This window comes from Falco peregrinus, chromosome 1 (assembly GCF_023634155.1).
Source record: "Falco peregrinus isolate bFalPer1 chromosome 1, bFalPer1.pri, whole genome shotgun sequence".
In the NCBI taxonomy this organism is placed as follows: domain Eukaryota; kingdom Metazoa; phylum Chordata; class Aves; order Falconiformes; family Falconidae; genus Falco; species Falco peregrinus.
In genome coordinates, this window is record NC_073721.1 from 87367403 (window position 1) to 87439491 (window position 72089).

At 39.7% G+C, this 72089-nt stretch overlaps 2 protein-coding genes and 1 long non-coding RNA gene across 6 annotated transcripts; 2 read left to right on the forward strand and 1 right to left on the reverse strand.

The window, feature by feature from the left end:
- The first annotated feature begins 1516 nt into the window (after positions 1-1516).
- PSMC1 (proteasome 26S subunit, ATPase 1) lies at positions 1517-10583 on the forward strand. The gene is made up of 11 exons (XM_055800148.1): positions 1517-1628; positions 2370-2423; positions 3257-3353; positions 3759-3883; positions 4382-4567; positions 4756-4884; positions 5876-5972; positions 6146-6335; positions 7412-7563; positions 9333-9487; positions 10286-10583. The coding sequence occupies exons 1-11, from the start codon at positions 1626-1628 to the stop codon at positions 10418-10420; spliced, it is 1323 nt and encodes a 440-aa protein (XP_055656123.1). The 5' UTR covers positions 1517-1625; the 3' UTR covers positions 10421-10583.
- Positions 10584-13202: 2619 nt separating this feature from the next.
- Positions 13203-43678, reverse strand: NRDE2 (NRDE-2, necessary for RNA interference, domain containing). 4 transcript variants are annotated; one of them, XM_055800122.1, is made up of 14 exons: positions 43459-43678; positions 36058-36166; positions 33831-34055; positions 31705-31854; positions 29749-30205; positions 29154-29556; positions 25375-25508; positions 23264-23384; positions 21104-21282; positions 20025-20411; positions 18076-18998; positions 15741-15879; positions 14691-14762; positions 13203-14035 (listed from the first exon to the last, which is right to left on the reverse strand). In XM_055800122.1, exons 1-14 carry the CDS (start codon positions 43535-43537, stop codon positions 13910-13912), a joined length of 3504 nt encoding a protein of 1167 aa, XP_055656097.1. In that variant the 5' UTR covers positions 43538-43678; the 3' UTR covers positions 13203-13909. The 4 variants fall into 4 exon arrangements, with proteins under 4 accessions (XP_055656097.1, XP_055656089.1, XP_055656104.1 ...); XM_055800114.1 differs by having other exon boundaries at positions 33831-34058; XM_055800129.1 differs by lacking the exon at positions 43459-43678 and adding an exon at positions 42959-43081.
- LOC129784154 (uncharacterized) lies at positions 43644-45816 on the forward strand. Its single transcript, XR_008746588.1, has 2 exons — positions 43644-43772; positions 44335-45816. It is a non-coding gene; the product is annotated as an uncharacterized LOC129784154 (long non-coding RNA).
- The last annotated feature ends 26273 nt before the right edge of the window (positions 45817-72089 follow it).

Consider the following 72089-nt stretch of genomic DNA (forward strand, 5'->3'; position numbering starts at 1 on the left):
ATAGGCCATGAAGAATATTTACCACTCTTCCTCCTCTGCTTCTACACTCCCACACAGGTCAGATTACAGCAGGAAGTCCAAAGAGAAAGGTCACAGTGTCTCTTCTTGCTTGGCATTTAAGACTCCTGAAACTTAGATTTCATTCCTAGACATAAAAAACCCCACACCAACTCTCACTTTCTTTGATTTGTATTTCCATTTTTTAATTACTGAGAAGCTTATCTGGTTGCTCCCTCTGCAAATAACTTTAAAACAAGGTTGGATGTCTTCACTTATTTTGAAAACACAGGTGGGAAAACGTTACAGGAAAACAAACTTTTGGAATAAGAGTTACGGGCATTTTATACACAGAATGAATGTGTGTTTATATTGCTGGAACAGTCAAAACACATGGCAGCTCACACTACAGGTGGAGAACCACCAGCACCAGTAGCACTCTGAAAACAAGCAGTACTCAGTACCAGACACAGTCTCAGTAAAAGATCCTTCCATCGGTGTTGTAAAACACGAGCTGGTTTTGTTCCTTTCCATACTTCATGCTACTCTCCTGAGCTTTAAAATTCTGTCCTCTTCAGTGTTCACATACCTTCTTCCACAGCACCAGGCTACACATTAAAAGCAGAGTCTGCAGCATGTGCAAGGCTGTGTTGTGACTGATGAATTCTTCCTGACAGCATATTTTAAAGAACCTCCCACGGTACCTGATGGGACCAGGACCTCGGCCCAGGCAGGCATACAAAGCAGGCAAGAGCTGCAAACTCTAACGTTCCCACTTGTGGCACAACACAGCCAGAGTGCTTTGGGTTTTCCAGGAAGACCCATCTCTCTGTGGTGAAGTAGCAGTGCTTAAGGGACATAAGCGAAACCACCAGGATTAAGGCATACTTTCCCAGCATATTCAGAGGTTTTAACACCATTTTTATGAATTTTAACCTTGCGGCAACTGGCCATTATGAGCTTTAATACGTATCATAAGCTTCTTGTATTGATGTGAACTGTAAAAATACCTGAGAAACATCTCACAGGGAACGAACTGCTTTCCTCTAGGTCTCGGTGGTGGGGCAGTGCCATGCTTTCGAAGCAAGTCCCGCTGTTGGCAGGCTGTTGGACATGCCTCCACCACTTAGTCGCTATGAAATGCTTCTCCTGTTAAGAAAAGTGTTATTAATCTGAAATTGTACTCAGAAGATATTGCAGCTGAAGTAGTAGCTGAAATGTGACCACGAAGTGGCCCCCAGCGGGGCAGAAGTCGCTTTTTCTCCACCAAGCGGTTCACTGCGGCCAGGAGGACGCCCGCGCATCCGACTGGACCGGCTGCAGGCGGGGGACAGCCGGGCCGCCGGGGTGGCCGAACGCCAAAGCCCCGCGGCCGACGGGCACCGGCGGGGAGCGCGGCGCGCCCAGGCGGCGGCAAGGGAGCCCCCTGCTGCCCGGGGCCGGCGTGACAGCCCGAGCGGCGGCCCCAGCGCCCGGGAGGCTCCGCGCGGGGTCACGTGACCCACGCCGCTTACGCGGGCGTCGCGCCCTTCGCCCCGCCCGTCTTGTCTGTCCCTTGCCGGAGCCCGTAGCGGCGGCGCCGCCTCCGTCGCCGGGCGCGGGGGGGGCAGCACTTCCGGCGCGGCGCGATGGTGAGCGGGCGGCACGGGCCCGGCCCGGGGCACCGGGGGCGCGGCCGCGCGCGGGAGGGGAGGGGGCCGCGCCGGCGCCGCGGAGCGGAGCGGAGCGGGGGGCAGGCTCGGCACGGCACGGCTCGGCGCGGCCTCCTCAGGCATCCCGCTGCCGTCGGCCGGGGTTTTGCGGAGTCACCGCCCGCGCTGGGCCTCCAGGCCGCCCCCGGCGGGGCAGCAGCGGGGGCCGCGCGGCCGGTGGCGCTGGGGCCGGGCAGGGCGGCGCGCCGGGGCCCGGTGCCGCTGCAGGCTCTCGCGGCCTGGCTCGCCGCGGTGGGAGCCCGGCGGCTCCGGGGCCGGGGGGCGGGCGGCCTCCTGCGGGGAGCGGCGCTGCGGGGCGCGGCTGGCGGGGGGCGCAGGTGAGTGGGCCGGCGGGAGCGCGCAGGAGAGCTGCCTTGCGCTGCACGGCGGTTAGTGGCGCTCGTTAATTTAAGGGAGCAGGGAATGAACTCAAACTACGATGTAGCAAAGCAGTGCAGTGCTACGTGAGTCAGAACCACACGGGTGAACATCTCCTGCCCTGCCTCATAAGTCCACACTTTAATTCACTGGCTTTTGACATTTAATTGGTATATGTTAGTACTTAGTTTAGGTAGGAGAAGCCTTATTATGGCATTTCTTTACGTGGAACTGTCCATAGGCGTTGAGGTTCATAGCAATGTACTTACATTTGGCTGGTTTGTGGTTTTTCTTTTTACACAGGGTCAAAGCCAAAGTGGTGGGCATGGTCCTGGTGGTGGCAAGAAGGATGACAAGGTAATTGAAACCAAAACAAATGCTTTTACTGATAGGGCGAGGTACAAGTGTGCTACAGAGGCTGGTTGCAGTAGGTTTTATTTTACTTATTTTTTTCTCCTGCTGTTGTACTTGGAACTGCATAAGAATATGCTTTTGCTAGCTTGGATGAAATGTCATCTCTTTTGGATGTACATTGGAGAAAATAGCTTGCTGTTCAAAACCAGAAAGTTGTACTTAACTATAAAGGAAAATGAAATTATTTCAGTAATAATTTATTCTTAAGAAGAATAAGACTATAAATCTGTCTGGGCTAGGAAAGACTAGTTGCCTTCAAACTGTCACTTAAGTAACTGGCTTTGATTTGAAAGTGGCATCACGCTGTCATCTCCACAAGATCTGTACTTCATGTGGTGGACTATTAGAGGCCTTTCCAGATTCCTTTTTGGATGGAAGTGTAATGCACATGGCAAACTATGTCTAAGCTGGCAAACTGAATGCGTGTTATGTGTTTATTAAAATGCAACGGCAATGTTCAGGCTCAATATTTTCCTTATCCTTTCACGTATGATTTTTTTTGGTGTGATTTACTTCAGGCTTTAGCCTTACACGTTCTATATTCACTGAAAATTGACAGAAATCTAAATTAAAGAGAGGAATGTAAAATAAGCAGGAGAAGAAATTTTTGCACTTCCTTTAAAAACTAGGAATAATATTTATTTTGTATTTCTTGCTATATATCATAATTAGACCCTTAAGCTGAGCTCTCAGTCTGTGCGCCTAACATCTGTGTGTGTTTTTCGATTGTTAATATCCTGATTTTTTTTTCCCCCGGAATGCTCTTTATGAATAAGGATAAGAAGAAGAAATATGAACCTCCTGTTCCAACCAGAGTGGGGAAAAAGAAGAAGAAAACAAAGGGTCCAGACGCTGCCAGCAAACTCCCCCTGGGTAAGGATTCTGCCTGCCCCAGCAGTGCTGTGGGCTGGCCCCTCACTGAGAAGTACAGAGCCGTCCTCTCCCCTAGATCTGGCTGTATGTAGGTCATAACTGATTAAACAGAAGGCCAAATGTAGGTTTTTTCTAACTAACATAAAAACACAAACTAAGGTTGTTGTTATGCAAGATGCAGCCTATGGATTACTGGGTAGGAGAGAGAGAGAGAAATTGAAATGAGGAGAAATGCAGAGGAACATTATCTTTTAACCTAGAATTACAGTGGGACAAGTAAAATACTGCTGCTTGTATAGAAGTTCCTGTCAGAAAACAAAAGCAGAATTTCTGGTAAAGAATTAGTGAATAATAGGTACCATGTCAAACTTGGTGTAAAATACTGTGATTGTACTTTGATTACAGTGACTCCTCACACACAGTGCAGACTCAAATTGTTAAAGTTGGAGAGAATTAAAGATTACCTCTTAATGGAGGAAGAATTTATCAGAAATCAAGAGCAGATGAAACCTTTGGAAGAGAAGCAAGAGGTGAGGTTTGAGTGAACTGTTACTTCTAATATTACAATAAGTGCTCTAATCTAAACTGCTTCATACAAAAGCAATCAAAATAAGGTGCTATGAATGTGTAAAGTCAGTACAAATACCATGTATATTAATATTCTTCATTAAATCACAACTACTGTCCAGAGAACAGAGGATTTTTTTTCTAGTGGTGTAACGGTTGTGGCCCAAGCATGAGGCCACAGTGGTTTTTTGTTTCTTCTGTTTTGTTAGTGGTTTGTTGAAGTGCAGCTCCCAGATATCCATCAGTAGAGAAAGAAAGTCTGTTCTAGCTATGTACATCTATATAGTGACATCCACAGGTAGAACTAAACCAACAATGCATTTGTTACTGACCTGTGCTTTTATGCCTTTTGGGGAAAGACTGTTTCTGTTATGTTTGCTGTGAACTGTTGAGCCGGTGTTGTACAAGAATGTTTTGCCTGTGTTCTTGAGGGTTTTTTCTTGGATTCTTCTTGACAACAGGAAGAAAGGTCAAAGGTGGATGATCTGAGGGGAACACCCATGTCTGTGGGTACCTTGGAGGAGATCATTGATGACAACCATGCTATCGTGTCCACGTCGGTAGGATCAGAGCACTATGTCAGTATTCTGTCTTTTGTGGACAAGGATCTGCTAGAGCCAGGCTGTTCTGTTTTGCTAAATCATAAGGTGAGTTGTTTTTATAAAATGAAGCACAAAGTTCTTGTACCGTTTTTAACTAGCCTTTCTTTCTGAGAATCACAGTAGAGCCAATGCTGTTTGTTTCACACAGCTAAACAGATGGCATTGGGTTTAGGCTTCAGCTTGTATTAATAATGCTGCGTGCTTTCTTTGACAACTCTTAATGTTTGGATTAGGTTCATGCTGTGATAGGAGTTCTGATGGATGACACAGACCCTTTAGTTACTGTGATGAAAGTAGAGAAAGCTCCTCAAGAAACATACGCTGACATTGGTGGCCTTGACAACCAGATTCAAGAAATCAAGGTATTCAGCTGTACTAATTTACTGTGTTAAGCCAGCAACGTAGCTGTTGTGCTGGGAGCTCGAAAGTGTAAGAGCAGGACCAGCTGCTGTTCGTGGAGTGTTCTTTTGTGTCTTGCACTTCTTCGTTTGACTTGGCTAGGCAGACGCCTGGACCTAAATCTTTTCAGTGGGTAGAGTACCCATTCACAAACCGTACGCGCAAAACTTTTCAGTTGCTGTGGAACCTGGAGAGCCCTGAGCTCATAACAATCCCTGCAATACCTTACTATTTTGCAAATTGTAAAGTTATTGATTGTTGCAAGATGAGAGTTAAATTGTAAAAAGTGCTGAGGTTGTTTTGAGTGTCTGATGCCATGCAATCTAAGGATTTTGTGGGTAGGGCTTTTTTGGCTTGTTCTGTGTTTGCATTTATTGTTTGTAACATTGGGGTTATATTGTTTGTTCATGGGGGGTTTTGGTGGGAGGTTGGGGGATTTTTTTGTTGGTGGGTTTGGGGGGAGTGTAGTTGATTGTTGGGGTTTTTTGTTGGTTTTTTGTTTGGGGTTTTCTGTTTTGTTTTTTTTTTTTTCCCTTACCAGCAGAGCTCTATCTGGTAAAATGAACCCTGGTAAAATGAAACTCTTTTGCTTTGTGTAGGTGTCCAAAATCATAAATGCTCTTGAAAGGAAGGCATCCTTCCATAAAGGGTTCTCCTACGCCAGGGTCCTCCATGAGCATTTGGGAGTCAGGAGGTTGGAGGAAGGGGGAACACTCACTGGTTCTTTTCCACATGTTGAGTGGAAACACTGGGAAGACCTGTTCAGATAGAGTAGCTGTCTGCCTTTAGAACTGGAGGCAGCAGAGACACATGCTTTTCAAGGTCTGTTTAGAAATCAGTTAAGTTTTTTGCCCTGATTACTTTTATTAATGCTGCTCTTGAGATCCCTGCAGAACTTCTGCGGAGAGCACCCGCTCTTCATAAAAACTCAGGTTTGTTTTTCTTGTGCTGCAGGAATCTGTGGAGCTTCCTCTCACTCATCCGGAATACTATGAAGAGATGGGTATAAAGCCACCCAAAGGAGTCATTCTGTATGGCCCACCTGGCACAGGTATCTTACAGTACAGTAACAACTGTGCTGAGCGAACGCAAGTGAAATAAATTACGCTTGGTTAGGATTAAAACACAGTTAAGTCTGTCACAAATTTCGTATTTTGTTAAAGCGCTTCCCTCCCTCCCTCCCTCTGCAAACTAACTACAGTATTTCTTTTCAATTAAAAACAGGTAAAACTTTACTAGCCAAAGCAGTGGCAAACCAGACTTCGGCAACCTTCCTGAGAGTGGTTGGTTCGGAACTTATACAGAAGTACTTGGGCGATGGTCCAAAGCTCGTGCGTGAACTGTTCCGTGTGGCTGAAGAGCACGCGCCCTCAATTGTCTTCATTGATGAAATCGATGCCATTGGTACCAAGAGGTACAGTATTCGAACTCGGGCTTTGTATGCAAGGGTTGCCAGGGGCAATAAAAGGTTTCCTAGAAACACTTCTTATGCAACCATATTGATACTCCGTTTCTTGGCTCTGCTACCGTTTTCCTAATTGTCTTTTTGATATAAGCTTTTTTATCAAGTAAAACTTCAAATAACTTCTTTGAAATTAAAATACATCATAACCTTTTCATACTGAATAGATATCATCAGGGACTTAACCTCTGTTCTCTTGCTACCTAGTAATATCTCTATGATAAAGCGTCTTAACAGAGAGAGATGCTGTGTAGAAGTTCGTATGGTATCCTCCAAGTGCAAATCCAAATAGACAGTAATCGGCTTCAGTGATTCGGCAGTAACACAGCGTCTGTGATACAGGATATATCCACTTATCATTTGCCTCTCCAGATAGGTGGCTAAATACTTAGATTCTTAGAATATTATATAGTAAGGTACAGCATGTGATGTCATGGAGAAGCACTGCTTGTGCCACACTAAGCTATTGTTCAGTCTGTATCCAAGTTGTATTACTTCAACAGTTCTGTAGGCTGGGTGGAACTGTCCAATACAAATAGTCTTTAAAGTAGTCAAATGTTTTTAAATAAATAAAAAGGTGCTCTTACATATTACTATAAGGCTGCTAGCCTGAAGCTGTAGTGTAAGGCAGCTTCTGCCCCATGTGTTTCAGTATATGTAGAAAGAAACGTGGAATTCTTCATAAATGTTACGTCACTTCAAACTGTTCCTAAACATGGGTGACCTGTTTGGATATAGATTTTCTAGTCTAGATTTCCTTCACATGACTGCTGTTGCTTTCCCCAGCTACAAGAACAGTTCACTGTCTCTTTAACCTAGATGTCACAATATGATTCGGAAAACCTGTTTTTTGTTGTTTTCTGTAGGTGAAGATTAAATTTAAAAAAAAAAATATGTTATGGGTGTTTAAAAAAGGCAAAAAAAACCAACCCACAACATACTATTTTGTTTATGCATTTGTGGCAGTTATGTGAAGTATGTTCTTAAATTTGCATAGTGCTTTATCTGACTACCTTGTTTTCTTAAAGGTATGACTCAAATTCAGGTGGTGAGAGAGAGATCCAGCGTACAATGCTGGAGCTGCTGAACCAGCTGGATGGGTTTGACTCTCGGGGGGATGTTAAAGTTATCATGGCTACAAACAGAATAGAAACGCTGGACCCAGCTTTAATTAGGCCAGGTAAGAGTCTTCCTACTGTGTACGTTTAAGTTGCTTTTCTTTGTGAAAGACTTCTCAAGCATGGGCTGGTAAAAAGAACGCAAGTTGCTGGGTAGTCTTCATTCACAGTCTCATCTGTGTTGGTGTGGCTGTTAAAATTGGAACCCCTTCACAAGTTTCCCAACGGCAGAAAAACCTGTGGAAGAGAAGTAGTATGTTGGTTTCCCTTACGTATACATGAACAATTTGAATGTTCTTCCTTTGTATTAAGATGACATAGCTATTTGGAGTAATTGTTAAGGCAGACTGTAATGCAGAGCGTTTCGTTCACTTCTGCAGCAGCTGGGGCAGGTAGGGCAGCACCACTTGTGCTTCATAGGTGAGGACGTAAGCCTTAACAATGGGAGCCTGGGTTTTGGTGGAAGGAAACAAATCTGCTTCCTTACCAGCCTGCCATACTACTGTGGCTGGGGGTTGAGCGAGGGCGTAGTACCTTGTTTTGACACATGTATTTCATCTTGAGCCAAGAGCTTGGACAGGCACAAGCAGTATTTTTAGATGGCCCCTAACAATGTACCAAAACATTTCTGTAGGTATGTGGGGTCTGTTAAATCGGAAGGTAGGAAGCAACACAGATCAAAGCTAAGCCTCCCACTAGTGTCCTCAAGTAAATCCTGAGTACTGAAGAGGGTGGTAAAGATACTCCTACAGTGGAAGAGGTAAAGATAACTTCAGATGAAATTGCCAAAGAACAATGAAGAGCTACTAGACTGTGTGCACCCAAGCAGTTTAGAAAAACAGACTCCACAGTATGAAGTTGCTGAGGAGTGTGTTCTTTCAAAAAGGTCTGGGTTTGTCACTGTCTTAGCCTTACGCCCTCAAAATCAAAACCAGTGCTGTTTGTGAGAGTACAGAGGAGAGAATACTATACCAGTATTAAGAGACAAGCTAAGATGATCTAAAATTTAGTGGAAGCTTCCTATACCTATTGGGTATTTAAATTACAACCATTGCTTGAGCAACCAAGGCACTTCTGGCAGCTCAGTAGATCGATTTACTGTTGTGTGTGGTAGCCTGGAATATCATATGTGGTGCCATTGACCCTTTTTAGAAAAGATACTGTAAAACTAAAGAAAAACAGGAGTGATCTGGAGATGGAAAATATCTTCAAAAAGATTGCTCACTGAAGTTGGAACAATGAGTACCACAACATCCAAAGTCCCTGCTGACATAAAGGACACATCTGGTAGGGACTTGCAATGGAGCTATTTATGCAGAACCTTCCTTCTTCTGTTAGGGCTTTGGGTTTTGGGGGTGTTCTTTAGGAAATTGGTCATACAGGGAGGAAGGGTTCTTCAAGTTGCCGCAGTGATTTATTCTCTCCGTTGTGTGTATGTACGTGGCAGAAAATTAAAACTTCAGAGCTAACTGTAATCTCCAAGTAGAATAAAATTTATTAACAAGAGCATAAGTATTTGATTATTGCTTTTCTGTGCTGTGACACATCAAGTTTTTTACGTTTATACGTGACTCGGGGAAGGTTTTTCATGTTTCCCAGGTGAGGTGTCTCTTACCACGCTGCTGAAAAAGGTGGTGTCGTTGCAGGTGTCTTTCAGCTCCAGTACCTTCCTGTTCATTGCAGATAGTCTGATCTCACCACCTACTCCAAGACATGATTGACTGTGGTGTGAAGAAACAGTGACTGTCTGTCTACCCTTGAAATGTGCCTCCCGCTCTGTTTCCCATAGCTGCATGCAAAAAACCTAAGACTGAACTTTTCTTCTGCACAGGACGTATTGATAGGAAAATAGAGTTCCCTCTACCCGATGAAAAGACCAAGAAACGGATCTTTCAAATTCACACAAGCAGGATGACATTGGCTGATGATGTGACTTTGGATGAGCTGATCATGGCAAAAGATGATCTCAGTGGTGCGGACATTAAGGTAAGTGTATGTCACTATTGTTTACACTTCAAAACACAAATCAAACCAGTTGGGGTTTTTTTACTGCATGTGGAAGCATGGTCTGTTGAAACTGTTCTCTAATTACCTGTGGTTACATCACTGAGGGACAGTTGGATGGCTGTAAAATACCTTCTATGAGTGCCATGTGCTTGGTTTTACAAGTGGGAAATTTATTGTAATTATGAGGTAGCCAGTAAGAGTATGTACCTGTTACCTGAATATGGAAGTGGACACTAGAAGCGAAGCATGGAGTCTTGCACATTTGTGCAGGATTAATCTTAAACATTACTCAGGATAGTCCCTGAAGATGCTTCTTATCCGGCACTACATGGCAAGCAGATAAAAGTGCAACTGTAGATTAGGAAGCTCCAGACACGCATGTCTGCTTTTCTGAAGCAGACAGAGCTCTTGCTAGAGTTGCCACGCTAATGAGCTTAACCGGACATGACGTTACTCATCAGCTCACTGCAGAAGGGTAAACACAGCCCGCTGTTGACAGAGCTGGATGCATCTGTTCCTTGCAGGAGGGAAATACTGTTGTTACGAAGGTGCCCTCCTGCCGTGGGAGCATTGCTCTGACTACAGAAGGGCATACTCGGTGAGCTTTGGCTAGGTGGTTTCACATGCTTCTGAACAGCATCAAACTTCAGAGTGCACATTTCATTAACATTCTTCACTTCTGCTACAGTCAGTTGGAGCAGTATGATGATGATGCTGTCTTCTAAGGTATGGCTGGAGGGGTTGCGTAGCTGCTGACCCTTGCTTTCTTTGTTGCAGGCCATTTGTACAGAGGCCGGTTTGATGGCTTTGAGGGAACGGCGAATGAAAGTAACAAATGAAGATTTCAAAAAGTCTAAAGAAAATGTTCTGTATAAGAAGCAGGAGGGAACCCCTGAGGGACTGTATCTTTAAGTCCTCTGTCTCTGCAGACTGTCAGGAACTCTTTCTGTGTTGATGATGGTCTTTGTGTAAAACCATAGTCTAGCTGATTTTCATTCTTGAAGAGGTTAAATCCCAGTGGGTTTTGGGTGAGTGTAACACTTCATTTCCCAATAAAACACTTTCATGAATTGAACTGTTTTGGCAGCAGAGACCTGCTGTGTACATGGACCTGTCTGTTGCTTCAGTCAGACCGACTCTCCAGAAGAAGCACCAGTGCCAGGTGAGTGCTTGCCTCCGTGGTGCACAGCATGCTGCTGACACACCACAGCTGCAGGGGGTGCAGGCACCCCCCGTCAGTCCTTAGGCAGGGCAGTATCCATCTTCGTCTCATTAGTACTCATAGTTTAGGGACTTAAGCACATTTGGGTGAGGTAGTTGTAATGGTGAAGAGTTTACAAGTTTGTTTTCCTAAGAGGGCTACGTTCATTACATGGACCTGTTTGCTTTACTGCAATAGAGAATGTCTTTGAAAGGAACCCACGCAGCAGGAGGCTCCACAGCCCCAGGCCTGATGTGCGTACTGTTCAGGGACATGCGCTGAACAGCCCCCGTGCTGGAGGTGCACAGTTTGTCATACTGCAGACATGCAGAGAGTAAATTCAAACTACAAGTCACACGCTTGACACTTCTGCAGTGTCGTCTTTAAAATGAATTCTTCCCTTCCAAACAAATCTATTGCCTGCAGCTCCATCCCCATAGCAAAATAGACATAAACTCCTAAGCTGCAGTGGTGCATATGCTGCTTATTGAGCATTGTGTAGCATGCGCTTGTTAAGGTCTAAGAACTAAATTTCTACGTGTTGTACATGTGATTTTTAAGGCTTATATAAAGTTCCAGTTTGCAGTTAAGCAATGTGCAGTCTTTGTTCTGGAAACGTTTTGTGGGAACAAATGCTCTGGGCAGTAACAGACATCTGAGAGTTAACACGCAGCGCAGTCCCTCTGACTGCCAGTGCTGAAACAACAATGGCAGCAGCAAGGCCAAGAGATTTTGGTTTTCCATGTAAAAATTATGTGGTTCATTGTTAAAAACAAACCCTACAGATGAATGGAGTCTATTTAATCTGGATGACAGGAACCCTGAAATTGAGTTGTTTTTCATCTGGAGATAGAAAAACAACAAGCAAAGCTTTATTACCCATTCTTATAAACCTTAGATCCATCTCCTTGGAAAGGGCACAAGCAGCCAGCAATTTTTTAGCACTTTCTAATCATGGCAGTTGATCTCATCATTGCTTGAGGGGCTGAGGAGTTTTATGATGTGTGGCAAGCAAGGCTTTTTTTATTTGGGACACGGCTGCTGATGCTGGCTAGAAGCAACAACCCCAGAGAGGTCCGTTCAGCTGACTGAAGGAAAGCTGCAAGGGATTAAGCTAAACCCAGAACTGTCTGCCACAACGGTTACCAAAAAAGAAACATAGCTGAAAATTACTTTTTGCAGCAGAACTTACCTTCTGCCACTTTTTCCAGCATTTCTGAACGTGAGTCACAAAGATCATGACAAAAGGAGAAAGTGAACAGTGAGTACGTTCCCCATAGGGACAGAAAAAGTGACTGGGGTGTGAATTAAAAGGCAGGACTTAGCCTAGGGGCTCCGGTGTGTGAGCGGCCTCCGCCCACCCCCAGTGAAGGAAGCAGCACTGGGAGAAGCTGTGCGAAGGGAGGGGCCCAGGGGCAGGGATGCATGGAACAGTGACTGAAACGAGTTATTGCTGCCATCACCAGAGGTGTTCCAAGATGCAGCTGAACAGGGTGCTAGATAATCTCACCTAGGCTTGCTGTCCCACAGAAGGTTGGCCCAGATGATCTTTCAAGGTCCCTCGCAACCTGGACTGCTCTGTGATTGTATACTCTGAAGAGAAACAAACAGGAGCACAGCCAAGCTTCTCCTGTTCTCCATGTGCCTTCCAGGTCTTCAGGGGGAAGGGCATTCTGCTTTGATGGAGGAACAAAGCCACACACACACACACAAAATTTGCAATGTTACTGTGCAGCACACAGCCCTACCTCCAATTCAGGAGCTCTCTCACTTCTGGAAGAAGCATGGATTTTGAAAAGAAAATATGTATTTTTTTACAAAGACTAATCAATTCTCTAGCAAAATCAACATCATTTGCAACCACAGCAATATTCTAAGGCTCTTAAGAAGTGTAATGCCATGTAAAAGTCCACACATTCTGATTATTTTAAATATTGCAGGGAAAGAAATAAATGAGGTGCAGCCCAAACTAAAACATACTGTATCCTGTATTGTGCTACAGGCAAAACTGAGCCATAGGTTGTATAGCTTTCTCCAGCCATAGTTTTCCATGTACACAGATCTCACCAGGTGGATGATCCCAATTGTTTTAGTGCTGTTAGTAATACTTTTTTCCTAAAAACTCTCCGAAACAGTTTTGGGTATTCAGTGGCTGCAGGTATCCTCTTGTCAGATGAAGATCCAGCTTCTGAGTACTTGGTCTCAAAGAGTAGAGATGCTAAACTGTCTTCTGCATATTTCAGCATATTCTGTCTTATAAAAACAGAACATAACTGTGTCTTTAAATTGTTACTATATTTCATATTACTTCTGTAGGAGAATGCCTAAAGGCTCTTGGAATAGAAGCTACTAATTAATCATGTTTTGACTACTCTGCCTTCTTCAGGGAGGAATAAATCCAGACCTCTGTTTCTCTCACAATGCCTACATTTGGGTCAAAAGCAAGTAATCAGTTACAAAAATTTGTTTAAAAGCGTGCTGCTTGGAGACGCATTATAGATACACTTTCATTTTTAATACACTCACAGTTCTATTAAATTAAGAAATAAATAATTCAAGTTCCTTTTGAATTTTCAAATATTCAGGTATATTTCTCATAAATATTTATATTAAAATGGTCATCTGTTAAAACATACAAGTCCAAAACAGGTGCCTGCTTAAGCAAAGACTTAGCTTTTACTAACAGTATATGTACAAATGTAACTGCTTGTACAGATTTAACGGCTGTTTGACTTGGTAGTTACATATACACACACACACATACCAAGCTGAAGGAAATTACTGAAGCCTGCCAAGTGGAGAACAGTGGAGCATCCATTTGGCAGATGTTTATTTCCTGTGCTGCTCACCAAACCATAGCTGGCACGTACTGAATTCCTGCTGAACTCTAGGGAATGTAATTTCAAACAACAGAATAAGAAATGTGGGCAACATTCAACAGGAGGCTCCTTCTAAGAGGGTATCCTCCTGTAGCAGCCAGCAATACTTCAAAGAAATGGATGCATTTTTGTGGGCAAAATGCAGTACTTTATTCCAGAATACTTGCAGCTAGCAGAACTCCATTTTGACAGCAATTTATATAAAAGCTTTAAAAAAAGTACATAGTACCCAATTCTCAACAGAGCTCCTGTTTGAAAAGAGACAGGTCTAACTTTGCTTCAGAACTACCTTCTGTACTTTAGCCACTCTTCTACAGTCTTTTAAACCTCTAATAGTAGATCCAGCTCTTCCACAGGTACCCGCACTCTCAATTCTTTTTCAGTCATTAGATCAAGCGTCTCTTGCAGATGATCAGGGAAGTACTCTACTGCGTCCATGTAGAGCACCTAGAAAGACAATGAGAACACTTTCTGTGCCATCTCTCCATCATAGCAAGAAACAGTATAAAGTACGTAGATATGCAGAAAAACTCTATAGCAAGAACGTAAGTATCGTACATTTCTCTTAATACAATACAAACCAAATTAGTACTTCTACAGTGACAGCAATGTAATGTTTAATCAAATCTTTTCCAACTCCCACTAAATAATTTTATTCAAAAAGATAAAACATAGGTCAAGAGGTGCTGGAGCATTTGCAGCATATACAGATGTTACCTGAGGAATTGCAGGTGTTCCTGAGCAATTTCTTGTACTATTAACTAACATTTTTATTTGCCTGTATATTTTTGCTACTACCATGCTCATGATAAAAGTCTAAAAGACACAATCACTTCTAGATGACACAGACAGGAATTTATCTCCTTGCCTCATGCAATGCAACATCTTTCTGTTCTGAAAAGCAAACACCACTGACCACTATTTTTTTTTCCGTTTCCATTTTACTTGCAGAAAATCTTACAGTATTTCTCATTCAGAAATCTCTCATTTCAATTGCATAGAAATCATGACAACTACTAAAGTCTAACTTTTTTTTCCCCCCAAATACAGAACTCCAAGAATTAAGAGTATGATGACAGGTTTCTATTTTTTCTATGCTTACCTTTGCCCAAGGACAGTTTTGAAGTGCTTTATAAAACAATCCTCTACTTTTTTCCTTTTTTCCTAGTGAAGTCTGTGAGAAAAAAAATGTTCATACTTCAATGCAGTAATAGCTGAAATAATAAAATGGTTATCTCTGAGACAAAGAAGTTACTGCTGGAAAACTCAGCACTTCTGCTAAGGAATCCTTATTACTATATATTGTGGTAGCTATGCAATTTGACTGGTGACACTGGTTACACTCTTCAATGTAATTGAGATGTCTTTAAGGAGTGTCAGGACTTTACTTGTCCTACAAATAATGGAACAAAGACTACCAGAAAGAGCCTCTGTTGAGTATTTCAATTAAAGTCACTGCCTTTGCCTGTATTTGACAACAATACTGCAAGGGGTACAGGTTGCCTGGAGTTACGGAGTCTCCATCCTTAGAGATATCCAAAAGCTATCTAGACATCATCATGGACAACTGGCTGTGGGTGGCCCTGCTTGAACAGTGGGGTTGAGCAAGATGATCTCCAAAGGTCTCTTCCAACCTCAACCATTCTGTGGTTCTGTAAAGTTACACAAAATCAGGATCTAGATTTGACCAAAATATCAAAGTCCTTGTAATTTCCTTACAGAACCCTGAAGTAGGTCTAAAGCATAAACACACGTAATCTCTGCTGATTTTACTTACATAACAATAATAAAATCCTAAGTCCCTACAATTTCTTTCCTCTTTTCTTGAATTTTGCTCCCCTGCCCACTTACCTTTATATTGTGACTAATGCTGGGTCAAATGCATCTATTGACATCTTATGACATATTTTTAATCTACGTAAGATGGCAGCCACAATAACTTGCCTGCATCTATACTAACACCAAACTGTCAGAAGCTATTACTCCATCTAATCTACATTTACCTTAATATTCCCAGCAGTAAGCAGCATTACAATTCAAATATATCACCTTGCAAATCATAGAGGTATGGCAGCATTTAGTACTGCAGCTGTGTTCATGAGAAATTCCAAATACGGTAAAAACAAATCAAAAAACCTGACAGTCTTCTTACCAGAAAGTTCAAATACATTCTCCACAGCAGTGGACAATGGGTACCATTTTCACTCTGAACTGCGTGTTCAAATAGAGCTACAATCCGATTTGTTAACCCAGTTTCAGGAATCGTAGAATGTATTTCACCAACATCTGCCCTGTAACAGAGGAAAAAAGAAACCACAAACCCTTAAACCCAAGCTAAAGGACCACATCCAGGTAAGAGGGTAAAAATCAATGTGCTGTCCCTGTTCACATAGCACTGTATATAGCCAGGTTTTTGCATTTCATGCTACAAACTCTGAATGTTATAAACCAGACTTTCAGCACTTGTTAATCTAATCAACACATTTCTATACAGGAAAAAAATCAGTTAAAAAACCAGAAACGAGGTATTTTTGTGAAATTTCTTTTGGCATGTAAAAAACCAATCCTGTCCAACAGGAGTACAATAATCCACCACTATCATACGATCTTAAAACACCGATCTTAATCTTCATTCAAGACTGCGTATCATTCCAGACTTGCCACAGCAGCTCAAACTAAATCCAAGTCTAGGTCAGCAAGCCGCCTCCTGGTGCCCAGGCAAGCCTGTTCACATTTACCCATCACCTTTGTAAGACCATTATGTTGGTCTCAGGTCAAGGCTCTGTACCTCAACCACGATTACAGTAGTAACTTTCTTTTTCACCCAGAGATTCAAATCCCCTAAGTTCCAGGCATAACACAAAAGCAGGCATGTATTTTTCACCGAAGCATTGATTTTCATGTACAGCTGATACAGACTGGCTTATTTTTGATGCTTGAGCTTGATGAAACAGCCTGGAGCACTCACAGCAGTATCACTTCTGTTGGTGTGCACTCTCTTGGCCTGCCAGCTTGTTCCACTCAACCTCAACACTTGCTCCCAATTTGCCTCTTTTTCCAAGGGTCTTTGAGGTCATAGTTCTTCTCATCTTAACCTTTGCCATGAGGGAAAACTATGTAATCTACCCTGCACAGAGTCAGACATCAGCAGGGAGCACTGTACCTCACACTAACATACACACTACTGCTTTACCCTTCACGTTCATTTCTTTAAAGGAATTCCACGCACCAAAACAAAATAGGAAGTACTCACACATAGTACAGATATTTTCTTAGTTTTTCACAACATGATAAACCACTAGTTTTAGTGTTTTATGTGTGACAGGCCATTTATGTCTGTGTGGTAGTAGTACAACTCTGCTCTTGCAACATCCAACTTGTCTCTGTACAAATACAACCTATAAGAAAGGCTATGCTGGCGGAGAACAATCTGGAATGTCACAGAGGAAATCATCATTCTGGAATTTTAACATCAGTTTCCACTAACAATAATGAACCATATCATAGTGTCAGTCTGTAATTAACAGTAAATCAAATTATAATCCTCCTTTATATTTGGTGGCTGTAGAATTCTTATTACAATTTAGGATGAAGTATACTGACAGCTCAGGAATGTCACTGTCATGTATGCATGCCTGTTGCCAGACTGTGGCAATCAAAGCAGTGGGCGCACTGTCATTTTAAAGTATAGTGATCATTCTGTAATTTCATCAAGCATGAATATTATAAGCTTACAGCTATGTAAAGCTTCCAGATAACATTTCCTAGAAATCTCTGTTGCTATGTGCAGACACAAAGAACGAAGCCACCAATGTTATTAGAGAGATGTAGGAGAGGTAGTTCCAAGCAATGGGTAGACAACAGTTCGAGATTAAGCTTTAAGAATGAACCTTCAGTTCCCCACATATCCTGTCCTTTTCTCCTTTCCCAGAAGCGGAGCCCAAACCACACTGTGATTCGGGAAATTTCCAGCCTCTTCTACCTAGCAACAGACCCATATGAAAACCAAGCTCTCAAGTACTCACTATGGAAACAGATCTGCCACAACTGTATTCCGTGATCCAGGAGTAAAGCAGGGCAGTGAGCTCAGTCAGGAACTGCAGCGTAGCTCTGTATTACACTCCTTATTGCTGTAGTATTAAAATGCAGCAGTTTCTAAGCTCACAGTGTCCACCCTGGCCATCTAAGGCAACTCTTAGCTATTTAAAAACGACTCAAATGCGTACCATCTTGATGTCAGTACCAAGTAAGTAAACACAAAGCAACACACAATCTGATCCAGTAGAAAGGACGTAAGACTATCACCTAGATCTTTAATTCTGTTCCAGATTTTGCCACTGACTCACCATTCAGTCTTGAACAAATAACCTTCCCTAACTACAGCCTCTTCATCCGCAAAATGAGAACTATGATAGCATTTTCTCTCCTCTATTAAGTGATTAGACAGATTAAAAAAAGCATAATCATAAAGAGCTGCAAGATATTACCTCTGGACATTCTCAATGAGTTTTTTTCTCATTTGCTCTGCTTGGATTGCAAACAGCCATGGCTCTAAAGAGTTAGTAGACCTTGTGACACCATCAAAAAATCTTCGTGCTTTGCTAGCACTGTGAGACTTCCTTTGGATATGGATATATGACCTCCAAAGGGACCGGTTGCTAGGATACCGTTTCAGAGCCTCTGTTAGTGCCTCTCGCAGAGGATTCAAAGGATAAACACTAATTTTCATGTGGAATCTGAGCAAATTTGTATGCAGCAGTGTGACAGCTTCAAGAGCAGTGGAAAAATTTCGAATGCCAAAATTCTCTCCAGTATTTTCACATTTCTGTGGACCAAGAGCTTCAAGTTTTTCCGAAGTCTGTGCATATATTAATACTGCAGCATCAATCCCAACAGTCAAATACTGGAACAGTGCGTAACAACCAACCAAGTTAACCAGCTGATCAGCATCACCAACCTGATCAGAAACTGGTGGTTTACTTAAATAATCTTGCAGTGCATGCTCATATGTTTTACGAGCTTTCAAGACATTTACAGCTAACACTTGTCCACTATATGGCACATATGGTCCACTTTCAGCCAATTTGGTCAATATATGAACAGCACGTGACATAACAGCTCCTTCTATACTTTCTAGTAGTTCAACTTCCAGCTGAGCATAAAGCAGACTGAGGCTGCAGATTTGGGGACTCTTCAATCCTTCTGTCCCTGCTGTGCAAAGAGCTGTGTCAAATACCTTCCTGGCATCGTCAATGTTACCAAGCAGCCATTCCAGGTAGGCATACAATTTCCAGAGAGAAAGGTGGTTTCGGTTGTCAGGTGCTTTAAGGAGATTCTTGGCCAACTTTTTACTCTTCCTCCCTTGTGCTTTCAGCTTCTTCTTCTTTTTCGCTTGGAGACACTGAACTACCTGCAGGGGAGAAAAAACAGAACAAATTTTGAGAGGAGTGGGAGAAAAAAGGGAAAAAAACCCACCATACCTCACAGCATTTTTTAATTTCATTACTGTGTTTGTTTTTGTATCGTTCCATATTTCACCACAGTCTTATCTGTTGCTACTGAGTGCTGTAAATTGTCACAAATGCTTGTTGTCAAGTCCCCTGAACACAGCCAAATTACAGAGAATTCTCACTCTCCTGCCTCTGCCATTAATATCAAATTTCACTCTTTTAAAGGGCCAACTGCTCAAATAAAGTGCTACTAACCTGTAATGGTTGAGAAAAGGAAAATTAACTAACTTGTCTGGCCAGACACAATTTATGACTAGTACAATTAAACCACCAAGCAGCTTTTCACAATGACGAATGTGCTGACAGACAAATCTGCACATGGGGTGGGAAAATCACACATCTTCTGGTCAGGTAGAGTTTGGGTAAGAGACAGGGAACTTCTCTGTAAGGAAACACAATACTAAACTTCCTGAAGCGTTAGGAAGACAACCTGGACTCTCATCCTCCTGTGGGCATTTTTACCTAAACAGATCCGTATTCAAGTGATAAAGTGCTACTTCCTTCAACAACACTACAAATGTAACTTGTATAGGATGTAGTTTCTTGGTAAGATGCTCTTATCATAGTATTGAGTATTATGCACTTAGTAGAATAGTTTGGTGAAAGCACCTAGCTGACTCACTTTGCCGTGTAGAAAATCACTTGCATGCATTCCTGTCTGGCATACAATGTATCATATAACATTAATCCAAAACGGCAAAAAATGTTTTGCTACATGTATGCCACTGTAACATATACTGAAGAAAAGGGGTGGTTTTGTTTGTTTTGGGGGTTTTTACTCCCAGTGCAATCTTTACCAGCATTTCCTGATGTGAATACTTAGTTCTACAAGACTTGATTTTCATCAATATTTAAAGTCAATATAAACATTAATACACAAGAAAGCCACATATCAAAAAAGTGATTATATGCAGATTCCTCGTTACCTTAGATATTTCATACTGTAACCAACAAATGGACAGGTTGGATTTTTCCTTTCCTGAAAATAGCAGGAATAGAACATGAAAAACATTCTGTATGAACTCCTCTCCTTCTTTATAGTGGCCTATGTGATGTCTCCCTCGTAGCATTGTGTCCATATGACCAATACTGTTGAATCCAGAAAGTGGAAATTCAACAGAAGTCAGTGGCTTTTCATCAGAAAGCACACTCTCAAAGATGTTATTTTCATCCATGGCAATATAGAGGTTGGAAGGGAAGAGTTTACTTGTACATGGAACTCCCAGGAATTGCAAAAATGAGTAGAGTAGTTGACGCTGAAGATCTGGATTAGAAAGCTGGATTAAAGATGGTCCAAGATCATCAAATAATACCTAAAAAAAAAACCAAATTAAAACAAACTCCATTAATTTATGCAATCAAATAAAACCAGCAAACCTGTAATTTATGTAATTAGAGAACCTTTTTAAGTCAATAAATATTTATAATTACTATTTATATGGTAACAGTCATTCAAATTAAAAACAGACAAGTTAAGCAATGTGCTCTTCCAGTCAGACTGTAAATTTGCTATCAAGATCTCTTTGCCCACGAGTACCAAAGACCTCCACAGAAAACTTACACAATAAAGGTCTGGAAGATATTATTGCTTAGGCCATTCTAAGATATTTTTATTTAAAAAAATCCATGTCTGTTTTGACCTATCTCCCAAGAAGGAAAAAAAATCCACCTGACTTGAAGGCAACAAAACATTTGTTTGTTTAATGCATATATCTTCTTAAACACAGATTTCTGTCACATTTCCACATACAGATGAAAGAAATCACAAAACAGCAAAGACAGACTATTTGCCTACAGCCCTTTCCAAAGTTTACCATGAGCTTCCCATATATTTCAGAAGTCTCAGCACAAAACCTCAGGTAAATTTTGAATTCCAAACAAAGAAAATAATATTTTTTCCAAAGAAAGAAAAGTATTACTCCTCTAAAATACACATTAGCAATAAATTCAAAGGAAATGATAACTCGTCTTATCATGTCCCCTTGCTTTATTATATCACAGTGACCTGTCTTTCTGGATCTTCACAATCTTCTTCCATTTCCTTTTTGGTTTTGTCTGGCCTCCAAGGTAACCAATGCCTTGCTTCACGAGAATACTCCACATCCAACCAAATATGCCACTTTGGGAGAGTTTTATCCTTTATTTCTTGATCCTCATCTATCTCTTCATCATCTTCATCGTCATCTAAAACCAAATCAAGACACAAACCCCCACATAAAATCATTATAGAAAAATTAATCCACCAAATCCAGAGGCCAGACTCAACATACAATTTAACTGCTTTAAAAATGTAAACAAATAAAGTGTTAATAAAACAGACACAAGACAGAGCTGAAAATTTCCACATCACAGTTCTGGGTTTTGACACCAACTCTGTAAGAGTAGGAGGTTTCCAGACTTTCTGAACCAATGAATCAGTGTCATCACTCAAACTTTCTCACAGAGGAGAAAATAAACCACTGACAGGCTGTGGACCACTTTTATCAAAAGCGGTTTACAAGCAACAGCCAAGAATCAGTCACCTTTTTGTGCAACAGAGGTTCTTTACTTCATACCTGGGCATACAATCTCAAATGTGCTCTATGAATACTCACATGCATAAAACATTTTGAAAAAAACACTGGAAGTAAAAAGTAGTACTATAATATTAAACATCGCAAACCAAGCTTGACAATGTTGCTTTAAAATACCTGGTATTTTTAGTATTTTAATTAAGGTGCAATTGAAACAACCAATGTAGTTAAACACACACAAAAGGAAGTGCTTAACCACATCCCACTTTTATGATGAACCTTCTGGACTATTAGACACAATTAATGTATTTTTCCTGTGCAATGTATTAACTGTGCTGAAACTGACAAGCACCTGTAAGCTAAGGGAAAGCTTGTAGAGATTTTTCAGATATTTTTTATTTCTTGTTGAGAAAAAAAAGGTCCTCAAAGTTTATGGTTACCTGTACTATTTTTTGGAGTACAAAACCAGGCCATTTCTATGCCACCTTCAAATTTTTAATCCTGACATTTACAATTAACTAGGTGAAACACTCCCACTCCCAGTTCTTAAATTTGAGGTAAAACAAACAGGTGATGGCAAGACTTTCACTCTCTATTTTTTATATTCTAGAGCTCCTCCTTTAGTTAGCAACTCTATGAAAAATGACAGTATTTCCAAAATCTAACCAAAGTTTGAAAGAAATTGACAGTTTCAGAGACTACACGTGATTACAGATTGTACCTGAACTTTTGGACTTGACACACATGGGGATAAGCACTGATATATGCTGGACCTGCCCAAGACCAACAGTGGTCGTCTTCTCTGTACTGAATCTTCTCAATTTGTGGACAAAATGGTCAAAGCCATAAGGGGCAAGGAAACTCCATCTTAATCCAGGGACAAGGAAAGCACAGGATCATTTTTCAGTTCCCTCGTTTACTAAAAGCTGAGCCAAACTTGCTTCATTAGAGTTGCTACTGCAGCAGGAACAGCAAAAGCAGAGACAGCTCATCTCTGGTCATACATTCCAGCCCCCTGCTTCCCTTCAAGATACATCTGTCTGAGGAAGTCCCGGTGAGCACTGCAGACCAGAAGACAAGGTGGGAATAAGCACAGGGAGGCATTTTCTGCGTCCCTGCTCACCCAGAAGCACTCCAGCCAAGTGAGGATACAATTCCTCTGTTTTCTGCATCACAAAGAGAAAGAAAGATTTCCCTCCTGTTTCTACTATGTATTTGCTACAAGAAACTGAAACCTGATTCTAGAAATGGTATCATTAAGCTAGGAAACCTCGAGGCAACTATCATCTAACACTATAACCCCACCTGGTCTACCAGTCTGATGAAAGGGTGTTAAGGGAAGTAGCTTCCTTAGATGGGCATGGGTCTCAACCAAGTACTCACACCTTCAGTCTCCGCACAGAGTGGAGGATATACCCTGTTCCTTAATTCTTATCCCTAGGAAGGACAACAATATTCCATAAACAATATCATACATAGAATACTCAACACATGCTTTTCCTTGTGAAGTGTGATACACTTTACCTTAATCTCGCTAAGTATTTTTTAAAACGCCTATGCAAAAACATAAGAACAAACAGCTTGTATCATTCTAATCAAAATGTTTAGAAGAACACATAGACATACAACTACACATATCGACATAGGCATACCGGGCTTAAGAGCAATCCAGCCACCCTTTTCTTGTTGGTGCATCCATGCTTTCCAGCCTCTTGCTCCTTTTTCTCCAATTCGTGGTTCCCCGCTATCCCAAAAGGGTTCAAAGAATTCCACCTGTTGTTTTGGGCAGGGGCAACCAAAACAAAACAGAGAAAAATAATTTTTGCTGTTGTACAGACACTGCTTGGGTCAACTTAGATTTTCCAGACCCTACAATCACATATCTGGGTGCAACTTCTGTACCTCAAGACTTTGTTCGATGCTGCTTAAGAATCAGCAGGAACGACTGAGTACTTCAGTTATGCCTATGACACAGCAAGACTGTCATCAATCATGAAGACAGGTTGCTTTTAAAAGGTATTGGGCTTTAAAGAAAGCAGAAGACTTGTGTGCCAAATGCCCTAATACAGATCTTTCAAGGATAAGGATCCAAAGTCCCCAAAGTGTGGCTTTCAGAAATGAAATCTCTCATTTTCCCTATCTTCCATGAGACTACGAAGAATTTGGCTAATGGAATGATAATTCAGACAATCATACACCTATGGTCAAATCAAAATGCTACAGTTTGACATAAATATGACTGGACTGAGGACAAGAGGAAAAGATCTGTAAGGCCTTTCATTTCTCAGGTTTCAGGGTGGTCAACAACTTCAGGGCATTTTCCAGTGAATCATTGACTCTGTCACTGCCTGCATGCAATCCATCATCTTGAGATTCATCAATTCCTCCCCTGCTTTGTGGATACTTTGCTCTAATGACTCTGTCCTATTATATGCTTCTGCTGTGTACCAAACCTTGGACACTGAGATGTGACTTCATACAAGTATTAACAAAAAAATTTACTCTAAGAAAAATCAAGCATCAACATATCAGAAAATGCAGAGCTTAGAGCAACTGCAAAATCTAATTCTGCTCCTCATGGATTTATTCTTTGCTCCAAGTGAGAAAGTGAACTGTGAAAACAGTATGGAAACAAGTAATTCAAGACTGAGTCATAACACTTCTGTAAGAGGGCAATATGCAATCAGCTGTAAATCTGGCATTTTCCTATTTCAAGAACTGCACTTTCCAACTTAAACACTGTCCTTTTAAATTGATGTTCCTTTTCATCCTGGTTTCTTACGAGTTTTTAAACACTACAGATAATCTTGCAGTGTTGTATAACTTGAGCTTTATCTGTGTAACCACAACAAATGTCTCAAACTGGTAATTGTGATTTAACTCTAACCTTTTGGCTTTTTAAGAGGACACCATTATTATTTAAACTACAAGACTGCTCCATTGGTGGGTAATACCATTAATAAAGAGACCAAAACAATGGAGCATCAGTAGTGATTGCTGGAGAAGGTGGTGAGGTAATAGAAGAAAATTCAATTTCTGTCCTCTGTGGTAGCCCAGCTGCCTAACTGGTGCGCCACCCCCACCCCCCCCTAAAAAGGAAGCACCTCCCAAAAATTTAGTAGGATGATGCTACACTGGCAACAGCCCGCTGTAAATATTAATGTACTGATTATTATTGGGGTGCGAACCCAACATTATCCTGAGAAAATCAAGAGAAAAAGTGATTTAGTACTTCAACAGAAATAGCTGAATGGAATCTCATGGGCCAAATAAAAGATACTTTAAAGCATGAAGGTGTTCCTAATGTAGCCATCAAAGAACTACTGAAAACAGGTAGCTAAGAACCTAAGAAATGTTTGCAAGAACTGTCAAGAACAGAAAGCAACTGTAGGTTCTATCAGCTTTCTCCATCAAGAGTAACAAAACAGCAGTAGTTTTGGGGAAAAGAAGTAAGGGAAATGCTAACTAGACACAGATATTGGTCAGCCAGATTATTTTTTTTTTTCATTTCTAATTAGCAAGAAAGAAGATACAAAACGACTGGTTATCACACTTTATTATATACAGTAGAGGCAGCCATTTAGCATGTAGTTCCAGAGGGCCCACAAGCATTTTTCCAATGCAAGCATCACCTTGAAGAACCACAAAGAACACTGCGACTCAAAATATTTCCCTATGTCCTTAAAAATTTACCAACATTCTTTTGTTACAGCATTCTCTGTAATTCACAAGGACATACACCCATTTAAACAGAAATTGCTACCTGTCCCCTTGTTGGCAGATCTTTTACACTGTCAGGTTTAAAGAAGATGAAGTCAATCAGAGCCTGAAACAGAGACACTGCTTTCTCGGAATGGCCAGCCTGTCTCAGAAAGTGGCACTGCTGAATAAATATAGCTGTAAAGTAAAGAAGATAACATTTTAATATTTCAAATAAATTTTTTGCACAGTATTTTTGCTACAGCCCAAATATGACACACACAAGTGCTATAGAGAATGGTTTTGATACATAACAGTATCAAAATCCAAAACACAGCAAATAACTAGCATAAATGTATGTCAGAATTGTTTTAATTAACTTTAAGACCTCCCACTTTAAATGTGTCAAAGAAATGATTTTTTATTCATGTCATACAGGCATTGTCCTTGTTGATGAGTAAGAGTTATACACAATAGTCCCAACTTCAGTTTATCCAACACCTGTCAGAGTGGGCCACAGTCCTCTTTGAAGATGCTGGGCATTATTATGATTCACACAGTAAGTGATTACAACAATTTCTGCATGACAGTTACACTGGTAATATGTTGAAAATATACCATTTTATTTCCAACTGTCATTCCCATTTTCTTCTCCTTTGCTTAAGAACTCAGTTAAGAGAAGTCTGCTCTTTACATCAAAGTATTACTGCTTGAAAGTAGAGTCCTATTCCTTGCTCTCCAACAAATTATTTTTGTAATCACTGCCACATCCCTACTGCACACTTAGCCCCAAGTTTCAACTTAAAAAGGGAAGCAAAGCCCATTTTTCTATTCATGTGTTTCCAACAAGAGTCTTAAATGAAAGAGCTGGGAAAATAACAGGTATTGTAAACACCTCTATTAGCAGGCAGTTCAAGGACTTCAGAGATACTCCATCACTCCAAATTACACTCAAGAGTTAACACAATAGGCTGCTCAAACCCCAAATTGCTTTAAATCAAAATTTTGATTGGCTTGCAAAACCACCCCAAACCCATAAATCAAGACTTAAATAATTCATCAATAGTTTTAAAAACAGTTCTTCAAAAACTATTGTTTCTTCACCAAACGCATTGGCTTTGGAGAGTTAAAACAGTCAAAATGTTTAATTGTCTAGATACATACATATAGTAATATTGGTTAGCAGCAATTGTTTCTAATGATCACCTTATTTTTTTAAAACTAAAAGATGACAAATGATTTAATCCCTTTAACCTTTATTCAAATTTAAATCAGATGTGTGTACATAAAAATTTGAATTCAGCTAGAACATGCAAACTAGACATTTTAGCAGATTTTCCTGCAAAGTCAGCGACTGTTTCTGATAACAAAGACTCTAAGATTTCTGAAGATATTTAAACACCACAAGTATGATTAAGTATATAACAGAATCTTCTTAACTATTTTAACCAACTCGGGCACTGTGTCCAAAGGACACTGAAAAAGATGTCCTTTCCTAGCCTCTCAGCTTCAGACAGATGAACTTTGATTTAAATAGTCTGAATGTAGAGAATGTCTCAACAGGACTTGCTGCCAAACTGGAGCCAAAAATAAATTATAGCATAAGATTTTCTGCATGCTGAAAAAAAACCCCCAAGATATTTGAAGAAATGCAAAGATCAGCATTTTCTTTGTGGTAAAAGCTGAAAACAGCATGAATACATATTTAATTTAGTCCATGATGGTAAGCCATTTCTGCAGCTGAACTGACCGTTTTTTTAGGATGTTTCTCCCCAACCAGTAGGTATAATTTGAATAACAGGACTCTTTCCACAACAAAATTTGAGAATGTTTACCTTCATCTGCTTTACACTAACAGTTCCTAGTAAATTTAAAACACTATGAATTACCTCAAAAAGTAAAAAGTTATGTACAATTTTAAATCAATTCTTACCTGGTTACTTAAATGTCATGTTTTAAAAAACACACACCCATTTCCAAGCAGATAGTACTGCATACTGAATTGAACACTAGATGGCATAGTCCACCAATATTTAAAATTAGCTCATACTTTGTGGTTAGCAAAGGTCAAAGGTTGAAGATACAAGCCTACCATATTCCTACACTGCTACTCACCTCATAATTAATTTGTGAAACTCTTTGCATATTTATATTAACGAACAATTTGGTAATCTTCCTAATAAGTACACTGACAGTTCAAATTCAGCCCAAGAATAGGTATTTGAGTCACTAAAAAAAAATAATAATCTCCGATCAAGAAGTCTCCCCACTGGAAATTTCTCCACTCCTATTGTTTGAATTCCAAAGCGGGGGGAAAAAAACCCAAACAAACAAAATACCAAACCGAACAACAAAACCCCCAACTGCATTCATAAACAAATCACTACAGTCTTAATACAGAAAAACAAGACATTAAGAGTCAAACAGGAACACAAATGAAGTTGAGTTCATTTTCATTTTAACCTGTCTATAGACATTGCCAGCAAACAAGTATTTTGAAAAACGTCAGTCAATTTAATATAATTAACTAAATAAAGTTTAACTCTATTAAACTAAACTTCTCATTAACAGTTCACAAACGGTATTTAATGAGTCAAAAAACGTTCTGTGCAGGGAAACAAAATGAAAGAATAACCTTTCTGTTAGAAAAAAAAAAAAAAAAAAAAAAAAAAAAAAAAAAAGAGATGCTGAATAAAACATTTGTCCTGAGAATCATTCCTTGTAGTTAGCATACAAAGTGACTGTGTTAGAAAACAGAAACAGTTGAAGCAATTAGAAGCCATCAAGCACAACAATATCCACCTGCCAGCACAGGTTTTTTCCTTTACAGCACTTTTACCACTGCCTAATCCAAGATAAATCAACCCAAGACCATAACAGATATGACCACCTGAAATTAATTTCTTAATCTAAGACTGGCTATTGCATAACAGATAGCATCATTGCTCAAACAGCACTTACAGGACTTGGGTACAAACAGAGGTTCCTTGGACTACGCCACACATGAAGAAATGCAGACCACTTTATAATAGTCTCCTCTAAATATAAAACAAATTTTAAAAGGGAAAAAACCCCCAAACATATTCCTGGTGACACTAATATTTCTGCCTCCTCAGTGTATTCATAGATTAATAATCACAATGACCCCCTGAGGTAGAGAAGCAAAATTGAGATGAGATAGGTTAAGTCATTTAGCTCCAGATAAATTTAAAGCCCATGGCAGAACTGAGCATGAACTTGTTTCTTCCCTGGATCCAGTCTAGCATCCTAACCATCTGACTAGCTTCCCTTCCAGGAATAATTATATAATAAATTATAAGTGGTAGATAAACGCATATAATAAATACAAAAGGTATGATCACATGGTATTACAGTTCAGAATTCCCCATCTACGAACTGGGATGCTCAAAATTTCACATCAGACTTCCCATGTCCCTTCTCTTCTCTGGATTAAAGTAATTAACTATAAAACTTTAGAACAAGATATAACTGTTTCTTTCACAAGCCAACCTTTTTTTAAAAAATAATAATTTTTTTTCAAAGAGAAAAGCACATCTCAACTGCTGGCTGCAATTCTCCAGCCTTGACATTGTACTATAAAACCGCTCAGCACATTAGACTTTACTGGATATTATATCACAAACTCTCCTGGGGAAGAAAAGCATCTGCTATATCCATATTTGGTTGGAATATCTGCTTTAATTCTCAGCTAAGAAATCAGAATGTCAGGCATTTTAAAAAAAATAAAATCTTCCTGTAATACATGGGGAAGTCTCTTATTACAGAGAATGTATTCAACTCCTATGAAGACCGTTCTGACCATAACATGAAACAGAATCTTACCCAGCATAGCTTCTTCTGTGCCAGGCAGTAGAGGGTGTGATACCATGCTGCCATCCTGTACAGCTGCCAGTGTAGTCAAACACTTTCCATAGAGACTATTGATTTTTGAAACAGAAAAGGTAGTGAACTGACTTTGACAGAACAGTAGATATTTCTTCCACAACTCCGGATTATTGGGATGTAAGAAAATTAGCTTCTGCCATTCTTTGATCAAAGCTGGTGGTTCCCAGAATTCTGCGCAAATCTTCAGCCTAGCAAGTTTCAGATCAACATTACTTGGATTGCTTTCAATTGCCCTCTCTAAAATAGCCAGTTTCTTTTCCAAGATTAACTTCAGTGATTTTCTTCTTACTTCCTGCTCTCCCTTACTGGCATAAGGGCTAGGTCCTCTCATTAATTCATCCTTAAAACAAAAAGAAAAATCATTACATGAGGAAGAATCGTCACTAAAATCACAAGAAAAATGCTGGCACATGTGAAGATGAATTAAGAGCTCACTCTTCACCAACAGAAGATACACACTCCTAAACAAACTAAATTACAATATAATGTTCATGTATTTCTTACAAGCAACCAGATCTGTCAGAACACATACCTGAAAAGAAACAAATTCCATCCAAGCATTAATATCTCTTGGGTTTTCTCTGACTTTCTTGTTATGTTCTTCCACTTTTGTCATTAGAATGGAGTTCATGTTTATCACAGGCTCTTGAACTGCTTGCTGCGCATTTACAGGCTCTGTACTCTTGCTCCCATTCCCTTGTAGCCACACTGTAGTTGATGGATCATAAATCCCAAGAGGATTTACCTCTGTTGTGTCAGAAGGATCCTCAGCTTCCATTTGGAAAACTGGTACGAAAGCAGCTGGGTCAGATGAAGAACTTTTACTGCAAACAAGAATCCCATCTGTGTTCAGCATCTTCACATTGTTCTTTGTGAAGTAGCGCTCAGGTCGCCTCTGTAACTGCTTCCTTTTTGATGCAGAACTGTCCCAAGTTATACACTGTTTCTTTGCATCTATGCCAAGACAGGACTCTCCTCTCCTTTTGTATCTTAGAAGGAAAAATACAATTAAGTATCTCCTAAAATACATGTTAGAAAAGGTACCTCCTTTTTGAAAGAAAGTATGGAAGAAGTACTTTAATTCAAATTGACCCAAGTAATGTATGCATAGACCTTCAAAAGTGTAAAGAACTTGGTAACTTTCTCCTTATTGAAGACTTTAATTTATATATTTTTTCAGTGCCAACACAACTTTTATTATCATACTAAGCTTCCTTTGAGTTCAACAATATCTGTCATACTCAGCAGAAGAAAGGGTTTTTTCCTCCTATCATTTTAAGCCATGTAGACAAACCTGGAGAAAGAACAACAGACCGCATTATTTAAAGCTATTTAGATTAGATTATTTCAAACTGAAAAAAAAAAAAATCAGACACCAGTAGTTCAGTCTGGTACTGTCTTTCTGTATCCCTAAGCCTCTGTCCAGTTGATATGCCAAGAAGTGGGCAGGGGGTGGAGAGGAAGAAGAGATGAGGTTCATAAAGACCACAATAATCTTACGGATTAAGAAAGGAAAATACCATCTTAAAATATTACCAATAATATGGTTCCGGTGGCAAACATAGTGATGTGCAATGCTAAAATAACATTTTGCCTCTCAAACAATAGCTGACAATCCAAAGGTGGCAGAAAATTGGAATGGATTGTAACCAGGCAATTTTACTGCAAAGGTATATACACTACAAAAATAAAACCCATAAATCCTCCTTCCTTACTTCCTCTATATAGTATTTTTCTATATAGAATTTTCCTTGAGAACATCAAGAATGAGTGTACACACATAATGCACGAGCCCAGTGTAGGCTCCTTTAGATGAGCTTCTCCATTAATGCAGGGAAATGTCCTGAAGGGTCACCACAGTAAGTATCAGTAACCCGCTAAGGATTTTGAATATGCAATGTCATTCATACTCATTTGAAACGTAGCAATGCATAAGATGGATAACCTTTGGTACAATGTCTGGGTCATCTAACACAGAACCTGTTTGCTAAGAAAGTACCTGTACATTGTTTTGCAAGGACATCAAACTACTCAAGTAAGTGAACCTCTTCACAAATCAAGTATGAAATAATCGGTACCTTCATTTCCCTTTCAGACACAGAAACAGAACAATAAAGAGAGCGCAAAAGAGACACTTGCCCAAAGACGACCTGTAACAGAACTTGGGATTTCTGAGCTCAAAATCATACTTTTGAATCTGCCCCATGCTGTCACCTCCAGATGGCAGTCCTACAAGTTCACATGCCTACAGCCTACTACACAGAGTGTTGTTAAAGAAAATCATGCAATTTATGCCCCTTGTTTCATGCCAACTTTCACCTTTTAAAATATTTACGCCTAATGCAAAGTCAAGTTTTGAAGTAAACTATTCAGTTACCTTATCTTCCCACCTTCTACATAAAAACGTCATGGCCAGACTCAAGTTAATGAATCCTGAGACAGTGACTCCGTGATAGCTGGAATACCAATAGAAATCAAGACATTGTACCTTGCTATGTCCCCTCGATACAGGGATTTGTAGGCCCAGTTTGCAGGGTCTGGTTTCTTGTCTATTCTGAAGGTTTCTGCTGTGAAAGCCTGGATATCATCAAGCCAAAGCAAGCGACTGCTGGTAAGATTTGGTGTTTTCTTATCTGGACTGCAGAAAAGAAGTAGTGTATTTATTCTAAGCATTTGTCCACATATTCAGTATTTACAAAATCCAGGAAACACTGAGTAAATTAAATTACTATGAACTAAAGAAATGCAGAGTCATGGTACATGATCCATTATTGCAAAGTCAGTCACACACTTGGGAAAACAACTAGAAATACACTAATAGGACCATCAAAACAAAACACAAACATTTCTTGCACTTCCAAAAACTGGATTTATGATTATGAAAGGTAATAGCCAATCAATAGCTTGGCAAACAGTCTAAAAGCCATATATTACTACTTCCATAATTTACTTCTGTCTTACTAAGATGCTACAATTAAGAAAAGAGGATAATTTCTAAGAGGATTGTGTTGACTAGCTGTAATTATACCCACGCATTTCATAAAACAGCACACAAAGATGTTTGTGGATTACAGTTATACAGATGAACTTAAGTGAAAATTGCCACCTGCCTTTGAACTGTAGACAACTATGAACTTCCAATCTGAATTCACAAATATGTAACTCAGTAAACGGGTTTTATAGTCTTGAGAAGCTTTCTAAAATTTCACAAGATCTATTGCATTTACAGCAATTTTGTGGTTCAGGTTTCAAAAACAGTCTCCTGAAAACTCAGTATTCTCTCAGTATCAACAATTTATGGAAAGAAGTAAAACCAGACATCCTGAAAGAACTTCAGCCTTTTCATTTGGGCAAAGCACTGGCTGGTTGGGCCAGCCTAGCAAACAGCAGATAAACCAGGTTCAGCACATAAATCCTTTCCATCCAGCCCAGACACCCTTCCAGCAAAGACTAGAGTGACTGGGCAGAGCAGAATGGTCTTGGCATCCCAATGATTTTCCATGGGGAAACAATGTTAAAAACCCTTGGCACAGACACATGCCCACAAGCCTGTGCTCTCAGCTCCTGATTAATTTGCCTTGGGAAAAGTAGTAAACTGAGGTAAACTCAAGGACTGCCTGGACTACCCCTAGCTGTGAGAACAATTCCTCAATGTCACCAAATCCTCACTCTGTCCCCAGAAGCAGCTGCAATGCTGTGAATTAAAAGCCAGAGCTGCTGATGCTAAAGGAAAAACAGGAACTAGGGAATCAGAGAGGCAAACTGGCTGCTCAAACTAGCAAACATTATGAGAAACAGGGAAAGCTGACTTACGCAGCCAGTTAGATTGGGCCACTTTGAATGAAATGACCAAAACCTATCAGACTGAGGAAAGCACAGCTAGGTATGGCAAATTTGAACACTCAGTGTGTTCACAGGACCTCTTTTACTGCTCAAAAATCATGCTAGTCACACGTGCCTATTTTCTTGTTGCATAAAAAATTATATATCCACTAATTACACAGTAATTTAAGGCTCTGGGAATTAACAAAAAATTTCTAGCAAAACAGTTTCAATTGTTTAAATACCCATCTAGATGTACCATGAGCAAGAAGTACAAAGCAACACAGCATACAGCAATAAATGGCTGGACATAAAAGAAATGTTAAATCATACAACAAACTTTGTCTTAATATGAAAAAAAGGAAACATTAAGTCTGTGAGGAGGAAGTTGTTTTACAAGGCAAATACAGCTATATATTGACTTTTGCACTAATTAAGAACATGCAATCCCTCTTCAAACTCTCCCAAAAGAAGATCCATGAAAGGAAACAAGATACTTACAAAAACTCAACATAAGTATCTACATGTCATTTAGAATGTATTTCATTACTGCCATCCCATGCTTTGTTCTGCAGAACAGTACTTCACAGAATATTTTAGTCAGTTTTTCAGGTATGAATAAAAAAGTGGTTCTAATTCAATTTTCATTGCTTTGAATGCAGGTTTACTCATATACAGCTTAGAAAAAAAAAAAATGACCCACAAGCAGTAAGAATTTAATTCCTGCGGTTGAAGAAACAAGTACAAGAACACAATGAATTCACATCTTGCATAGTATTAATAAATACATACTTTGCTGCTGCTTCCTTTTCGTTATTTCTCCCACTTCCTGTGGTTTTGTCCTTGATGTACTTGGTGTCCAGGTCTGATTCACTGTTACTGGAGTCCCCTTTGGTTTTCTTTTTTGCCCTCTTATAGTGGTGATGTTTTTTCTTTTTCTTTTTTCTTTTCTTACTTGACTGTTTCAGAGTCTCATCTGTATCACTTTCCTCTGACAACTCTGACCTTGAAGTAGTCCTGCTTGGAAACAAGTATATATATTTATATATACACCTATATATCCAAGTAGTAAAACTGTAAAGAAATACCACTATGAGAAAGTTTAGAAAAATTTTACCCTTTACTTTTATTCTCCCTGAATTTTTGGAGAAGAGAGTTAGCAGCAACACATACCATGGAAGTGATACAAATCTGCATTAAATGGCAACTATGTCTTTTCAGCTGCTGGAATTAATGACAACCAGTCTTAAAAATTGTAATTGTCAAAGGCATTTTGATGTGTGATCTGTATAAGTATCCATCTGTTACCATCACCAAATTAAAAAAGAGGACTGAGCTGATAAAGTTTCATAACTTTGCTAAGACAACTTAGGTCAAGCTAAAAGGATAAGAAATCTTTCAAGGTGACCTGCAAAAGAAAAAAGTCTGCAGGTTTTTTTCCTTGTTTCTTTATGATTTACATAATAATTATCAAAAGCACACTTTTAAAATCACTTCTGATCAGAAATTCAAACCTCACCAATCAAGGAACGATTTTTGATGACTACTGAATAAATGTTACCATATAACATAACGCAGTAACAAACTACATCCAACAGACAACCGACTTGCTGAGAGATCACACAAGGGACAGATGGTTTTGTCAAAACACATGTATATCATTGTACATACTACATATACGCTGATACTTAATAATCAACTGAAATCACAGAGGTCTTCTCTAATCCTTAATTAAAGCAAAAGCTCCATTTAAACAGTTTTTCTGGAATCTTTCTAATCGAAGAAAGGAATGACAAGTCTTAGTATTCCTAATGTCAATAGAAGAAAATGTAGCATTTCAGAAACAAGGTACCTCAAAAAAAACCCTTACTCAATTTATTGAAGGGCACTAAGAAAAGAGAAGCCATGAGAGAACCATTAGCAGGCCTTTAAAAGAAACATACAGAACAACCCCCCAAAAAACACCAACTATGTTGGAGTAATTAGTTTTTACTGAACTGAAAACGTACCCTAGTAGTAGGCAAAAAGATCAAACATCTCTGTAGACTATCTTTTGACAAATTCTTTTTTGAAGATTAATTAAATATGGTGAGTTTACTATGTAATTCTATCTGAATGGTAATTTGTAAATTCGTCAGTTTTATGACATTAAAGTCCTGAAAAGATCTGAAGAAATATAAGCAGAAATATAGCGTATGACTGATAAACAGAACAGTGATGGCATTTTCATCGCACAATGCACATAAATGGAAGAATAAGTATAAGAAAGATGTATTCAGCTGTGCTTGTTATAGACATTCTCTGTCATCAATAGATATCCTAAACACAGGAGCTTGTATCAAATTAAAAGCGACTAAGTTTTTTAACTTGGCAACTGCAACTTGATTCCATTCATTATTAAGTGCTAGTTACAGTGATTATATGCCGAGTACAGCAACTATTCTAGTGAAGGTATTAAAACTAGCTCTTCAGCAAATGTGGCTGCTTAAAGCTCATTTTTATAAAAGAATATAATCACCCACTTCAGTGATCAGCATGTTCTACACAGCCACACAACTTGATACATGTAGTATTTCATTAATTCACATCTTCAACTAGTTTTTAAAAAGTAAAAAACTTAGCTGTGAAAGGGTTGATTGAGCTGGTTTTCACAGAGAAATCACAAAGATGATGCTTAATCTTTAAATTATTTCAAGGGTCACTTAGGACATTTAAAAGCTAATGAAGACTCATGACCACTCAGTTCCCTTCCAGTTCCAAAATAACAATGATTTAAATGTAGCTGTGAGAAGAAGAAAATGAGAAATTATACTTATGCAATTACATTCCCATTACTTTAAGTTAAAGGACATGGAAGCATTATTCATACTTTTATATATGACTCAGTTCAGGCCTTTTTAAATACTGAACAGTGGAATGAAAAGCAGCCCTAAAAGCTCTTGATTTTGGTCTCATATAAAAAAAGATAAGCAGAACAAAAGAAAGAGGCTATTTTAAAAGATACTGAAGCATATTCTACCTTATTAGTGGTGATTTTTCAGGACTGAGGTTTACAGCTTCTGCAGTGCGCTGATGCAGTAATAGTGCATCTTCTGTAGAGAAGCTTGGGTTACTAAGCCAGTCCAACTCTGCAGGTAAAGAAAAGTGTGAGATCAATACAAATCAGCTTGCTGTGCTTTTTAAAGTTGGGGGTTAATTTAGTCAGCCAACAGCTAATTCCACAGCAAATGTCACTAAGTCATGTGTAATAACTAAGCATACTGGAAAGCAGTCCATGCGATTTCCATTTAGCAGAACACTAGGCTGTAAAGAGGTAAAATATTTAGGAGATAGAATCTTCCCCTGACATAAATCTAGGCTTGAAACTATATAATAATACTTACAATTTAATATTGAAAGCAGATAATATGTTTCATAAATTGTTATATAATTTAAAAACCCCAAAGCTAATATTAATTTTTACCACATAAAAATTCTAACTACATATATATTACATGTTATGTGTGTAAGAAGATTTTCTAGTGTATCTTCATATATTTATATTATTAAATAATTATAATCACTATATACAATACAGGTATTTACATATTCAACAAGTAAAACTGAAAAAATTATAGCAGGACATAATTAAATGAAAGGTGTAGTTAATGTAATGCAACTTAGGTAAACTTGCAAAAATGTATTTACTCACTGTATGGAAAATATTTTTAACACTATTTTATTGATACCAACACCCATTACTGGTAAGAATACTCAAGCGTTTTATACAAGGTCAAAATGTGTCACTGGATTCTCAGCTCTCTAACCACCAAAATACCATTAGGCTTATAAGTAGTGTGAAAAAAAGCTAAATTATGCTAGTTTTGATATATTAGTCAGCATTAATCATTCTGCATCTAGACCTCAGCCATTTCAGTCATTGGATAAGATCAGATACTGACAGTATGAGGAAGGGGAATTTTTTGCCAAGATTTTACTGATATTGAAACTTCTATAACTATTGTCATAAATTTCATTTCTAGAATTCTTTCAAGTACATGAAGTTTTCTAACCTAAACAACAAATGTTACTTCGCATTAGCACAGAATTTAACAGCAGTCTCTTCAGTGCCAGACCACAGGAGATAACAACAAAAGGAACATTAAATTTGGTCTCCCTGTCTGTTCTCCATGCTGTTTACAATCATTTTTGCCTCAGCATTCTTCCTGTCACACTCCTGTGTCTGTGCTTTTGTCCACACTGACCTCTAATCCTTAAATAGCATGAACTAATTGCCTGCCAAGCCATACACCTCTCCACCTTCTTAAGTGTTTCTTTCAGAAATAGCTCTTCCTACCAAAATTCTTTCTTCTCTCTCTTATCCCTCAAATGTTGTCCACAAGAGGATTTAAAATGGAGTAGGCTGCAAAACAGTTTGTTAACCTAAATTTACCTCATCAAGAACTACATACAATGAAGCAAACCTCCAGCGTGTGTTTCCCAAGAGACTGCCCCTGCTACCAAAGACCAAAGGCCCTGTAGGGATAGTCACCTTCCCTGGTTCATCTTGAACCTCCACAACTGTGCAGAGGAGAACCAACAATTCATGACATTGTCAGGACCAAAACACACTTCCCATAAGCATCCCAACCAATACGCTGCAGAACACTGCTACACACCATTTCCCAGCTCACCAAAATGTAGGACAGACTGAAAAAAAAATTCAGCTGTATAATATATATGCATATTATTGTAACTTCCTGCCTGGCAATCAGAATCACCAAACCTAAGGCAAATACACCACCCTACTTCGGTGCAAATCAACATAACAGTGTTTTTTTCCCCCTTTCAGGAAAATACTTAAGATGTATTAATGTAAAATTAGAACAAAAACTGAAACCTTAAAACCACAATCCTTACTTGCCTATTTAAAATATGATAAAAATCTACTATTTCATATAAATTAATCCACCCTGGCAGAAACGTCTTCGTTTTAGGTAGGTGTGTATGATTCTAAAACTCAATCTACCACAAAGCATTCTTCCAAACTCTTCAGTGAGCTTAAAGGAGAAAGATTTATGCTGGATAATATCCAAACAACATCAAAATAATTATTTCCCCTGCTGGGGAACAGTGTTTTTAACAGTACCTTAATGTCTTATTTCAATCCTGTAAGAGATGTATTAAGAACCAACCTAAAATTGGAATTACTTAGAAAAACTGTATTAAGTATTTTCCATGAAATAACCCAACATGTTTCTCATGGATAATTCTGTAAACATTATATTACTTAAAACACAGAGGAGTTAAATAAATGCATACACCTGATAACTGCATAATCAAATTGGAGTTATTAAATATATGTCATGCAGTATACCAAATGCTGCAGGATTTGACATATATTTATTATTTGTGATATTGATTTTTAAAATTATCTTCCTTATATTCAATTATTTCTGCTCATTTTGGTAATGAATATACAGTGTAAAAGAAGGTGGGAACAAACTGCAACCCTACAATGTCTTTCTGCTGGTCACACTCTGGTCTTCCTTTAACAAACAGATTCAGAGAAAGTCCAATGGTCCAGAGCACTCCGGATTTCAGTAAGTACAACTAATCTGTGTATAAAGCCTTTTATTTATTTACAGAATTAAAGGAGACATTTAATTCCCTTTAAAAAAATCCATCTTTGTTTTGATTTGTGTTGTACTACCAAGATCCACCTAACAAAACAGAAAAAATTTACTGGTTGGCAGAGTTTCTGTTGCAAAGGTGTATCACGTAACAGCACAGAAGTGTAACTTACTAGCTAGACATATCTTTTTAAAGTTATTATGTGTGTTCCAGATACACAAAATGTACCTAATTTGTCTTTGGCCAGACCTCCAATAACAAACTTCAGGCTTGAAAATACTCTCTGTAGCCTTTGAGCTTCTCTTCTTTTCAATAAATTATTGTTTCCCTTTGTAATGTCTAATAAATCATTTACTAGTATTATTTTTTTGGTAGAAATAAAGGTAGTCCTGTACTGATTTGAATGAAGAATTACAGCTCAAAAATCACTTTAAATATATTAATACTAAAACTCATGACACTTAAAAGTAAGCTCAAGTTAAATAATTTACCTTTAGTCATACAGCTGTTGATGACAAAATTCAGAATTCAAGACTTAGAAGTCTAAGATGTTTAAGACCTTGATCTAAGTTCTTTTAAAATGCTGTACACATCAAAACAGGTTTTTCATTGATTTCAAGAGCACAATATCAGTTCCTCCAAAGATTAACGCAATAATGCATTTTTTAATATTATTCATCAGTGTAAACACTTTAGATACGGACCAGCCCAAACTAGGAAAAAAATGTTTGCATGTATAAAGTACACTAAAACTTTGTAACTTTAAGCCTTATGGCACTACAGTGCCAAATGATTTCCAAATGGAGATATAGATCCATAGCAGCATTAAGAGCTTCTGTCTTAAAAACTGGAAAATAGGAATCAACAGCTACATTTCTTTTTAAAATAGCATGATTAATCACATTGATGAAATGAACAGAGAAGCAAATACACAAAGAAAGCAGTAAAGCTCCAGCTGTTTTTGAAGACACAATAAAACATGGAGCTGACCAACCACATAAATTTCCCTGAGGCACAAAACACGCTTTAAACAAAAGAGGCTACACCTGAACTGGCAGAAGAGGGGAAAGCCGTTATCTTTAGATCTCTCTGTTTAGAAGGCTGTTCTAAGACCAGAACCATATTCTTAAATAAAAACAGTGAGTTGGCAAAATTTTGATTCCCCTCCTTCTTCCAGCAAATTAATCCTGCAGCTCACAAAAGGATGAAGCCTGGATTTCTGAGCTGTGTCCTCCACCCTTTACACTCCCTATGGCTGCCACAGCTTCAGTAATTATCTCTAGACCCTTCTACAGTACTTTGCCACATCCCTTAATTACTGGCTGGGCAAGAGGCAGACTGTGCTGTGTCAGATTGTGATCTCCAAAGATGTTAGCTGGCTAAGGTACAGATGCTCACTGCCAAGCCTATCTGTCCTGGTTACAGTTCAATTCATGTTATAGCCTCTCTTGCAGCAGTGGCACTTTTATCTAGTTTTACCTTTCCTAAGCAAACATAGATTTTCACAGACCTCCTCTATAACCTTCTCTATTTTTGCCATTTCTCTCTCTTACCACAACAAATTTGACTGAAAGGGTAAAAACTCCTGAAGAGGAAGAGAGGGATATTGAGCAAGTAAGCCTGCAGACACATGCACTGCAAGCATGCATGAGATACATTTCCTTAGGAAATTTGCCTTAAATATAGCAAAATAATGCCTATTACCATATTTTTATTATATATATTATATATATAATTATATATTACCATATATTATTAGAAATAAAGTTCCAAAATATCATTTTGAACTAACTTTACCTGAAAGTATCTGTTATTCCCTTACAGATGTGAAGGTCACTCACTAACTTGGTGCAATATGATCACAACAGTGAGCACAAGCAGGGTAAGGTTTATTTTTATATGTTAAATTATTGTTTTGGGACCTCCAAGGAATAACTCACTTTGAGAAATGGAGTCAAAAATCCCGACTGTGCCTGTAGCTTGGTACTACCTGAGCAGATGACATCAAATTGCATTTTTAAAACACTGAAGAACCACAGTGCAAGGACCAACTCCTGTAGCACAGTCAATATGCCTCTGTGGATACACCAGGGAAAAGTTTAGAATTCTTCAGCTAGTGTTTTCTGAACAATTTAATCAAATTGACCTAATACTCTGGAAAGAACTGAAATTTTTTCCATTACACAACATACAAGTCCAAACCTCCCTGTAAATAATCTCCACTGAATCAGTTAGTTGGATATAAGCACTTCAATTATCAAAATGCATTCCAAGCTTTAAAAATTTACCTTTTCAATTTCTTATTTTTCCTTGTCAGATGTCTAAAAAGTTTATCACTTTCTCAGACCATATTTACACTCTTTAAGAACATAAAGTATAAAAGATGTAAAAGACTTTTGTCATAATATGCATGTACTTGTTTTTGGTTTACCATCCACATGTTTGAGCACAACACTAGAAGCAATCCAATACCATTCCTTTTATACCTTCCAAAGCAGGAAAAAAAAATTAAAATTTACCATGCATGTCTACAGAGACAATTTTTAAGAGTTATGCAAAGCCTTCTGTTGCCTCTCAGAATCCTGAAAATCTGCTTTCAGCAAAAAACCCTGCACCATCCTACCTATACAATAGTTACAGACTGTAAATAATGCTGTGCATAATGCTTACTACTGTCAGTACAGTTAATTATGACAGTTCATGGCTACTGATAAATTTGTAATTTATCTTTTACCAGAAACTAATTAAGCTTGACAACATAATTGTAAGAAACCATATACAAAATTACTTTGCATTCTAGAGGTTGCTGCAACTCAGCATTCTAGCAGGATAGGAAGTGTACATCAATCCTTATATTTCAGGCAGCACTTGTAAGTGGTTTAGGAGGATTTGTAAAGAGTATGAGACAGAGGTGGTTGGAGGAATGAAACATGGCCAGCATATTTACATTATTACCTCAATTTTTACAGTAGAACTACAAAACAGTCCTAAATGACTGCAAAAGACACCTCACTTTTGCATATCATGTTAAATACAACATACTCTGTGATCTCTGTATTAGGATGGACTTTGGCTTCACATCAGCTCTGAGAAGAGAGAGTCATCTATCAGACAGATAGCAAAGTTGCCCATCGAGTTCTCACAAGCTGAACGTGTGAAATTTGACATATGACAGTGTAAATGTGGTTCTGAGTTAATACTTCATTTTTATAACTTATACTGAAACACGGTCGTTAAAACACGAAGTACAATATTGGCTAAAACATAAGCCTAACAAATTGTGTTTCTTAATGCTTTGCCAATAATTCTCATACAAAAAACTTCCAGTAGACCAAAATGTAACTCATAAACAGTGCTAGTAACTACATTCTAGATCCAAAAAGTCAGTCTTAACATCTTCTTCTGTGATGTTAGATCTTCCAGACAGATGGTCTGCAGCGACACAGACTATGTGTAACAAACCTAGAGGCTAAAATCACAGAGTTTTAAAATATAAGCAAGGTCTTACTACTAGAGAGTTTTACTGTACCTCTGTCTGGCAGAGCAGCTCCTCTCTTGTCAGAAGCTGTAATTCGGGATCTTATTGCATCCACTACTCACTGCACCTAGTGTCATTACCAGAAAGGCTCCTAAACATGGCTAGAACACCCCTATACTGGCAGACAGTATCAACAGCTGCAATGCCATGAGGGGTAACACACAACTGGGTAGAACAAGAAGCTAACCCCAGACTGTGTTGCTAAAAGCTTAAAAAAATCATCATACTGACTGTACCAAATACACAAGAAATTTAGCCCAGGGAAACAATTATCTTGATGCTTCCCCTTACTGTGCTGCCTACAGCATGGGCAGACTAAAAGGTGGTGGAAGCTGGCAAGCAAACAGCATAGTTCAAAAACATCTCCCAGTAGAATTAATAAACGTCATGCATATTTCAGCATTTGGCAATACACCAGATAGGGTTCTTCACTCATTTAATAAAAATATAACTTGCTAGACAGCCACCATGACAGTCAAAATGATACTGAATTATAATCTCACTCGTGACGTTTCAAAAAATAAATTTTACAACTAAAATTTGGCTTAATAAGCCTGGAAATGAGAAAACACTTTTTAAGCTATCCAAGGCTAGTAGTAAAAAAAACCCAAACACCGAACACACACACACACACAAATCCCACCATCTCGCCTCTGCATAAAGCGAACCTTCTCCACCACACAGAATGCTGACATACATGTATACAAATTTGAGCCATGCCTCCAGCACCCGTCAGCAAGCAGTTAGCTGGAAGCAAATCTGAACACACCTGAGAACCCGCCAGTGCGAAGGGAATGGGAACGTCCCTATTTCGGGTTCCCCGCGAGTTATCTCACAGAAATTAACTTTATTCGTAACTAGTAACTTTTTTCACACGGGCAGCGGCGCGCCTTGCGCCTGTGCGGGCCATACGCGCTGCGCTCCGCTCCGGAGGGATGGGCCGGGGTCACGCCGCCCCCGCGACAGCGCCCGGCCGGGCAGGCGAGCCCCTCTGCCGCGCTGCCCAGCCCCGCGGCCCGGGGTCCCGGACCCCAGCGGCAGCACCGCCCGCGCCGCAACTGCATGGCGGGGGCGGAGCGCGCCCGGGCGGGCCGGGCTGCCCCGCCGGAGGGTGGGCCGGCTGGCGGCCGGAGCAGGCCCGCTGGGGTTTGCGGGGAGGCCGGCACAGTGCAGAAGGCTCCGCGTTGAGGCGAGTGGAAGCGGAAGGTCTGCCCGAGGGCCGGGCCGCGGCGGGCTGCTGGGCGAAAGAGGGTTCTCCCAGGACTTTACCTTTCCTGGAGCCCTCGCTGCTGCCGGTTGGGGGCTCCCCTGGCTCGGCGGCACCGGCAAAGGCCGGGAACAGGGCCATGTCTCAGCTTACCGCCACTACTATCGGCCCGAACTGCCCCGCGGAGCGGCGGGGCAAGATGGCGCCGCGGCGCCGAGCGTACTGGGAGACGTAGTTCGCCCTCCCCCGCCTTCCCAAAATGGCGGCGGGGCCGGGAGGCGGCCGCGGGTATATTGCCTTCTCCAGGCCTTCGCGTTTCTTGTGCAACCCGCCGCCGTCGCTAAGGGGAGCGGAGAGAGGAACTGGTGGAGGAAAAGTAAGGATTGGGGTTTCCAGAGCCAGCCTTTCCTTTCCCACCATCCTGTCATTCTCCATGGGGTTCCCCGTGAGGGAATACCTGAGTAACATCTGGAGACTGGAATGCTGAGCTGTGTAGAGGAGGATGTTTTAAGAACCATGCTGAAACCCGTACGGAGGGCTTAGGGAAGAAAAACCCTCCAGCGATCAATTCGGTGCTTTATAAGCCTCCTGACCGGGGAGTCACCCATCATGTTTAATAGCATCCCTGATCCTGCCTTCCATAAAGGAGCTGGACCCAAAAGTGTGCCTTTTTTCTTCATATATTAAAGCTACTCCATAATGTTCTCCTTGTTTAATTTCTTTAGCTTTTCTAACTAACTCCTACACTGGTACTGCTGCATGACCAGAATTTCATGCAGTGATTAAATTACAGGTGTACAATGGGTCTAGGGATTATACAGAATTATAACTGGTTTGTTTTCTGATCCTTTAAAAAACTATAAAACTTTTTCTTAATCCTTGCTTCCTACTTTTGATATATTATTAATCCATAAAATGCTATTCATTTTTATCAACAGGAGTGAAGACTGTAAGTACAGAGATAAGAGAATTCAAGAACAAAACAGTGTTATGAACACTGATAGTCTGGAAGTCATCAAATGAGTGGGGCCTGATTGCCAGCTTGGAAAGAATGGGCTTTAAAATGTATGCTTACATGCGGTATGTAACATACAGAAATACGTATCTGCCTAGAACTGATAGAGAAGATAGGGAAAAAATCTAAAAGAAGCACGTTACTGATTTGTGACCAAATTCTGAAGAGATAATTTTAAAAAATATGTATCTTGTCACATGTGCTTTTTAACCTTTTTCCTGAGAAGATAAAACCTATGTAATTGTGCTACCTGAACAAGCATTTGGTTTTCTGTCTGCCTGGCATAATTTTTCCAGGTAGTGTTAGAAGTCATGACCAATTTCAACCAAATTTAACAGAAGGTTACAGGTTATTACATTGCTGCAAATTACATGGAAACAGGTAGCAACGCAGAGCAGGCTTTTCAGTGGGAGGAAAATGCCAGTGTGCATGCAGTTTATATTTGGAAAGTTGAGTCAGAAGTCTCCTGCTCATGGAAATATTTGCTACTATCGTATTTGGATAGTTACTGAAAATTGTAAATGTGTTTATTCTGCACACCTCAGCACTGGGAAAACTACCACATATCTACAGAAAATGTAATTATTTCCCTATTCTATTATGAGCCAGACTCAAAGCCCTTTCAAGATACTGATGTTCTAGATCCAGTATAAACTAAATGGATTTCACAACAAAAGCATTCAGCTTGTTTGCTGAATGTCATTATTCACATTGTCTCTTAGCTGCTTATAGTGATGGTAGCTAACAGCTTCACAATTAAGAGAATACAGAAAATAGGCTTTTTAAGAGTAAAGCAAATAACCAAAGAGAGAGTTTTTAAGAATCCTAAGTAGATATTTATGCCCTGCATCCCTGGAAATTAGCCCCAGTATGGATAAAGAGAGGGATAAGTTAACAAAGGGTGTTAATCCCTGTGACATTAAGAAAAAACACAACAAAACAAAACCCCAGCATATTTAACACTACCACAAAAATGCAGGCGGTATTTCCACTTATTACAAGTGGAAGTCAAACTTGTATGAACGTTGCTTTTAGATTATTGCATATATTTGTACAAGTAGTTTATTTATCATTAGTAGAAATTAGTTATGTAGTAAAATCTTCTACAATTACATTTCCTTGACTTACTGAGTGAGCAATGCCCATTCTGATGAAATGTAGTTTTCTGCAATGTATTTAGTTCCACCTCCAACAAGTTTTATTTTGTAGCTTTTGTCTTAAAACTCTGCAAAATGCATTTTAATAATATCATATGAATACTTTGCTAAGCCTTTACAGACAAAAAGTACTATTATAAATAAATTATTTGCCTCAACACAGTTGAGCCAATCCTTTTATTAGGATTTAGTGAAGAACCTGACCAAAACACTTCTTGATGTCTAGAATAAAGTTACCTCAAACAGTCTGCACTGTTTCTTTAGTTCTATCCTAATAACAGCAAACCAGCAAGCCTTTTACAATACAGACAAAACCACAGCAGCTGTATGCAACAAGAGTTCCTTGTTAAGGAACAAACCAACTAGAGGAACTAACAAGTTCCCTACTTAAGAACACTCTGGTCTGCATTTTGCGTTGTATTTACCTATTTACATTTTAAAGTCTGGTATGGTTAATATTTTTATTACTAATCCATATTAAAGATTTTTCTTCTTTGGAAAGACTTATGGTAAATAATGTACTAAATTACCTAAGCAGATGTAAGACTGATAGTTTTCAGTAGATTTGGGACTTGAATTCTTTTGTATGTTTTGAGAAAAATGATAACATTATATTTAGGGACCAAAAAAACCCCCCTTTCATCAGGTCCATAATATTTTCCTTATTTCGGTGAAATTGTAGCAGATATTTGTGAATCTGACTTTTGTGAAATGGGTGCCATATGAAGCAGTAATTTGGGACCCCTCACCAGGGCCTGAAAGGCCGCAGCAGGCCAGTTTGGTTCTTGGCCTCACACATGCACATTTTGCTCTTGTCATGCTCTCCCCACACTTAACTTTACAGCCTGTGATATCACATCTCTCATACCTTTCGTATTTTCTGTTGCTTCTCCACACTTCCTACTTTATAGTAAGTCCTGTAGTTAGTTCTTTGTTCTGCTCTGATGATTTGTTCTGCTCTGAGGAGCTCCTGCTAGAAGTAGGTTCATCCCTCTATGAGATATCAAGAGACTATCCTCTTTACAAAGGAGGGTTTGTTCTCGTATGCAAAAATTTACAAGAACAAGCCTTATAGTACAGCACTGTAAATGGTGTTATTTAATGCATATGCATTGGGTACTTTGAATAAAAGCATCAAAAATAAAGGCAACCATTTTGAGTAAGGGCTACACTGCACTCATTTAACGAAATAAGCATCCCTAATATATTGTAAAATTGTGTAAGACTGTAAGAGCAGAGCTCACGTTAGGGAGGACATGAGATGAATTCTGACCGCAAAGCTAGAGGGACAATCAGGTGTATTCACATGTGCCTTCTTTGGCTCCCCTGAAGGACCCATATGGGATGGATTAGCAGGCTTCCACCTCTGTACTCCACCAGCCTTTTCAAACCTCATTGACATACCGAATGCTGCAGCATGTGCTGGTATCGTGATAAGAACGTTATGCAGTTTACTCCAGTAAGAAAATACGTGGTTTAAATATGACACATTTAGCATGCTCTAAGGGTGGGAGGAACGGGGCAAATGTGAAAGGCGGGTGCTGTAGCTGTATCTCCCTGCAGTGAGACCTATGGAGCACAACGGGGTTTCCAATAACACAGGTTCCTGTTCCCATGGCGTGCCAAGTTTCCAGCCTTCCTCTACATTTCCCCAGCCCCTTCTCAGGTTTCTTTCACTAAGAAATCCTTTTGTCTGTGCCAATGCTGGTCAGACGTATTGAGATCCACTGAGTAATTTTACCAAGGGATAATTTTTTAGAGACCCGCTCGGCAGGCGGAACGGTGAGAGCTCTGGTTTCAGCTCTGCCCGGTGCAGCGCGCTGCCACAGGGCTGTAGCCTCAGCACCAGCCCGTGGCCAGCCTCGCCAGGAGAACATGGTGGAGATGATCTCCTGTGGGAACATCACGAATTTAGGACTTCAGTGATGCCTGATAAGGTCCTCATAGCCATTTTATTTCCTTTCCACCCTGCTGTCAGGGTACTGCGTGGGCCAGCAGCTCCCAGAGGACCAGGAGCTGTGGGGGCCAGGACAGGAGCTCTCCAGCCAGGAGCAGGGCTCCAGGGGCACCGGGGTGATGAACTAAAGCCATGGTCAGACTGACCCTGTATGCATGTATGAAATATGTATACACTGTTCCATAACACAAAACAGAAACAGCAACAAAATTAATATGAAAAACCTTTGTTTCAAAGCCATACTCTAGATAGGCCTTTTAGGTGTTTAGACATAAACCTCAGACTTTTAAAATATTTTAACTTCTGCTGTACATGCATATTTACATATGTGAATATACATCTGTATTTCTATATCGATACAAAAAATGAGGATCTCGATACTGTTCCCATTACATTTACTGAGAATTTTGTTGTGAACAAAACTACACCCAGAAGAGGAAGGAGATATTTTGCAAACATAGCATTCTGTTTGCTAGAAGTGCCCACCAGCTTTTTATACGAGCTTTCTCACTATGAAGACTAGACAATTTTAAGAAATTCTGAATGAATAGAACTTCCTATATATCCAAAACCATGCAAATGTGTCCAGTTTATTTTGTAGAGAGACAGAGTCAAGGAGTTTGATTCCTGAGAAAAACCAAACCAAACGAAACAAACCAACCAAAAAACCCACCTCACCTCCACCCTTATTTTTGGCCTGGTTTTATATCTGGTACCCTAGAGTCCTACAATCCTTCTTTTTGAAACAACACAGCAATAGATCTTCCTGTAATAAAAATGCATTGGACATACTACTTTTATTCTCAGATGAAAACAAGTAAGCGTTACATGCCATTCTGACGGAAGGCATTCTGTTCACTGCAGCATTTTGAGGTGGCTTTGTGGCTTCATCATGCAGCCACAGGTAAAGCTTCCAGTTACTGCAATGGGGTGGTTTATTTGTGTCTTGGGATCATAGGATCAGATGTTTTAATTTGGGGGAGGGGTAGTATGCCTGATGAACCTTTCAAAATGCAGCCTATGAAACACAGTTAGCATGTTTAAATAGTTGGTATTTAAAACTAAATAGGTTACGCTAATAGGATTTTCCATTTTCTATTGCTATTATCGTTCTGCTTTTCCTTGGGTTTCATGTTTTCTTATGTAAAATCCATGGTAATTTCTCATTAGACTTTTCCTCCAAATAAAGTTTATCTAGCCATTTATCCCTCATCTCTAACCTTTTGTGAACACAGGTCTGGAAGGGATGGTCTGAGTCACTGAGTTCAGTCTTCTCTGCTGAAAAGCTTACCACATAAGTCTGTTCATATATTCAATTTTGAAATTTTTTGTGCTTTTCTACATACAACTCCTGTTGCAAGACAGGTCCAGAACCTTGATTTTCCAATGCTTAGAAACATCCTGACTTCCTCCTTAGTTTCATTCATGCTCTGTTTATATCCATCTGTTTCTGACCCAGCATTTTTCTATGGCTTTAAATAGCTCTTTGCCTCACCAGGGTGCTAACCTGGATCTAATCTATGCACAGACAGTAAACATATGCCACTCAGTCTTTCTTCTGTTAAGGAATTTAAAAATTTTGTAAGATTTTTTTGCACTTTTCTCAGTTCATATTCTGAACTAGAATTGTACACACTTCCAGAGGCAGTGGTACTCCACAGAATGGCCTACTTCTCATCCTCTACTGAAAATATTCTACAGCCCTGTATTTAACGTTTAGTTGGCTGAATCATACTAGTGATTTGTAATGATCGTGATCAATAATTACACTTGGGCATTTCCAATCTATTGCTTCCCCTGGATAAATCCCCCTATTATACCAGAAAATCTGGTTATTAATCCCTAAGGACACAGCCTTGTATTTTGTATGAAATTTAACTTTACTTCTGTTACTCCAGGTTCCTAGGTCACCTGTTTGTAGGAATGAAATTCTTGATATGGCTTGTTGTGAGGTGAGCCAAGGCCTCTCAGTTTTTGCCATCAGCATCGGCATGCACTGCATTTATTAAATAAGATTGGGCCAAATTCTGGTATAAGGAGCCACATTTATAATCCCTCTCTAGTCTCATAATATCCTTTCCAGCACAGACCTATTGTCATCCCTCTTTTAGCCACTTCTTTATCTAACTTACATTTTTGTACTATTTCTCATTTCAACTAATAATCTCACAAGTACTACGTTATCAAGTGCTTTACTGAGAGAAAAATCAATAGTATCTACCAGGTTTCCATCCATAAATATTCTGCTGCCATTGAAGTATACCCATGTACCTTTAGTAAACTTGGGCTGCATTTTATCCCATCTTCCATTTATACTCATAGTGTTCATTATTTTAAAATTTTGTTTTAAAGCTTTGTGTGTTATTGTAGACTAACAGAATAATTGCAAATATATTAAAAGTTTATAAAAAGAAAAGTTAAGCTTGCTATATAGCACCACCACAATGCAATGCATGGATTAAAATCTCTACCACAAGCCATAAAACTTCACGCTGTAGTTCTTTCATTATGTTTCATTATTTAATTCAATCATTATTTCAGTAATGTTTCCCCATTTGAGTAAGTTGAGCTCTCCTAGTTTAGCTTCCATGCCATGGTTCTTTTCACTTTGTGTATATTCTCTTCTAACAGCAAACTTAGCTTTTACTTTCCTTTCTACATCTTTGTCTGTTCTGCAAGCTGCAAAATTTACTCATTAGGCTGGGAAATGTAGCTAGGTTATATATAACCTCAGCGCTTTGGAGCTCCCACTTCTTTTTGTGGTAGTTGCAATGTGCTCCCTATGCTGCTAAATAGTCTTTTGCTTTTTGTTTTGCTCTTTTGCATGATCTAGCTCTGGGCTAGGTTTGGAAAACCTTCCCTGAGTCCTGCATCTCCAAGTCTCCAAGTCACAGATTTATTCATTCATTCATTTCCCTTCTCCATTCCATACTGAGTTTTCCATTGTTTTTACTCTGACTACTGAAGTGCTTACTCATCCCAGTTCCATACTTGGAATGTAAATTCCAGATGTTTTTTGCATGTCTGAGATAAATTCCAGATCTCTGTCATGTTTAAGCCTCTGATTTATTCAGACCATTTGAATACCTCAATTACTATAATCTACCAACATTTTTTCTTAAGGTATTAGAAAAGCCCTCCAAAACTTCAGTTGTTGAAACAGTTTTGTTTGTTCTTCCAAACAAAGACTGCTCTGTTTTTACTTTAAATGCAACCATCTCTCTCCCTATCCTTACTGCCTACCTAAAATTAGTCTAAAATAGCATCAGATTGTGCCCAGTAAAAAAAAAAAAAAATAATGCTTTGGTTGTCACTTGCACAAATATCTGGGATGTACTGGTATTAGTAGCTCATATTTTCCACTTTACATCTGCATTTTTTAATCTCTCTTCAACCTCATCAGAAATCTCCTTCATCCCCATGTTTTACCAACAACTGAGCCATGATGCTTGCAGGAGATTTTCCTTTCTCTCATCTCCATTTGTACTGCAAAATTCTATTAATTCAGCTGCCACCAAAATCACAAACTTTTCTCCAGTTTACTAGAAAATTTCAATTGGTAAATAATATCACATAGGTATCCATTATTGATATAAAAAAGTTTTATTACCAGACAGTTTGTATAATGCTTGAGTTGTATGCATTGTCACTTCTCTGACAGAATGCTGGTCACTGTCACTAGACAACCAATACGACAGACATTGAAACTAGCTGATAAATAGACAGTAAAAAAAACCCAGCCCACCCACCCACCGCCAACAACATAATGCACTAGAATCCTGCTGTCCTGAACTACTGGACTGTTCTTTTGGTGCACTGAGGATTATTATGCCTATAAAAACACCAGTCTAATACCTAAATCATGGATGGCATCACTAAGTCACAATAATATATTAACTGGGACTAATCATCTATGTATTTATTAAAATGAAATCCTATATCTTACTAGCAGTGAAAGTCTTTTTATACAAACTGCAATTATTCTGCTGAAGTGCTGTTACTTTTGACCTGAAGAGCAGCAATATGCTGCACAACCTTGAGAAGAGGAAAATGCATAGGCAAGTATACTTGGTAAGTGCTATAATAGCATTAGGAAATGTAATCTTCATGTAAAGAGGAAAAGACATTAGTTTTATTTTTATAGTCCTTCGTCAAAGGTATGGCTGTGCTTCTTCCATGCACTTCTTTTTCACCTGACTTGTCCCTCAGTGTTTTCCTGCACCCACTGGAATCAGTTCTTTTGGCTCAGAAGGCTGGAAAAAAACAGCAGTACATGCATTAGAAGTATTAGAAGGAAAAGTGAGGGTAATGGTAATTCAAACCTATTTCTTAGTGCAGTAAAATACCCTAAGTCAGAATAATTTGGATGTCCATGCACCTTCATCAGGGTATAAGTGGAAAAAAACCCCACATGTCTATACAATTTTACATTTCATAGCTTATTTTATATACACATACAGAAGTGGAGCAGTTTGAAATTTAAAAATTTCCAAAAAAATTGAGTATATAAAAAATCTGGTACTCAGTCTGTACCACAAGCTTGAACATGCACAACATCATAAAAATGTTTGCAACAGCCTTCTTTGCCATGTGAGCAGGAGGCTGGACTAGAGGACCTTTTGAAGGCCCTTCCAAGCCAACCCATGTTATGATGCTGTACAAATTCTCTCTCCCTCCACAAGCTTTTCTCTCACAACCACTGATCCCCATCCAGACACACACAAAACCAGATAACAACCCTTTGTCAAATACTCACAGCATAAATCTGCCTCCCATATACACATATTTCCTTTCCGGTACCCAAATTCAGGATGATCATCACCACCATGACCATTTGCTCACAAATGGCCAGTCATATATCGTTCCTTTTCTTTTTCCTAAGACTCAGCATTGTACAACAATCATTTATCCCACATACTCTCTCCTCCCTTAATAAATGTCACTTCCTTTTTTCATTTCCCTCAGATTCTTCATCACTTTATCTCAGACCATCAATTTTGTTCAAAGCTATTGGGCTTTCATGAACCCTGAGCTCATTTTCACAACTGCAGCCATTATCTGAAATACTTTCTACCCATCTGGTTATAAATCAGTCCTTTTTGGTCAGAGGAGTTCTTACCTATCTTCATGACTTCAGTTTTGGCAGCACATGAAATCCACCTTCAGAAATACAAGCTTGGATATATCACTGGGATAGAACCAAGGCATTACTAAGACAAAGGAACAACAAACGCCGCATCAGTCCAGGCTAGTCCTCAATAGCTTGCAATTGAAGCATTATGTGTGGTTCAGATGGGTGAAGGAATGTGATAAATACATGGAGTGTGAAAGATTTACTCATATCTGTCTGTGTGCTTCCCAAATACTGTGCTCATCTCTGCTAAACAGCAAGGTAGCAGGTAGCCATAGTGGCCTTGATGGGTAAGATGTCTCTGATGATCTAATAATTCTTGAGAGGTCAAGCAGTGGAAACCAAAGCCCACAGACAACAAAAAACAGTGTTCCAGAGCTTGTAATGAATGACTCCATGAATGAAGAAGCCAGAAGATTGATTTCTGTAACCAGTGTTATTTGCTTAAAAAATGTTTTACATTACTATTGAAATCATCTGGAATACTTTTCCTCAAATTCTTCTAAGTCAGTGTGTCAATACGTTGTCAATACATCAAGCATTCTGATGACCCCTCTCTAATAACGTAGTCTCAGTTACCTCACTGAGGTAACTGGAGTAGATTTAGCATTCCTTTTACCACTGTAGATTAAAACACTATAGATCATTCCTCTTCAATTTATTGTGCTAGTATCATTTGTTTACAAATTTAGGATACAGAGTGGTATAGCCAACCTAAAGCATTTCTTATTCACTTAGGTGGAAAAGGAATGAAAATGAAAACATTTCTCATTTACAGGTCATATTAACAAACAAAATATTGAAATGAATCTTTCTTCTGTAAGACATAACCCCACATATAGTGTGATCTGCTGTAGTTTTTCCTGAGCACATAGCTCACAGGCAGCACATTCCCTGCAAGACTCTCTGACACTGCTCAAGGCCTTAGAAAACTACTGCAGTAACTATGGTCCAGGTTGGTTCAGAACATAACAATTGTTTCCTGTAGAATATGAACTGCTCACGGAAAATGATACTTAGATAACAAAGCTTAGGCACACAGTCCCTATTACGTTGTTCAATCTTGCATTGTTGATTTTCCCATTTCCCAAAGAAGCATTTCCAAATTTCAACCCCTGCCAGGTTGGGGATTGGATTCTTTTCCACTGTCCATTATTAGAGGAATTAGGAATTTGCAGAGGAAAAAAACCCCAACCTTATCTACTGGTCCAAACCACAATACTGATTAGCCAGAAGGTGGAGAGTTTCTGAGAGGTTAAATATCAACCAAGGTAAGCCAGTGTGTCTAGCTCAAAGCAAAAATTAGGCATGTTTGATCTGCAGCACAAGTCCACAGACAGACCTGTATAGGACCACTGTAGATAGCTCTCAACAACTTCTGAGTACAGAGCATCCTTCCATTAGACTAAAAGGAGAGCAATAGCATTTACTACTCATCTAAACACATCTTAACATCTGCTTAGCCATCTCATAGATAAGTGGTGAGGCATAGGTTCCGCCTGTATTTCTAACAAATGAAGCCACAGTTCCCTTCCACTGAAATGAGTATGAGCTTCTCTGCACCTCCATTCAAGCGGATTAATTCCTCTCACACACCTGATTTATCTTGTTTTCATAGGTTATCACACTTCTGACTATAGATTTGAAGAGAAAGAATTCATTTTGACATTTGAGATCTTGTGAGGGTACAGGTTAAAATACAAAAGGAAGGAAACATTAACCTTTATCCTACTAAAGGTTAAACACCCCTGGAAATGTATGAGGTTTGATCTCAGAACTTTATAGGACTAAGGTTGCTTAATATTTAAAATACTACACTGGAAAAATAATTTAAAGTTACATTATGTATTATCTCCTTTCCACTTCTAACAAATGAAAAGCTTACTTTATTGAGGGAAAAGCATTGGGAAAATTACCCAATAAAATCTCAGTACCTCAAGTATATTATTCCTCTTGATCAAAAGCCATGAGAGAATGAACTATGAGTAGCATGTAGATATAGGAATAAAGTCTTTCTCTAGAGCAATGTGAGAGCATGTGAAAAATAATTAGAAGATAGAAAAGGGTAAACGTCAGAAAATTGTAAAACACTAATGGATTTGTATAATTTAGTATTATTTGTCAAATTTTTTTGTAAAAGTGGAAGAGTATCATTTGAATATGGAAAACCTCTAAAATGCCTTAGTGAAAGTTTATTATTCCTTACACTCTACTTTGATAAACAGCCTTAGTCCGTTAATTTTTGTCTACTCTTGTCATTATTATCTGCATTAGATATGAGGTGTTCTCTGTATAATTTAGCCTAGCAATTACACTAAGTTATTATTCCAAACTAGAAATCATATATTAAAAAAATACAGAAAATCCATAGAGAAGTAATCAGAAATACAACTAACAGAAATACATGCTTCACCCTATTTATGCAATTTAATAATAACTAGGAAATTTTTATTAGTGTTCATCAGTATATCCAGAACAACTTCATTAATTTTTAAAGTATAGCCAAACATGGTAGACAATCTTGTACTGGAAGTAATCAAACACTGCAGCTGTATTTCCCAGGAAATGTAACCATTGATCCCTGATAATTTGGACTGTTCAAAAGTCCTAAAATCTAAACAACACTGAAATGGTATTTGACCACCTTTGCTACCAAAAGGGTGCCAGTGAGTTTTAGAATGAAGTGCTTCTTTTGAGCAAAGCATATTGCAGTTTTAATGAAGAAAGCACAACATACGCTTAAATCAAAAAATTCTGGCACATACATGCTGGAAGGGGAAGCTGCACTCCACCCCAAACTATGTTACAGCCTTTGGCAGAAGCATACAGTAGCCTCATATGAACTGTGGAATCTCTAAACACTGTCAAAGCAGCCTTCATTTAGGAAGAGCTGCATAAAGCAAGTTATGCTAGGTTCATCCAAGTTCAGTTATAGAACACTGTACCTTGGGTTTGTGAGTTGGTATCCCAAATTTCTTGGAAAACAAATCAGTAACAATATACTGGAAAGAAAAAAACTCAGATGTTGACATTATAGAAGAACCTGAACAGACGTAATCATTAATGGATGCCCTGCAGTAGAGTACCACTACTGAAATATGCACCCTGAAGACTAAGCCCTAGTCTAGAAAGCATCCTGTTTTAAAATGCTAAGGATCAGGGTTTTCCTTTGGCTGCTAGAAGTAATTGCTTTTTATTGCCATTCAGTAAATAACTATTTGAGAAAGGTAAATTAACAGGACTAGCAGTGGCAGACCAGCCTGGGGATAAGCATATTCAGATAATCAGCACCGTATGTTCAGTGAGTTGTCAGGATCATAGATAAACTGGGGAGGGGTGCAAGGAGAGACTAAGGAGGAAAGGGAGGGAGGAAGGCAGTAAGAAAGGCTAAAGCTAGAAAATGAAGCTGCTGAATGCCAATAATGTAAATTAATAGCTGTAGCCAAACAGAGAGTTTCCTGGTAATAGAATTTGTTCTTCTCAAGTCAAGAGAAATATTCTATTTTCAGGTGATCTTTGTTGTTCGGGGATCTCTTTCCCTGGGGTTGCCAGCTGTGTTTTGATAGCCAGATTGGGTAGGAGATTTCTCCAGCGGCAGATTCTGACATCTTTCTTCCCTGTTGAGGAAACAGCTTGACAGCCATAGGTTCCTTTGCTTGTCAAGGGAATTTTTTGCTCCTTAGCAAAGTGCCTGCTCTGTATTTATTCTCTTTGTTTGGATTTCTTTTCCTTTTCAATGGTGTTTTTCGCACACAAAGGATTCTCACCTTCTCAAGGAAAACCATGGTTAGACCTATCCCATGCCACTCCTGGAAGTGACTTCTGAAGCCTTATGATCACCTCTCTCCCCTCCATGCCATATATTTTCTTTCCCCACAAGTGAGGTGGAGCAAGAGGAGGCAGAAGCGAGGACAAGCAGGGATATATTTCTGTGCAATTCCTGTGATACCATCCCTGTGGGGCAGAGAGTCCGCTGCAGACACTTACTTTGTAGCTTTTTCTTCATTGAAGTCGCTGACAAAGGTGACTGGGAAACCCAAGGCTCTATTGTTTTTCATTCCCAACAAGCCATGAAGTGCATGTATGCAGCTCGGTGAAGCCATCTAGCTTTTCACAGAGTACTGTGTGTGGTTTGTAATTTCGCAGCTGTGCCATTTTCTAAGTGGTAGTTCAGTACTAAAAAACATTTTCATGTACTAAAATGAAATAATTCTTTCTATTAATGCCGTTCCTAAATTATTTTATTTGCAGGGGAGAAAAAGCCTTCCCTCAAATCTCCACCTACCTATCACCATTTTCCATTTTTTAATACTTCATCTTCTCAGAGCAAACACGTTTGGTGATCTGGGAAGCATTGTTTTGTTTGAGGTTACTCCTCATTTACAATGGTACAGCTATTAAATTAGTGGAATTACAGGAGTGTAGCTGCCCTGTCACTATTGTTTCAAGATTAAAAAAAATTCAATAGTAGCTTAAAGCCTTCTTATATACACCTTCTGCCCCTCAGCTGTGCCAACACAATTGTTTGGAGGGCTTCTTAAATAAGGCTTATTAAAAGTTGTCTCTGGGAACTGATTTGATTTTTAAAACAAAGTTACTGATCTTTAAAAGTTGTGCTAGCACAACCAAATGGGTGGCATGCCACAGGCAGAAGAGGGAACAAAAAAAGGGAAGCAGGAATACCTCAAGCTGATACTGCTGCTTGGACAGCAGTAAAACAACAGCCTATGCAAGATAAAAAGTGAGAGTGGGCTTGTAACACCCATTGAGCCAATTCTCAATTATCTATGATTAGATTATCTATGCTGCAGATTATCTGCGCCACAAATGTGACCCCAACCACCCTGCCACCAGCGTAGGTGTTAGCTGAGGCCAACCACTGTGCAAATGTCTCTTGCAAGACTGTGCGGAACCTGGGAACAATACACACACCTTCATGCAGAGCCAGAGATCAGAAATTCTGTCAAAACAAAGTTGCCTCTGTGAATAAACAGCTGAGGCTTCTCCCCACCGTGTCCTCCGAACCAGGAGTGACAGATCGCATGCCGCAGTCACATCTCACCGCTTCCCCGCAGAAACAGCCCAAACCCAGCTGGGCTCCAGGCCAGCAGCGGCCGACTCCATGTGGAGACAGCTGGAACGATCCCCAGCACGTGGGACTATGGGAGGCCTTTTAGGTCAGGTGAATACGATACACATGCACGGATCCAGTTTGGATATCTGACCCGACAAACTCTCCTGCAGGGAACTAAGGAGATGGCATTGAAATTTCAGCAGCAAGAAGCCTGGCCAGTTTCTGGAGGAAAGTATGGAAGCAGAATGAAAAGGTCAAAATGGCATAGGTGACACCGCCAGTGAGGCATTTACACCATAAAGTATTACTTGCAAAAGAAAACAGGAAACATTACAATTAGGAGTAGGATGGTGAGGAGCATTCTGTCTTTGGCTCAGCTCCAGCCCAGTTGAGCTAGATGACAGAGGATCCAGCTGAAGTTATAAGGTGATTATTTCTTGCTTGCCTGTTGCAGTGCTAACACAAAGCTTACAAGCACAGTAGTTTCCTACAAACCACCATAAAACAATCACCTGTCAGTGTGGAAGTACATTTCAATGCTAGATAGTAGCTTTGCAGCTGATTATTCTCTATTATTTATATTGCACCATAAGGTTGTTTACCATTTTGGATTATTTTAAAAGAATATAGTTTGCCATAGAAAAGCAAGCTGACTTCCAAGTGAACACGAGTATTTTTACTCTAATGTAATTGCTATCACTGTGCCTTTAATGGATCATCAAAAAATGCAAACCTAATTATTTTAATGATTCGCAAATATTCAGATATGGTGTACAACTTCAGTAAATCAGCTACCTTCTGGAGTTTCAATTTTTGTGTGTTTTGTCTCCCCATATAAGCAGTACCAATGAAGCCAAACAGGCTGTTGGCCTGTTCTGTGTTGCAATCTTGTGTGTATTATATTATCTAGTAATGCCAATTCTTTTTGGCTGAAATTGTTGGCCTGCTTTTCACACCTTTAAGGTTGTTTCTGTTAAGAAAAGAAATTGATGACATTTTATATGATGCCCTTTATTTAGGAAGAATGGGCATAACATCCTCATTTATGGAGCACAAAGAAATTGAGATGAATAGGAGCAATTTATTTACCTGCAGTTCCCCGATTCTCTGTAAGCAGCTGTATTCCAAAAATCTTCCTTCCAGTATTTCTGACGCCACACAAGACAGAATTACAGCAGCTTCCAGATCACTTTCTTAGTTCTGAAATAATTTCTAAATCCTCAAAAAACAGTTGGACTGTTTGACCCTCCTGTTGTCAGCACCTGCATGTGACCCAGTGTCAGTACAACATTTTCTACTGCCTGATATCTAAATCAAAGTAAATTTTAATTGTTTATTGTGGTTTCTAAATGGAAAGTGGCTCTCATGGCCCCTACTCTGAACAAAATGATTGAACTGTCCAACACCAAACACAGTACCATGCCCTTCAGACTTCATTTTTTCATATTGTCAAACAAATCCCTTTGCAACTGCATGGAATCTCTTAGCTTAGCCAGATATCACAGGCAATCCCATGTGGCCATCCACTGAAGCCAAGAGAATTACTGCAGGGAGGGACTTGGCAGTACAGCATTTTGAACCGAGTTCCCTTAAGCAAGAAATAGCACAAATGTACAAATCCGGCTGTGTTTGAAGGTTCTGTTTTGCAGCCATCTGTGCAGGCTTTTATTGTTAAATAGGAGTAAAACAAATTCTGGATTAAATGATACTCATTTATATATGCGTTTCAGTAGAAAGAAAATACACAGAATTAGGAAAGCTGAAAATAAGTAGAAAAAACTGGTTTGAGTTATTAGAAGACCCAGAAAACTCTATGTTTGAGTAAAATGCTAAGCATCCAGCTTAATATATGTTGAACACTGCAAATTAACATCAGAATCCCAATATGATTTCTTAAGCGAAAAAATACAGTCAGCTGAAGGCAGTTTACTGTGTGTTGATTTCTCAGACAAAACATGAGGGATGAAATGTTGCCTTCTTTGTAATGGTACATAAAATCTTGTATAATTTTTGTAAAAGAAGTAATGTGCTTGATTAGTGTTTGCCAAATCAATGAGTAATTACATGGTGAAACATATTGCTACAGAGACCCACGCAGGTCAAGAACTGAGTAAATTCTAAAAATGTCATGAATAACAAACTACCCAGAGCTGCAGTTGTTCACAATACTTCTGGAAGCCTTATTACATGTCATGCTCCAAATTTAAGAAAATCTCATACTGTTACAGTTTAGAATACAATCTTCTGTGGGGAACAGACTGTCTCCTGTTAGGAGCAGTGAGTACTTCATTCAAGGACCTGATCTTGCCATAGCTGTAGAAAGACACTGACCCAGTCTGATCTTGAGTCTGATTCAGAACAGTATTTTCTACCTATCAGCCTCTGAGCTTCCTGTGACATCCCTGCTGTTTGGGAGCTGAGGAAAGCAGGGTGGATTCCCATTTCAGTTACTTTTTTACCATTTTGCTTTGTCAGTAACAACCATTTTAAGGATGAGGTGCATAAATAATGGCACCAGTTTGTACATCTTTTTCTCAACATATCGACTCAACTGTGTTTTAAACTGTGCCTTCAGAGTTCTTTTAAAATGCAACTTTGCACAAAAACTTGATCCACATTCTGCTTTCACTTCTAATTTGGGACCAGCTTCTGATCATTTTAAGCTGGGACAAGATCAATAATCCTGTTAACAACATTATTTTTGCCTTTTTAACACTCTTTAAATTGCAAGGAACAACACAAGTGGAAGATACATACTCAACTGAGCAGTGGAACAATCACCACTGCAGAAGTAGTTCCAAGCAGACACTAACCATTCACACTGTGAAGTCTCCCTGTGTCTCCAGTATGCTCTGGCAGACCTGTTACCTGAAACAGCCCGTGCAACCCAGGAGTAAGCTCCTCTACACCTGGAGCTGTGTATGATCAGCAGCTAACACCAACAAGCTGATGGGCAGTGACTTGCTGCAGTACAAGCCAGCAGCTCTTGCCTCTCCACCATCATTGCCACACCACAGAAGCCTAGCCAGAGCCACCTTTTTCAAGATTCTGGAAGCAAGACAAGGTAGCAAATGTGACATGAATGGAGTGGAGGTAGATGAGGGAATGGAGCTGGCTTCTTTTTGTGGAGATGAGGGAGGCACATTAAAATTTGGGGCTTCAGTATGTGATGCACAGACGCAGGTAGTGAAGCGGCATAAGAGGGCAGGTGTGGAAGCACATCCATGCAGACCAGTCTGGGGACAGAAATTTGGTGCTACCAGTTGCACCAAAGGCTTGTCCCTATCCAATGGATTAAGGCTGGGAGCCCCTGCTCTGTATCAGTCTGTTTTGTTGTCATGGAATCAGTGCTAGGATGGATAACACACAAGTTAAAGTTTACACCCAGGAAGTTAATCACACGCTGTGACTGATCAACACACCCCCACAATGGAAGAAGGCTCAGAGCCATAAACTCCTGCCATAAAACCTGGGACAGTATTAGTCAAACAGTTTACTTAGAGCTATGGGGTACTATAGAAAAAACTCACCCACTATGTAACAGCCCAGTATAGCTTTTTAAGAAACCAGACAGGTTATGGCACATTGACTATAGGGCTTTAATAAAGCAACTGGCCCTTTAGCAGCCCCTGTTCCCAGCACAGTAGTTAGGAACATGCTTTTTTTTCGTGGGTGGGAGTGTTAGGGACAAAAGGCATGGTCTTTATGATCCTCATACAAGAGCAAGACAAGCCACAGTTGGCATTTACTTGGGGTGGAAGACAATATACCTTTTATTGCCTACCACAAGGTTTTAAACACAGCCACTCCTTTGCCCACACCGTGTTAGCTGAACAGCTAGAATCAATCATCCTCCCACATGAAGTAGCAATTTTGCAATATACAGATGATACTGTAATTGGAAGACATGATGGGGAAATAGTTCACTAAAGTGTGAATGCTATCATCCAGCATTTACAAAAATTAAACACTAGTGTTCCTGACTTGAAATGGCGAGGACCAAGTCAAGAATTTACATTTTTAGGTACTTGATGTATAGGAGGACAGAAAACTTTTCCAGAACCTGTATGAGCAGAGATACAAAGCATTCAAGCACCTCTGATAAAAAGGAATTACAAGCTTTATTAGGAACTTTTGGGTTTTGGAGGCCACACATTCCTGGATTCAGTATTCTGGGGGGGGATCTCTGCAATTTCCTGAAGAAAAACGCAATATGGAATTGGGAAGAAAATCATGAAACATTAAATACTTTAAATGACGACACTTTACTAACCAATCTATGTGACCCCTTAACTTTGCACACCCATGTACACTTCATATAGGCATAGGTTATGAGGGATATCAGTGGGAATTATGGCAACAAGATGTGCAAGGTAGAAAAGCTTACCTACTAGTTTTGCTCTAAATTGTGACAAGGCTCCCAACTACACTCTGTTTGAGAAGGTGCCAATTAGCTGCATATGAGGGGCTGCTAACTACCGAGCCATTAACTCAAGAAAGGGAAATCAGGTTATATGCCTCCATTTCTATTTTAAAACCAAGCCATTACTCTTACGGTAGCCCAGGAAACTGCTGTGCAGTTATGGGCTTTATATGTACTTTACTAGGTGACAAGTGATGGGATGAATAAAGAAAACAAATGATCAGAGTGCAGAGCAAATTGGGATGCCTATTGAATACTCCCATCTGCCCTCCTCTTGTGCTGCCCTGGGAAGGGGAGACAAAAAAGTTTGGTTCACAGTGGCTAGAGATCTGGGTGGGAAAAAAAAATCGGCAAGTAACGGTAGAGACACAAAGGTAAAGAAAAACTCACTGGAAAAAGATTTATGACACAGACCAATCTAAGTGCATATCCATTGGACATGTATCTGCCCACCAAAAAAACAAAAACCCTGAGGCAAACTGGAATCAGATGGCTGATCATTTGGCTCAAATAAATGTATTGCAAAACTTGAGGCAGAAGGGCTAGTAAGTGGGTACAGGAATGGCTAGGACGCACTGGGAATTATGAGTTATTTCCACAGGCTGTAAGGAGAGGGTGGCCTGTGACAAAAGCTCTGGCAATACACATTGTAGGTGCATGCCATTTTTTTTAAACAACGTAACTCTCAAAAGGACAATAGTTTGCCAGTCTCAGGGAAGGTAAACTGAGAAACCCATCAAGTCGATTATATTGGTCTTTTAAAGTGAACACCTGAAGGATGGAAATACATCCTCAGCGGAGTAGAAACAGTGGTGTAAGGAATATGCACCCCACCCAGGCTGTGACTGGTCCAGCAATCATTGCTGGTTTAAACCTGTGGTTTGCTACTTTTCCTTTGCCCAGAGAAATACAATATGATACTGTATCACACCTTAAAAAAAAAAATAAATAAAAGGAAGTTTTACAAAGGAAATAAGAGTATGGGATTCTGCAGGCACTAGGGAGAGTATGTTAACAATAACTGGGGCTTGGATTATGTCTGAGACCTGTATGTCTTCTTTTGCAGGAAAATACAGGATTACCTCATCACCATGGGAATATCGGCAATGAGAAGGTATGCCCGAGACTTGTCTCTGACAGGTTCTGCATTTTCACATTGCCTTTGGAACAGCTCAGGTATTTAACATCAGTTGCAACGCAACTTTGAAACTAGTTACAAGAAGAATTCTGTCTGCATTAGCCCAAAGTCAAGGACTGATAGTAGGTGACAATGTTACAGTAATCCTAAGGTCTAAAATTACCTATAATTTTATATGTAATTTATATGTAATACTGGATGGGAAACTGCAAATGATTTTAACAATAAAATGAAATGGGTACTGCAGACATATAAGGTAAATAATCATACCTTAATGGCTCCCAAAAATTATGCTCCTGTTGTAAACAATGAGAGCAATATAATAATATACAGCAATTTTTCCATTCAATAGAAAGTTGATGTGAATGGACAAAATTAAGACACCACTTGTTCCTGACTGCATATCTTATAAAGCAATGAAAACAACTGCTTAACAAAGGTACTGCTTTGCTTAATGCAATTGCATGATGGATGAGAATTCCAAATGGATGGGTTATGGCTCCAAAATTAATGGCAATGAACACACATTTTAACGTAACCAATGTAAGCACTAGTGCATGGAACAAGATTTGTGCTGCATATAGTGACCCTCTCTATGATTCATGGCTACAAGACCATACACCAATAGGACACAGAACTAGAAGAGGTATCATGCAAACTTTGCTGGGTGGAATTGGTACAGGATCAGGAATACTGAATTCATTTGATAGTGAAACTCTATAAAATAAACTACCAGAAATGAAGAAATGAAAACTGGTGTAACCAGAATGATTGCAGGGTGGCTACCAACAGCTTTACAAACTTCCATACAAGACTGACAATGTACTTGGCACCTTTTGAGACACACTAGTGTATTGCTGTGGTCCCTGTTACTAACCACCAAAAACATACCACAAGAAGCCAGCTCGGCTTTATCTTGTGTTCTATTTCAATAGAATAGTATATACCAGGTTGATCAGATTTGGGTAGCCAGTGTAAGTAGTCAAAGACAAACCTTAGAACCAATGTTCCCAGACTTGGTAAAAGACAATTTTGAAGGAGGATGGCTTAAAACTATTGAGGGCCTTTATTATTATGCAGCTACAGAGGAGTTGGTATTCCAGTTGCTAGGAATTCAACAGATAAATCCCACTCATACAAAAAACATACCCTTATACCATGTGCTGCCATTCCCAAAGTGCAGTAAAAAGATGTAGATAGCTATAGTAGCAGGAGATTGCATTGTAATACACATGACATTTCTGAAATTAGTAAACACTACATCTACTGGCTGTCACGCTGAGGATAGATCTTCCCCACCAAGCCTAAGAGCTCCAGAATTACACTGTATAAAACACTCCTCCAACTATCTGCCTCTGGCAGCACGTTCACAGTAACGAGATGCGAGTATATGGCCATGGTTTTGGATGCATGTCTGTATCCACCTTCAGTACTATCCACTTTGAAGAATATGTAAATTTTGGAACTAGCTGCTATAATGAGACATACATTTTTGACCAAATAACCAATCAGATTTACAGGTTAACTTCTTCGTGACTGAACAAAAGATGTCTTATTTCACATCATTTAAGATATAATATGACCTTTGATCCACAAGATGACTTTCTCAAACAAAATGCCAAGGTTGCCCAACATCTGTCTGAAACTGGAAAATGTTTAGATGAAAGACAAGTGGTATATGATAACAATGAACTCACTCAATTTGTGAAGGTAGAAACTAGCCTTACTAAACATCACTGGTATATCCTTAAGGGTTTGTTACCAAAAGCTAACAATTTATTGAAACTAATGTTACATCTTATGCTTGTATTGTTAATAATCATTGTATTGTTATTTGTTGTAACCTTGATATTGACCTGTTACCCAAAAATTCAAACAATATGTGATATTACTAACTATAAAACTCTTGTGTTCTTGTGCATTTGTTCTTGGCTGACCCAAAAGTCACTTATCAAGTTTATCTGACATCAGCTTTTATAAAAATAGAAAATAAAAACAAACAAAAGAGTATCACTTTAGCAACTTTAATAGCTTTGCCAAACTTTAATCACTTGGGCTGAAAATTTCCATGATGATTGTCTGCCTTGGCCTATACAAACTTCATTCAAAACTGTTCATAATAATACTCTAATAACAGCTACAGAAAAGTCCATACAGAAATTAATAATTTTTTCCTTAGAATAGGGCTTGACTAGCTTTCAGCAAATACAGCATAGGCACACTCCAAACAAAGAGGCTAAAGCAAAATTCTGAACAGCTATTCACTAAATAGCACCAACTAAACTGAATGCTGAATAGACAGTGGTCCTGAAGAAAAAAATAGCACATGATGATGTTGTTCAAGATTGTAATATAATGTAAACAACCAACTTAAACACTTCCTGGCTTTTCCGTGCTTGAACTTGCAACTGTAATGCCTTTATTTGACTGTGTGTTTACATGTGTACACCTCCATGCATACAAAAACATAATAAATATACACATCAAGTAGAAGCAATGAGTCAAAATGCTGCAAGTTTTAGAAGAACGAACACATTACCTGAAAAGGAAAAATTGGAATTATTCTCCTAATATGAACATGTAGTTCCATGTTCTGTTATTTGGTAGTACCATGCAGGCTCCATAAGATGGCAGGCCTGCATATATTTAACAGATGTTAGTGTAATGACATTTCTGTAAATACATTGCTTTTAAAATGGTTGCTTTATGAATGGTGCATGTTTTTAGTCAGAATGTTTCAAATGTGATATATTTAGAACCGTAACAAACTCTGATTACTACTAGGCATCACCTTTCCCATACTCACTGATGGCTTTGTACACAGCCTTGTACATAGAGCACTGGTAAAAAAAAAATAAAGTAGCTTTACCACTAAGAGCTGATTGACTTTGAATTGCCTGAACTGCATCAGTGTAACTCTCTCTAATAAATATGTAATTTATATTTATTCCCATTGATTCATTCTAGCAACTTGTGCTCAAAGTAAGCCAGTTCTTAGAATGTAATTGCTGTCCTGAACACACTGAAGCTCTTCAGTTAATCTTCTGAACAGTCCGCTTTATAGGAGACTTTTTGGGGCAGCAATGATTTAGCTGTTAACCTTGAAACTGGTTTCCCATTGAATGACAATGTTACTTCTAAAAGCTTTTTTCAGGTTCTCTGACATTAATGTAGTTCTATTATTTGTACAGTCCTTATAGTAAATGAATACAACAAATTGGCTTTATGACTAATATACAATGTTTAAGGTTGTTCTGGTGTATACTGTGTGATGCCTTTACCAGTGCTCTATACCCATTTCCTTTCCATTTGTTAGGACCTCAAGTTTAGGCCTAAAATTTTCAAACATGAATTTTTCAAAAACGCTATCATAGTTTAAATGTCCAAGCAAGAAATGTAATGAGCTTACAATCTCACTGTTATGTTTCACTTCAGCAAACACTCACTCATAAACGTTATAATTATAATTACACAGGCATATAATTTTCCCATAAAGGTTTCATTGGACTTGTTCCACTTGGCTAGGACTACAAGGAAAAGTGGCTAGATTTTTTTTAACATTTTGAAAGAATTCTTTGGAAAAAAGAAGTGTTCTTGCCAGCAGGAAAGCAGTTTGTACTTAGTAAGGCTGTGAAAAGGAAATCATGATAATTTTAAAATAAAAAGTGTTCTACTTCCTTGTAAGCAAATGGAATAAAGGAAACAAATTGCCGTGGAATTTGACTCAAAATCCTTCCAATAGCACATCAGGAATGTCATCCTGAAAACTGTAGTTAGGAAGAAAACTTTCACTAGAGTCAAGAAATTGGGCCGTTATGTTCATATGCAAATTAGCAGTTTTTTCATATGTAAACATGGTCTTTTAATAATTCCTTAGCAGTGAACCTTATTTAAAATACTGCTCCCTGACACATTCACAGAGTTTTAGCTGACTCATTCTTCAAGAATGTGATTTTGAAAAAGAGCAATGAAACCACTCCAATAACAGAAATACTGAAGAATTTAGGTATTATGAGTGTCTGTAACCTACTTCTACATTGATATGGTTATGGTATCTAGCTCTGCAGAAGCCCCAGGAAGTTTTTGTTGGTTTGAAACTCCCATCATTTTCAAAGTGGTCCTGTAAGCTGGTGCTGAGAAGGCTTTGTTGTTTGTCTGCTTCTGGTTTAACTAAGCTTATTTCAATTAGAGAGAGAGAAAAAAAACCCACAGGAGTGGTTATGGCATGGCTGCGGTTCCTTATGCAACAAGCAGGGCTGCAGTGGGCCCTGGCCAGGCCCACGCCACCCAGCCGTGTCCACAAGCCCCAGATGGCGGCAGGCCAGCCTCGCGTGCCTCTGCGGAGCTCTGCAGCTCCAGTCCCGTTTTGCAGAAGCATCTCTTTGTGCTGAAAGACTTTGCAGCATTTCAGCGAGATATTTAGGATATCACTCATCACTTTATCATGCGTATCCTCCTCCAACTGTCACTCAAACTGTCACTTTGAGCAATGGTCCAAGAAACGCTTCTCACACCGGCAGTGGAAGGGCAGAACAAGCAAATTTGTGCTGCCACATCTTGTACCTCTGGCACCGTGCATTGTGGAGAAGGAATGAGAAAGGACACTTTGTCTTTTTGCTGCTTTTTGATACAGCAACCCAGCTCTACCGAGATAACTGACTGACTGAGGAAAAGCTCTTTCCTGCCAGCTCTGGCTCATGAGCCAAGCAACTGCTATTGCTGCAAGCTGCAGCACCGTGAAGAGGCGGGAAACCTAGCCCTAGGGTTGCTGATACAGCCAAGGAAGGCCCGAGAGCCACAGGCACGCCGCAAGCCCCTGCGGGCGCGGCCCGGGCCGGGCTCCGGGCGGCCGCCACCGCCGCCATGCCCGCGGGCAGCCGCTGCCGTCCCCACAGGAGCCCGACAGTACACGCACTCCAGCATCTTCACTTGACGCATTGCAGGTACAACGCAACCAATCAGAGGGCTTGACTCTTAGCAGCTAACCATTGCAGAGTCCCTGTAGCCAATCAGGCGGTCCTTGACAAAGTGCTGCCTCAGATGCCTCGGCATCGCTGCTCCGTCCGCCGTGCATGCGATCGGTAACCTTCCGCGAAAGGATATAGGCCCTGGTACCGGCGAAGGCGCCGGTGAGTGGCTCGCCGCCCGCCGAGGGAGATAGGCTGGGCCGCGCTAGCGTTACTTGCGACGTTGCCGTCGGTGCTGCCGCCGCCCCAGCCCAGCGCAGAGCTCTCCCGCCGCGGCCCCGCTGGGTGCGGGAAAGGCGGAAAAAAATACCGCCTGGCTCGGGCGGCTGCGGGCGGCGCTGGGCCGGCAGCGCGCTGTGCTGCGCCTCCCGCGTCCCGGCGGCCGCTTAAGGTGTCGGTCGCCATCAGCGGTCCCTGCGCGGAGACCCGGAGCCTGGGGAGTCACCAGAGCCGAGCCGACCCAAAGCCTCAGTTCAGGCCTATTTCAGAGTGACTGCGGAGGAGCTGCCGAGCCGTCTGCGCCGAGCCGGCAAACGGCGTCTGCTCGGGACGCGGCTGCGGGCCCTGCAGCGACTGTCAGTGACCTGTGTCAGCCATGGCACCTCCGCGACCAGCCGCGCCCTGGTGCCGCGGGCCGAGCGCAGGGCGCCGGCGCGGAGCGCAGCAAGGTGCAAGTGATAAGGCAGCCCGATGCCTCCCAAATCACATAGATCTCCTACAGCGAACTGAAGTCCCCGGCACATCGACAGTTGCTTCTCTATATCCTTATTTTGGGGCACCTGGTTAAAAACCCAGCCCCTTCCCTATGCCCACAGACCAAGTAATAAACGCCCTGAAGTGCAGGTTCAGGTGCAGCCATGTCTTCATGCCAACACAACGCTGTGGGCACTGGCCTGGGACAGTGGCCGAGGTGCTGTACCTTCCTGAACATCCAGCTGGAACAACCTGCGTGGGGGCTTGGCAAGAGTATCTGAAGAGGTTCGCTCTCCAAAGGGGCACTCCCTGGCCCCACTGGAGGCTGAGGGATCGACCGAGGACCTTGGGACAGCCTAGATTATAATGACAACGTGCTTTCTGCAAGAATTAAGCTAGGTGACTACTTGGCACCCATGGACCCATCACAGAATAGAGTTCAATTTTTTTGTATTTTTTTTTTGCAGAAGCTTGTGGGCCAGCAGTATGTCGCTGAGGAGAGAACAAGATGAGACAAACTAAAGAAAGAAGTGGGAGGAGGAGTAGGAAGACATCTATGTTTAAGAGATTTAACCTGATAATAATAATAAAATAGACTATTTTGAGTCTTTCACTTTTTGCTTATTTAATGCTGAATATCTTGTTTCAGTTATATTTTAGTTAAGGAGATTGGTACTCTGTAAGCACCTAAAATAGAATATGGAGATAGAGACAGCAGAAGCAGAATGGATGCCAAAGTGAAATGATCTGGAGTGCTGAGCACTGCATCAGCCCACACACGGGCCCACCCCAAGGGTAGTGATGCAGAGAAGTCTTAGATGGTGCTCCCTGCTTGGAAAAATGATGTCAGTATTGGCAGACCTGAAACTAAACTGAAGGCTAACCAAAATAAACTCATTAAATGTGTTTCCCTTATATATAGCATTAAAATCCCATTCTCAGTGCAGTGCACCTTTGTGTCAGGCTTGTGCCCTTTAACAGCACTGCTGACAGCTTCACAGCCAGCACTTAACAGTGCACTTACTAAATAAAAGTACTTCATTAGCATCTAGCATACTTCTGGTACCACAAAAATAATAACAAATAGCCATAGTGTGGGGAAGGTCAGTGCTGCTTGCCAGGAAAGGTGTGCACAAAGTGCTAGACGCCTGGGACAGACCCTGTTTCAGGCATATTCTTACCTCACAGAAGCTGACAGCCTCAGAATAAGGCAGGCAGAACACAGATTTAATTAGGTAGCTGATGTGAACTGTACCCTCACAAAAACATTGGGAAGAACAGCAGGCTCTGTGGGACAGCTCTGTTTTCCAGGTTTACAAAGAAAGATGGGTTTTCTTGGTGCCATTTCTGGAATTTCAACAACGATGTGACATGCTTTAGGAAGGAGGCACATGCATACTCCAAGGGTCAGGCATTTTAAAAGGCTGGACTTCACACATGCTAGTAGTAGGTAGACACCTAGCATTCTAGACAAAGAACTGGATCAAAGAGAAACCTTAAGGGGGATATCAGAATCTGTGTTCAGAAAGCATCAGACATTCCTGTTGTTTAAAAAATTCTTTTCACTAAAAGACTTTGAAAAAGATGAGCCCTCAGTAGAGGATTTCCTAGGTACTGCCATGCCAGGTTCCCAGGGGAGAGGCAGTCTGTTTGCTCACTGGCAATAGGCTGTGGAGATTGGAATTTATTTTTACAGTTTCTGGGAACTGATGCTAGAAATTAATCTTTTCTTCAAGGTTTTTGAAAAACTTAGGGCTTCCCCCCCCAAATGGTGGTCAGGCAGCTGGAGAATTTATTCATTATCAGGTGGGTTTATTATTGATGCAGGCACAAGCAATGTAAAGTAACTGTCCAAAGAAGTGTAATGATTCAATAGCTTTCTTCATGCTCTTAAAACAAATGAACAATATCATCTGGCAATGATTCTGGCTTCCAGTGCCTGTAATTTCGGATGTATGTATACTACTTCTCACCTCAGGCCAGCTCCACAGCATGGCAGATAAGCATACTGGATGTCTCCTGGATGGCAGTAGTTGATACCCATTAACTCAGGTAGTTTTGATCTTGTAGCTTCTTCTTCCAAGGAATTTGACAAACTGAGAAACTCTTCATTTCGGGTGTGTGAGAGAAAGGAAGGGAAGAATAAATCCCTAACTGATGCAAATGAGCATGGATTTATTGTCTTCAGGGCATGTTTAGAGTTGCTGAAAATCTGTACCAGAAACTATGATCTGATTTAAAATTATGATCACCCTTGAAAGGCGTATGTGGAGTTGTTGAATTTTTTACTTCTAGCTGTAGCATGAAGATTTATGACAGCCCTACCTGACCCAAAGAAAATTCTTTTAACATAGACCTATTACAAAATTACAGTTTGGGGTTAAGTAAGGGAGATTTGGCCATTAGAGGATGTATCTGTGGATTTCACATACCTGTCTGCCTAAGTCATATATTCTCATATATATACACACATTAAATTTAGCTGGGACTTTTATTGCAAAATTATGGCCCAGTTTGCCCCACAGGAATATTCAGATGAAAATGAATTACTCATGAACAAAGGAGAGGTGTAAAAAACAATGCAAATGGCTCATTTACTAATTTCTGTTATATAAAAAAGCAATCCTGAGTGTCTTTGAAGATTATTTTTTTTTCTGTGTTAAATAGGACAAACTGAAATGAGAAAATGGTACTGGAATTGAACGAACTGATTTGCAACCTTTCTTCAGGACTTTCTGAAGCATTTTTGTTTACCATTGTTTATTATACCATTATAAGTTATATATTGGTTCAAGATCTGTAGCTAACAGCAACAGCTGTTCAGCTTTTATCTATTAGTTCTAAGACAGCGATTAGAACTTATAAAGTAAACCAGGTTTTGGCCCACTCAGTTTTCCAGCATATTCTTGAGAAATGAAATGCAAACTCAAGCCATCCCTAATAAGGTGAATCTGACTAAGAATTGTTTGTTACATTGTATCAGTTAAAATATTGAGGAATCTATCTACTGAAATTAGAAACAGAACTTTTTCTATCATTAGAATGACTGTTCCCATATGCATCTTTCTATACAGAATATTTTTAAATATATTTGTGGTAAAAATAGATTACTTTTCTTTGACAATGTACTAACTGGAA

Bases quoted from the DNA above. Each gene is read 5' to 3' on its own strand.
- NRDE2 (XM_055800114.1), bottom strand. From the start codon at position 43,537: ATGGCCCTGTTCCCGGCCTTTGCCGGTGCCGCCGAGCCAGGGGAGCCC. The intron at 36,167-43,458 runs GTAAAGTCCTGG...CTTTACCTGCAG, and splicing joins CAGCGAGGGCTCCAGGAAAG to AGTTGGACTGGCTTAGTAAC. The intron at 20,412-21,103 runs GTCACTGTGATA...TTTTTTTTTTAG, and splicing joins GTGAAGATCCAGAAAGACAG to GTATTATTTGATGATCTTGG.
- PSMC1 (XM_055800148.1), top strand. The intron at 2,424-3,256 runs GTAATTGAAACC...TTTATGAATAAG, and splicing joins GTGGCAAGAAGGATGACAAG to GATAAGAAGAAGAAATATGA. The intron at 7,564-9,332 runs GTAAGAGTCTTC...TCTTCTGCACAG, and splicing joins CCCAGCTTTAATTAGGCCAG to GACGTATTGATAGGAAAATA.